Source organism: Vulpes lagopus, chromosome 2 (assembly GCF_018345385.1).
Source record: "Vulpes lagopus strain Blue_001 chromosome 2, ASM1834538v1, whole genome shotgun sequence".
Lineage (NCBI taxonomy): Eukaryota > Metazoa > Chordata > Mammalia > Carnivora > Canidae > Vulpes > Vulpes lagopus.
Window position 1 is genome coordinate 156,447,385 of NC_054825.1, and position 60,948 is coordinate 156,508,332.

A 60,948-nucleotide genomic window follows, 5' to 3' on the forward strand; every position below is an offset into this window, starting at 1 on the left:
GCCAGCTCCACACTCTCTTACTGGAGGATCCAGTGATCCCACTCCTGGGGATCAGTCCCAGGTAACCCAGAAAAGGCGAAAGCAGAGGGCCATACGATCTCTAAATCCTCTGCCTGTCTAGCTTGTAGAAATCATCTCTACACCTATCTAACATGGTGTTGGCACTTGGGGTATGTGCGGATCAAGCATGGAGGTGCATGCTCCCCCCAACGGAGCCACAGCCAGGTGCCCTGAAATACTTGTCCTTGAAAAACAAACGTGAGGTCTCCACCCATACCTTTCTCCTGCTGAGCAGCCTTCTGCGCAGTTACCCTCTGAGTGGAGGAAATACCAGTAATGCACGTAGCCAACTGAGGAAAGATTCCCTTGAAAGAAAACCCTTCTTTTCACGTTTCTGATTTTCCATCAATGCTTTCAACCTGCTAGACTTCCAGCCTTCTGAGTCACATGACTTGCTTGATTTCTCTCTTGGTGGTGTCTCATCAGTAGCTTTCATGGTGCTCAGGATGTAGGATTTACAGGGAACAGTTTTCATCCCGGGGTGGGTGGATGTTGTGAAGTGGGATCAGGGATTCATACTGGTGAGAAGGCCAAGAGAGAGGCTCAGAAATGAAACCTTAAATGCCCATGGTCAATTGGTGATATTTAATGTATTAAGAGTTACCTTTAATCAGAGGAATTCCTGCTGGAGGGGCATGTGTCCTCTCCTGTCTGGATCCAAAGGTGAAATTTTTAAAGGTCCCTACTGGTCCCAGAAAGCACTGAAGTGCCCTAACACCTAGACAGGATGCTGCTTTGTCACCTCCACTGTCCTATCCTCTGCCACCACTGTTTATGTTTTCCTATAACTGCTTAATGCTTGCAGGTGTATATCTTTGATAGTTACTGCTTCTCCTTGTCCTCTGTGGTCCCTTTTGTTTGTTTTTCTTTTTTTTTTTTCCTTTTGTTTGTTTTTCAAAGCTTTTTATTGTGATTGAATTTAAGATTTTTAAAAACTCCCTTATTCATGAGAAACACACAGCGGGGGTGGGGGTGGGGGTGGGCTGGCAGAGACATAGGCAGAGGGAGAAGCAGGCTCCCTGCAGGGAGTCCCATGTGGGACTTCATACCCACCCTCCAGAATTATGTCTCCAACCAAAGGCAGAGCCTTAACCGCCAAGCCACCCAGGCGTCCAAAAGCTTTTCAGTTTCAAGAGATCACTACACCCATCCACCATAGTGCTGGCTGGAACTCATGACTCTCATCGATCAAGACTGACATGGAGCCAGCCAGGTGCCCTCGAATACCTGGACTAGAAAAAAAAAGAAAGAAAAGGAAAGGAAGAAGAAATAAAAAAAGTTTTGTACATGCCAGAGAAAGTTCTGTGCATTGTTTTCCTTTCCCCTTAATATCCTGGACAAATTCAAGATAAATAACTACCTATTTTCCAGTGCCCCCATCCCTCGAGGGGGTGGGGGACAGTGTGGATGTCCTGGAACTACATTTATGTAGTGAATGGCTATTTTAATCCTCTCCTCACACCAGCTCTCCCAAACTAAGCTCACCACTAGGCTTCTCTCAGAGGCCTATAAGACCCTGATGACATAGCAGCTGTGAAGGCACAATGGAAATCAGCTGGCCTGAGTTCTTAGGCTTAGGCCTTTCCAAAGGTTAACTTCTCAGTGAAGGGAGTTCAACCAGTATCACCAGAAATTTTGGAGGGGCAGTCGAAAAGCATGGATGGTTTTGTGACACTACAGTTCCTTGAATACAGCTCTCCGCTGGCCTCTTCAGTGAGGAAAGTTGAGTCCTAAACCCCAGCAGATAATCTGGGCAGTCGCAAGCCTGTGGGCTTCAGGCTGAACCAAGCCCTCCCTTAGGGAACTTTTAAATAAGCCCTCACAGCTGAGGGAGTTTAGCAGCTACCTCCAGTCTTGGTGTTGGAGAGACACTGGAGAATCCAGGTAGTCTTCACTGAGAAAGCAGCTTTCTGGGCCTTCAGCTTCCAAGGGTCACCAGAGTAAGTTAGTACACCCTCGCCACAGTTGTGGAGATGAAAAGACCATGCGACCTACTAAACACTGAGGATTAGCATTCATTGAATCAAACTTTCAGCTAGCCCCTCCCAGCTCTGAGGAAACTCTCAGTTCTATATTTTGTTCAGAAACCAATGACACTCACTGTCCTGAACCCTGGACCCTAAGAGTCATGAGGGAAGTTTCCACTGGCCTCTCCAGGAAGGGCTGGAGGAGCCAGTTCCTCAGGATGTTTGGAGGGGCCCGGGAAGGCTCTGTCCAACTCTAGGGGCCATAGGCCTTACTGGAGGTCACTTTGCGACACGTTTCTCACCTCAGGGAGTTGGAACATGTGTCTCAGCAGTCGTGTTGGCACCAAAGGAAAGCAGGCTACTTTGAGAACAAAGCTCTCCCTGACTAAGCTCACCACTAGCCCTCTCCCAGAGACCTGTGACACCCTGCCCCCTCAAAAGCAGTGAGGTCACAATGGAAATGAGCTGGCCTGAATTCTGAGGCTCAGGCCTTACTGAAGGCAATCTTCTCAACGAAGGGAGTTCAACCAGTCTCCCCAGAAGTTTTGGAGGGGTGGCCCAACACTGCTGGAAAGCCTCTGGGACACCACAGTTCCTTGAGTGCAGCTCTCCACTGGCCTATTCCGTGAGGAAAATCAAATATCTCAGCCCAACAGACACACCTGGGCAGTGACAAGGCTGTTGGCTTAAGTCTGAGAACCAAGTTCTCCCTGATGTAATCTTTCAGTGAGCCCTCAGAGGTGAGGGAGGTTAGCAGCTAGCTCCATCCTTTGTGGTTGAGTGCCATTGGAGAGGCCAGGTACCTTTCACTGAGAAAGCACCTTTCCTGGCCTTTAACTTACCACAAGTCTGTCCCTGGGGTGAGTTAGCACACCCTCTCCACAGTTGTGGAAGTGAAAAGACCATGGCACCTACTAAACGCCAAGGAACTAGCGTTCCTTTAATTAAACTTTCAGCTAGCCCTTCCCAGGTGGGAAGAATTTCCTAGCTCGTTTTAGGCTGGAGAACCAATGACACTCACTGTCCTGAACCCTGGGCCCAAGGGTCCAGTGAGGCAGCTTTCCACTGGTCTCTCCAGGAAGGGTTTGAGACTCCACCTCCTCAGGAAGTTTGGAGGGGCCCTAGGAGGCACTGTCTAGCTCTAGGAGACATAGGACTTCCTGGAGTGCATCTTACGTCTAGTTTCTCATCTCAGGGAGTTGGGTCATGTGTCTCAGCAGTGGTGGTGGCGCCAAGGGAATGCAGGTCACAGTCCTTTGACGAAAAAGTTCTCCCTGACTAAGCTCACCACTATCCTCTCCCAGAGGCCTATGAGACTCTGCGTCCCCAGCAGCTGTGGGGACGCAATGGAAATTAGCTGGCCTGAGTTCTGAGGCTCAGACCCTGCCAGAAAGCTAGGTTCTCAGTAAAGGGAGTTCAAATGTGTCTCTCCAGAAGGTTTGGAGGGGCAGTCCAAAAATGCTGTAGGGCCTCTGGGACACCACAGTTCCTTGAGTGCAGCTCTCCATTGGCCTATTCTATGAAGAAAGTCGAATCTCTTAGCCCAGCAGTTGGCAGTGGCAAGGCTGTGGTGCTTCAGTCTGAGGATGAAGCCCTCTCTGAGGGAACCTTTTAACAAGCCCTCACAGGTTGTTTAGCAGCTACCACAGCCTTGGAGATGGAGAGCCAGTGGAGAGGTCAGGTACTTTTCACTGAGAAAGCAGGTTTCCTGGCCTTTCCGTAAAAGGAGTCTGTCACCGGGGTGTTTTAGCACAACTTCTCCTCAGTTGTTGTGGAGGTGAATGACCATGCAACATAACGCTGAGAAACTAGTGTTCCTTGAATGAATCTTTCAGCTATCCCCTCCCAGGTGGGATGTATGCCCTGGCTTTATCTTAGGCTGGAGACCCATGGTACTTGCTCCTGAACCCTGGGCCCTTCCTCTCCCTCTGCTCACATGCCCTCCCTCTCTTTCTCTAAACATAAATAAATAAATAAATCTTTGTTTTGTTTTGTTTTTTTAAAGATTTATCCACTCATGAGAGACACAGAGAGGCAGAGACACAAGCAGAGGGAGAAGCAGGCTCCATGCAGGGAGCCCGATGTGGGACTCAATCCCTGGACTCCAGGATCACAACCTGGCCCGAAGGCAGTCACTCAACCACTGAGCCACCCAGGGATCCCCATGTTTTGTTTTGTTTTTAAAAGCCATTTATAAAAATGAAAATAGCTCAACTTCTGGGGAAGATGGTGGAATAGGAGGATCCTAAGCTCACCTCATCCCCTGATACAACTAAGTAATACTTACATCAGTGTAAATAACTCAGAAAACTACCCAAATATTGGCAGAACATAATCTCCACAGCTAAATGTAGAGAAGAGGCTACATCGAAGAGGGCAGGAAGGGTGGAGATGCGGTTGGGAGACCACCTGACCCATGGGACTGTCTGTAGGAGGAAGGGACACTATGGGCAGGTGTGGAGAAGGGAGAGAAACAGACTCACAATAGGCACCTCAGGCTTAGGGAATCCATACAGGGAAGATGAACTCCCATAACATTTGGCTTTGAAAACCAGAGGGGCCTAATTTCGTGAGTTCTTACAATTAGTGGGGCTTAACATCTGGAACTTTAAAAATCAGCAGGCTTGACTCTGAGAGAGCTGGAAAGCAAGAGGAAACAGAGTCAGCTTCCCTGAGATACAGCATAGAAGCAGCAGTTTGAAAAATGCTTGGGGTATATGGGAAGGAGATGTTTACTAATCTAATTTGTTTACTAATCCGGCGCACTTGAAGGGCAGAAATCTTTGGAATACTTCAACAACAAAAGAGCTGGCAAGCACCATTTCCTTCACCTACATGGACATTTGTGGGAACAGCCTAGCATGAACACTCCCCATTTAGCTTGCTAACAGTGTGCCCTGCCACCCATGCTCTTCTGTGGATCCACCCCCTCCATCTCAGCCGAGGCAAGCGTTTTCCTCAGGTGAATGCAGGTCCCTCCTGCAGCATACCTGTGTGGACCTTGCTGGCACTGTGCGCCCCACCTCCACACTCTTCTGCATGCCTGCCCACCCCACCCCCCAAGCCTGATAACAGGAATTTTCTAAAGTATCTCCAGCAGAAAGGCAAAAACCTTGCTAAAACCATGCACCTCCCCGCTCCTCCCGTGTTCTCCTATGAACCTGCCATCAGCAGGTGTCCATCCAAAGCAGTGCCACAAGCATGGTAGTGTGCAAGTGGCTCCAACAGCGGCTAGCACCACTTCAAAGCATCTCCTATCCCTTTGGGGAAAGGGGAAGATAACCACAGAGACCAGACTGCAGCCCCAGCAGTGGGCTGAGGGCAAACATCTGATCTGACTGTAGGCACTATCCTACATTTGTGGAAAACCACAAATTACCAAAACTGGAACAGGAAGAAATAGAAAACCTGAACAAGTAAATAACCAGGGAGGAAATTGAAGCAGTCATCACAAACCTCCCAAGACACAAAAGTCCAGGGCCATATGGCTTCCCAGGGGAATTCTATCAAACTTTTAAAGAAGAAACAATACCTATTCTACTAAAGCTCTTTCAAAGGATAGAAAGGGATGGAATACTTCCAAACTCGTTTTATGAGGCCAGCATCACCTTAATTCCAAAACCAGACAAAGACTCTGCCAAAAAGGATATTATAGACCAATATCCCTGATGAACACGGATGCAAAAATTCCAACCAAGATACTAGCCAATAGGATCCAACAGTACATGAAGAGTATTATTCACCATGACCAAGTGGGATTTATCCCCGACATGCAAGGTTGATTCAACACTCATAAAACAATTAACGTGATAGATCATATCAACAAGAGAAAAAACAAGAACCATATTATCCTCCCAATAGATGCAGAGAAAACATTTGACAAAATACAGCATCCATTCCTGATCAAAACTCTTCAGAGTGTAGAGATAGAGGGAACATTCCTCAGCATCTTAAAAGCCATCTACAAAAAGCCCATAGCAAATATCATTCTCAATGTGGAAAAACTGAGAACCTTTCCCCTAAAATCAGGAACATGACAGGGATGTCCACTCTCACCACTGCTATTCAACATAGTATTAGAAGTCCTAGCCTCAGCAATCAGGCAACAAAATGAAATAAAAGGTATTCAAATTGGCAGAGAAGAAGTCAAACTCTCCCTCTTCACAAATGACATGATACTGTATATAGAAAACCCAAAGACTCCACCCCAAGATTGCTAGAACTCATACAGGAATTCAACAATGTGTCAGGATGCAAAATCAATGCCCAGAATTCAGTGGCATTTCTATACACTAACAATGAGGCTGAAGAAAGAGAAATTAAGGCATCAATCCCATTCACAATTGCACCCAAAAGCATAAGATACCTAGGAATAAACCTAACCAAAGAGGTAAAGGATCTATACCCAAAAACCTACAGAACACTTCTGAAAGAAATTGAGGAAGACATAACCAGATGAAAAACATTCCATGCTCATGGATTGGAAGAATTATTTTTTAAAGATTTTATTTATTCATGAGAGACAGAAAGAGAGAGAGAGAAAGAGAGGGAGAGAGAGAGAGAGGCAGAGACACAGGCAGAGGGAGAAGCAGGCTCCATGCAGGGAGCTCGACATGGGACTCGATCCCAGGTCTCCAGGATCATACCCTGGGCTGAAGGCAGTACTAAATCACTGAGCCACCCCGGCTGCCCAGATTGGAAGAATTAATATTGTGAAAATTATGTCTATGCTATCTATGCAATTTACATGTTCAGTGTGATCCCTTTCAAAATACCATGGACTTTCTTCACAGAGTTGGAACAAATAATCTTAAGATTTGTATGAAATCAGAAAAAAAACAAAATAGGCGGGGGAATATTGAAAAAGAAAACCTATGCTGGGGAGCATTATAAGGCCAGACTTCAAGCTATATTACAAAGCTGTGATCATCAAGACAGTGTGGTACTGGCACAAAAACAGACACATAGATCAATGGAACAGAATAGAGAACCCAGAAATGGGCCCTCAACTCTATGGTCAATTAATATTTGACAAAGCAGGAAAGACTATCCACTGGAAAAAGGACAGTATCTTCAATAAATGGTGCTAGGAACATTGGACAGCCACGTGCAGAAGAATGAAACTAGAACATTCCCTTACACCATACACAAAGATAAACTCAAATTGGATGAAAGATCTAAATGTGAGACAAGAATCCATCAAAATCCTAGAGAACACAGGCAACACCCTTTTTGAACTTGGCCACAGCAACTTCTTGCAAGATACACCTATGAAGGCAAGGGATACCAAAGCAAAAATGAACTCTTGGGACTTAAGATGAAAAGCTTTTGCACAGCAAAAGAAACAGTAAACAAAACTAAAAGACAACCTACAGAATGGGAGAAGATATTTACAAATGGCATATAGATAAAGGGCTAGTATCCAAGATCTATAAAGAAATTATAATTCAACACCCAAGAAACAAACAGTCCAGTCATGGAATTGGGCAAAAGACATGAACAGAAATTTCACCAAAGAAGACATACACATGGCCAACAAGCACATGAGGGAGAAAATGCTCCGTATCACTTGCCATCAGGGAAATACAAATCAAACCACAATGAGATACCACCTCACACCAGTGAGAATGGGGAAAATTAACAAGACAGGAAACAACAAATGTTGGAGAGGATGTGGAGAAAGGGGAACCCTCTTGCACTGTTGGTGGGAAAGTGAACTGGTATAGCTACTCTGGAAAACTGTGTGGAGGTTCTTCAAAGAGTTAAAAATAGAGCTACCCTATGACCCAGCAATTGCACTGCTGGGGATTTATCCCAAAGATACAGATGCAGTGAAAAACCAAGATACCTGCATCCCAATGTTTATAACAGCAATGTTCACAATAGCCAAACTGTGGAAGAAGGCTCAATGTCCATCGAAAGATAAATGGATAAAGAAGATGTGGTATATATATACAATGGAATATTACTCAGCCATTAGAAAAGACGAATACCCACCATTTGCTTCGATGTGGATGGAACTGGAGGGTATTATGCTGAGTGAAATAAGTCAACCGGAAAATGACAATCATCATATGGTTTCACTCATATATGGTTATAAGAAATAGCGAAAGGGAAATAAGGGAAAGGAGGAAATAAGGGAAAGGAGGAGAACTGAGTGGGGAAAATTAGAGAGGGAGACAAACCGTGAGAGACTCCTAACTCTGGGAAACGAACAAAGGGTGGTGGAAGGGGAGGTGGTAGGAGGATGGGGTACTGGGTGATGGGCAATGAGGAGGGCACTTAATGGGATGAGCACTGGGAGTTATACTATATGTTGGCAAGCTGAACTTCAATAAAAAAAAAATATAAAAAAATACGTGAGATGGGCAGCCCAGGTGGCTCAGCAGTTAAGCGCCGCCTTCAGCCCAGGTTGTAGTCCTGGAGACCTGGGATTGAGTCCCACTTTGGGCTCCCTGTGTGGAGCCTGCTTCTCCCTCTGCCTGTGTCTCTGCCTCTCTCTCTCTCTCTCTCTCTCTCTCTCTCTGTGTGTGTGTCTCTCATGAATAAATAAATAAAATCTTTAAATAAAAAAATATAAAAAACACATGAGAGACTCCTAACTCTGGGAAATGAACAAGGTGTAGTGGAAGGGGAAGTTGGTGGGGGTTGTGGTGACTGGGTGACCGGCACTGAGGGGGGCACTTGACAGGATAAGCACTGGGTGTTATATAAGTTTGATATGTTGGCAAATCAAACTCCAATAAAAGAATATACAAAAAAATTAATAATATTTTAAAAAATTTTTAACGTAAAAAGAAAAACCAATAAAAGAAATTGGAAGCCAAGTAACTTGTGCTAAATGGGGAGTGTTCATGCTAGGCTGTTCCCACAAATGTCCATGTAGGTGAAGGAAATGGTGCTTGCCAGCTCTTTTGTTGTTGAAGTATTCCAAAGATTTCTGCCCTTCAAGTGCGCCGGATTAGTAAACAAATTAGATTAGTAAACATCTCCTTCCCATATACCCCAAGCATTTTTCAAACTGCTGCTTCTATGCTGTATCTCAGGGAAGCTGACTCTGTTTCCTCTTGCTTTCCAGCTCTCTCAGAGTCAAGCCTGCTGATTTTTAAAGTTCCAGATGTTAAGCCCCACTAATTGTAAGAACTCACGAAATTAGGCCCCTCTGGTTTTCAAAGCCAAATGTTATGGGAGTTCATCTTCCCTGTATGGATTCCCTAAGCCTGAGGTGCCTATTGTGAGTCTGTTTCTCTCCCTTCTCCACACCTGCCCATAGTGTCCCTTCCTCCTACAGACAGTCCCATGGGTCAGGTGGTCTCCCAACCGCATCTCCACCCTTCCTGCCCTCTTCGATGTAGCCTCTTCTCTACATTTAGCTGTGGAGATTATGTTCTGCCAATATTTGGGTAGTTTTCTGAGTTATTTACACTGATGTAAGTATTACTTAGTTGTATCAGGGGATGAGGTGAGCTTAGGATCCTCCTATTCCACCATCTTCCCCAGAAGTTGAGCTATTTTCATTTTTATAAATGGCTTTTAAAAACAAAACAAAACATGGGGATCCCTGGGTGGCTCAGTGGTTGAGTGACTGCCTTTGGGCCAGGTTGTGATCCTGGAGTCCAGGGATTGAGTCCCACATCGGGCTCCCTGCATGGAGCCTGCTTCTCCCTCTGCTTGTGTCTCTGCCTCTCTGTGTCTCTCATGAGTGGATAAATCTTTAAAAAAACAAAACAAAACAAAGATTTATTTATTTATTTATGTTTAGAGAAAGAGAGGGAGGGCACGTGAGCAGAGGGAGGAGCAGAGAGAGAGGAAGAGGGAGAGAATCCTCAAGCAGACTCCCCACTGAGCATACAGCCCAGCCCAGGGCTCAATCCCAGGACCCTGAGATCGTGACCTGAGCTGAAATCAAGAATCAACTGTTGAACCAACTGAGCCACCCAGGTGCCCCTTTATAAATGGCTTTTAACATAACTTTTAAAAGTGTACGTGTAAGTAATTTCTGGTCTGCTACTTTAATCTAACATAAGAGTGGACATCTAACTAGGCCACATTATTTTCAACATTTCCATGTAATAGAATATTACAACCATTGGACATTTGGGTTATTTCTGATTTTTCTCTGTGTAACGAAGTACTTTATTTTTTTCCAAAGATTTTATTCATGAGAGACACTGAGAGAGAGGCAGAGACACAGGCTGAGGGAGAAGCAGGCTCCCTGTGGAGAGCCTGGTGTAGGACTCAATGCCAGGACCCTGGGATCATGACCTGAGCTGAAGGCAGACGCTCAGACCACTGAGCCACCCAGATGCCCTAACAAAGTACTTTAAAACAACATCTGTGCAGCTAGACTGCTTTTGTTTGTACTTTATTAGTAGTATAACCTTTAGCGATTACTTCAATATCATTATCTATAAGAGGGAGATAATGGTAGCACCTACCTCTGAGTGTAGTGGTGTGAGTTAATTACATATGAAGTGCTAGAAAGTGTGTCTATCTCATAGGAAGCATCTACTTATTAGAAACTCTTCTAGTTGTGGGTTTTAATGACATGGTAGCTACTCTCAGCAGGCATTAGGTTCTGATTTATTACCCCAATCTCATTCATTATTGCCATATTACTTCCCAGCACAGTACTCAAGATACTTTTTAATAGTTTGTAGCTCTAGGTTGGAGGCTTCACAAAGAGGACACTTAGGATGAGAATTCCTCCTTACCAAGAACTATTTCCCAGATATCCAAGTAGATGAGGCCTGAGAGTGCCAGGGTGACTTGGGGAGTGGGTGCAGAAGGCAAATAAGGATAGAGATCTGGGGCAAGTAACAAATACCTCTTAGATATTGGTGATAGACAGAAAACTTCCAGCATTCAGAGTCACTTCCATGTAGACAGACCAGCATTTCTACAGGAAAGAGATTTCTGAAATAGAATGCCCAGCTATATCAGAGAAGAAACTTTGGGAATACAGTAAATGTGGCAACATACAGAGTGCCTGCTCAGCCCCTTTTTTGGACACTGCAGAACCCAAAATGGAGAGAAAGCATGTACATGTAGTAAATGTGGAAATGCCTTCAGCCAGGGAACCAGTTTTTCCCTCTGAAACATAATTCATGCTCAAAAGGATCCTGATAAATATGGAAATGTCCCTAATATGAAAGTGTTCTTTATTCAAGCACACAATGATACCAGAGAGAAGTTTTTGAAGGAAGTAAATATGAGAAAACCTTCCATTAAAATTCTCCCTTTATTGACTATCATAGATCCATACCTGGGAAAAGCCACTTGGAGTGCAATGTATGTGGGAAAACTTTCACCATAACTCATTAATACCTCAACATCAAAAAATTTGTGCTGGAGAGAAACCTTTAGAAAACACAGAATGCGGCAAGGTCTCCAGCTGCAGAGAGGTCTTCAACTCAGTTCCAGATAATTGATTCCGGAGAAAAACCCTTTCAGTGTAATGAATATGGAAAAGTATTCAGCCTCACATTATTCACTCAACATTAGTTAATTCATTAGAGAGCGAAAATCTATAAATCCAGCAACTGTGAGAAGGCCTTTAGTCAGAGAAAACCCGCTACTCAACATTAGAGAATTCACGCTGGAAAAAAAAAACCTATGAATGCAGTGAATACGATAAAGCTTTCAGCCAGAAATCTTGTCCTGCTCTACATCAGAGCATTCATTCTGGAGAGAAACATTATAAATATGGTTGGTGTGTAAAGTTTTCTTCAGTGACCTTGTAGCCCATAACATCAATCCATGTGAATGTTTTGAGTGTGGGAATGACATCTGTGGCCACTTGGGTTTCACTTAAAATCAGAAATTACATACTGGGGAGAAACCCTACAAGGGCAAGGGATGTGGCAAAGTTTTCAGCTAGACCTCCCACTTTACAATACATCAAAGAATTCACATGTGAGAGAAACTATCGACATTATGGATGTGGGAAATGCTTCAGGAAAAAAAAGCACATCAGGCAGCCAATTCAAGAGAGGGACTCTGAGTGCAATGAATATCTCAAAACCTTCAGACACAATTCATACCTTACAGAATATCAAAGCACTCACAGTCAAGAGAAATGCTATAAATGCAATTACTGTGGGAAACCTTTTAGAGTCTATACCTTACAAATCAGACAATTCATACTGGAGAAAAACCATATAAACAAATGAATGTTGCAAAGCTTTCAACCAGGACTCACATCTTAAAAGCATCATGTAATTCATCATGGAAAGTAACTATAAAAACATATTCAAAGTCTTAGACAATAACCTCCCTAGTCTGAATCAATAGCAGAGAACTCATACTATATGGATCTTGAGAAAGCCTTCAATGAATTAGCTTTTGTACAACAGCATTTTATCATGAAGAATAAATCTGTGATTTCTTTAAACTCAAATGTTTTTGGGTTCCTCTTGGAGGACGATGCTGTATCAGCCCAAGTAAATATAAGATCATATCTGAAAAATTTTTCTTTCCCTGGGATTTTTGACTGGAGAAAGCATGCAAGATGGAGGTTTGAAGATGGATCCATTAAAATGTAAAATTTATTCAGGGTGCCTGGGTAGCTCAGTTGATTGAATGACTGACATTTTTTAAAGATTTATGTATTTATTGAGAGAGAGAGAGCATGAGTGGGAGGAGTAGAGGGAGAGGGAGAGAAAGAATACTCCTCATGGAGCCCAACATGGGGCTCGGTCTCACAACCCTGAGATCATGACCCAAGCATAAATCAAGAGTCAGACATTCAACCGACTGAGCCCCCCAGGCACCCCTAAATAACTGGAATTTAAATAAAAACTTTGTTTGTTTAAACAAACAAAATAAAACCTTTGCCTAGGTTAGCATTTTCCAATCATTTTTTGGAATACCAATAGATTTTTTTTCCAATAGATATTTTTGAAAAGTGAGGAGGTGCTCCAACTCCACACAAGTATACTTAGGTTCCAATTTTGGACCTGCTGCTTCCTAGATCCTACTCATCTATGCTTTAGTCTCCTTGTATGTTAAGTAAGGATAACAATAGTACCTATCTCCTGGGGAGGTTATAAAGCATTAAAGCAGTGCCTTGACACATTGCAAGAACTCCTTCTCCACCCCACCGCACTCCCACAAAGAAACAATTTAGGTATTATTTGGAACATGCTAGATTAAACACATACAAATACCCTCTTGCAAGGATTTCTCAATGTTGTTAATGTGTTCTGTAGTTTTAATGGGGTTTGGAAGAGAATGAAAGTTATCCTTCAAATATAAAGGTTGGCTAGAGCATGCAGCCTATCCCATACATATTTGACCACAATATCTTTCTTTTAGAAATGTTCAGAGTGCCCTCTTGGAATGGCTGCTTAAGGAGCTTTTTCCACCATTGTTCCCTGCCCTAAAATAACCACCTTCTAAACCTGATACTTAGTGAGCACCATGCGGGCACCTGAAAGGGGGGGAAAAACTACCAATATCTGAGAGGGCTGTTGTGGGGGAGCAGAAACTAGGCACAGCCAGATTTTCATCCCCTCCATTTAGAGCCAGATGATGAAGGAAATGGTTGGGATATAGGGGTGAAGCATAAGGAAAGTTCAAGATTACGGACTGGAATTCCTTGGAGCTTGGGCAGGGAGACGTGGGTCACAGGGTGGGGAGCTGGAAGGTAGACAGAGTGGTACAGGACAAACATCCACTTTCTCAACACTCTTCTCTCATCTTATCTACCCTGCTCTCTCATTAATTGTTTAAATCTCACACCAGAGGTCAGTCACATAGGGAGCCTTTCCCAGTATCATAATACTAAGGTTCCCTTTCCACTTCCCCAGCATCCCTCTGCAAGTATATACTGTCAGGTGCCAAGAATTGGGCAGGTGTGCAAGTAAGACTGGATGAGACAATGTGTCAAAACACGATAGCCTAAACAAATCTGAAACTGTCCCTTCTGCTTAAGATTCTCAAACAGCTCCTCATGTGTGGTAGCCAGATTCCAAGATGCTGCCCAGGGATTCTCATCTCCTGATATTCATGTTACCACCTCCAACACTGAACAGAGTTGACCTGGGTAGCCAGTAAAGTATTGTGGAAATGAAGGTCTGTGACTTCCAAACCTAAGTTATAAATGATCCTGTCTTGCTCTCTTGGCTTACTTGCTCTGGTAGAAGCCAAACACCAGGGGCATCTGGATGGCTCATTCATATAAGCATCTGCCTTTGGCTCAAGTCATGATCCCAGGGTCCTGAGATGGAGCCCTGTGTTGGGCTCCCCACATGGCAGGGAGTCTGCTTCTCCCTCTCTCTCTGACCCTCCCCTCTGCTTGTGCTCACTCTCTCTTTCTAATGATCTAATGAATAAAATAAAAAATCTTTAAAAAAAAAAAAAAAAAGCTAAAAGCTCCTAAATTCCTGACCCAGAGAGACTATGACATGATGTGTTATCCTCGGCCACTTGGAGTGATGTATTACACAGCAATAGATAACTAATATACCATAGCTTAGTATTCATTGCTATTCATTACCCATCACCTACATTTTTATATGGCCTTGTGACTCACCAACACATCTGCCTCACAGACTAGAAGGCTTCTAATGCTCAAACAGCAAGTTGCATCTATCATTCTGAGCCTTCTTTCAAGGCAATTCTCTGCTCACCATGTCCTCTCTTTTTTTTTTTTCAAAAGATTTTATTTATTTACCCATGAGAGACAGAGACAGAGACATAGGCAGAGACACAGGCAGAGGGAGAAGCAGACTCCATGCAGGGAGCCCGACATGCGACTCAATCCTGGGTCTCCAGGATTCCACCCCGGGCTGAAGGTGGTGCTAAACTGCTGAGCCACTGGGGCTGCCCACCATGTCTTCTCCTGTACCCATTTTCAACCCACACTGCCTCACTCACTGTTTTTGCAGGAGGCCTTCTATGGTAGATACCTCTCCATGCCCCCAGAGTACCTGCACACCCTCAAAGATTGATGGTTTCCAGGAGCTCCTCTAGGCAAGGATGCTTGCTGATTCATGGCATGGTCCAAGTACCCAACATGGGCAGCTGAAAGCTGGGCTGGGCAGGTACCTAGTCATTTGCCTCCATATCTGGCTCAAGATGGACATCCTCACTTTGATGGACTTTATGGGATGGACTTCCCCTCTATCCTCAGGCCTTCACTTTGGGCCCATACTACCTTTCTATAGACTCAGAAGTTACACAGAGTTCTTTCTTCTGGCTGGATATCTGAAGGACAGGAAAGGAGCCTGGGGGATTGAGTGGGAGCTCATAGCAAAGGCCAAATCCAGGGATCCCTGGAGCCAAGATCTGCTCACACTTTCCATGAGCCACCAGCCCTATTCATTGCACCTCTAGCTGTGTGAGTCTCCTCCTGAGAGAGGCATGGTCCCTCTCTAGCTGGATGCCACATCCCAGGGACAGTCTCCTCAGTGAAGCTGGGAGTTGGGCTCTTCCTCCCTGTCCCAACACCATATTCATCACTTGCCTGATCTCACTGCCATTCTCCTCTCCTGTCCCTCCTAAGGCCAACCCAAGGGTGTGTCCTGATGAAACAAGCCCTAGACAGAACCTAATACACACCAATAAAAGCAGTTCTTTACTGAATTGACTCCTGATCACAGATAAAGTCCATGTAGAGGTCAGCACAGCAATGCAAGGAAAGCAAGGCAGAGGCCCAGGTTCCAGGCTCCTCATGCCAACAGTTTCTGACATGAGAGGAGGGCTATACAGAACTTCATCAGAAGCTGGTCATTAATTACAGCAGAACCCAAATTATTGGAGGAACATAGGAACCTGAAAGACCCTGGTAGGGACATTTGTTGGTCCTGCACTTGGCTTTGCACACACACAGCCTGTGTCCCTCCCTGCCAGTTACAGACAGGACTCTCGAGAGCACTCAGGGACCATTCTCAGGTGTGACCTCTCTGATGAAAACTGAAGCCTCTCTCTCTGACTATGTCTCTGCCTCTCTCTGTGTCTTTCATGAATAAATAAATAAAATCCTAAAAAAGAAAAAAAAAGAAGAAGAAGGGATGCCTGGGTGGCTCAGCGGTTGAACACCTGCCTTAGGCCCAGGGTGTGATCCTGGAGTCCTGGGATTCAGTCCCTCATCAGGCTCCCTGCATGGAGCCTGCTTCTCTCTCTGCCTATGTCTCTGCCTCTCTCTCTGTGTGTCTTTCATGAATAAATAAATAAAATCTTTAAAAAAAAAAGAAAACTGAAGCCTCTAAACACATTGTGAATAGACTCCTTATGAAAAACTGCTCAATTGTTCCCAATCTGTTGCCTAATCAATATAACTGCCCATCTTTGATGGAAAGGATCACACACAGGATGTTTCTGACTTCAGCCTTCCTTGTCTAAATCCAGAATGGAAATTCTGATAGTGTCACCAATGCCAGGAGCAGAAAGTGCTTTGATAGAGTCCAACTACACATTCTTTTTTTTTTAAGATTTATTTATTTATTCATGAGAGAGACAGAGACACAGGCAGAGGTAGAAGCAGGCTCCATGCAAGGAGCCCGACGTGGAACTCAATCCCAGGACTTCAGGATCACGCCCTGGGCCGAAGGCAGGCGCCAAACCACTGAGCCACCCAGGGATCCCCCCAACTACACATTCTTAAATGGGAGTGGAAGCATACTGAGGGAAGCAAGAAGCCTCTCCTCCATGCCCAAGTCACCATTCTCATAGCCTGAGAGTCTCTGCCACAGGACGAGTCCACATACGTCATGCAGGATTCACATATATGGGCTTCCCCACAGCCCATAGGGCATACACCACAAAGCACCACTCCAGTTCTTGGCACCTCCAGTAACAAGACAGTGAGGCCATTGCACTCATTCTCAGACCTGTCCATCCTCACACTCTGCAGCAGCTCCTACAGATCCTCTTCTGCCTCCAGCTGGCTGACTGCCCCATTGGGAACCGAGGATGTCAACAGGCCCACTTTGATGTCATGACCAAACATCCCCTCATAAGATGAGCTGCAGATGCTCTCATTAAATATTCTATTCTTGGGCTACAGCTCAAGATTGTTGAGCTTTGATCTCAGGGTTGTGACTTCAGACCCCACATTGAGTGTAGAGATTACTTAAAAATAAAATCTTTAAAAAAAAATAAAACAACAACAAAATTCTGTTCTTCATCACTTGAGCAAAGTGCAGCTCCCAGGTCCACACACTGGTCCCCTCTACCAAGTCACAATATTGTAGATGTCTTAGTGGCCCCACTCCATGCTGTCTGGGCTCTGGCTCAGATGGTGCTTCCTGGTCATGATCATTAATCTACTCCACATACCTCATTTGCAAAGTATCTTCCATTTCCAGACTAAAGAACAGAAAGGGCCCCAAAGATGCAGAAGATGTGGGGTGCATAGATGGCTTAGTCAGTTAAGTGACTGACCTGGACATGGGGGCTCAGGTCAGGTCATGATCTCAGAGTTGTGAGATTGAGCCCTGCATAGGGCTCAGTGAGGAGTATGCCTCTCTCGCTTTCCCCCTCTGCCCCTTCTTGGTTCATGCTGTCTAAAATAAATAAAATCTTTTTAAAAAGATATGAAGATATCTAGCAGACATCTGTCCACATCCCCAGCACTTTTGCTGGTCAGAAGCCTCCACTGGACAAATTTGGTGGTGGGACTCTGGTAGACCATGATAAATTTAAATTGCATTTCAATACGGTCCACCCGGCACCAGCTCCTTGTCTCTACAAATATTAGTCTTCAACATACATTTCTTCACAGGATGCAACTTATGCTGCCAGGGTCTGTATATCTTCAAGTACAGGAGTATAGCTTCCTATGTCACATTCTTGTAGCTCTTCAGCTCTGCCAGCATCCTATGCTTCCCTCCATGCCCAATGCTAACATGGGCCTCATGCAGCATATCCTACATGTTCTCATTTTTTGACATAGCAAAAGCTCACATTGCCTTCTGACGGGGAAAATCAGCATTTCCTCATTCCCAATGCAGATGACAAATCACTTCAGTTGGTGGAGCGAGAGTAGATCCCTCTTTTTATTTGGTATGTTTCACTTATTCGAGTATCTCACTGTACTTGTCACTTGTGAAACACATGGAATTGTGTTTCTCCTCTTTTTTTAGACAGTAAAAAGTTAAAACAGTGATAAAACTGTTGTTTGGCATCACGCCCAAGATCCTGTGAGAATGGTGGGGAGCTGTGCTGCCTGGAAACTAACACAGGTACAGTTTACTGGAAATTCTCAGCCAGGTCTCCCTGCCAGGGCAGGTGGACACTCACTGACCAGCAGGCTTGGATTCCTAAATGAAGATGGGCCACATGCCCCATGGCCAACTAATGGCAAGTGACTCTTCCTTTATCTGACTAATGTGCCCAAGGGTGGTGTTTAAAGTCAGTCTCTCATTTGACTCTGATTCTACATTAAGTGGTATAGACACTCAAATGGGAGAAGCTGACCAGCAACTTGGGATCCCAAGATAAACCCACGGGGGCCACTCCGAGGAGAACCCAGAGCTGGTCCAAGTATTGGGGCAGAAGAGTTTCCTGCTCAGGTGCAACAGGTTCAGCCAGCAGGTGGTACTCATTTCCTGCATGTAATCTGAGGTCAAGTCTGGGCATGCCTCAGCCAGGTGTACATAGGTGTGTATAGAAGGCAGATATGAAAAGTGTGGAAGGAGCATCGGTAGAGCCATCGGAAGATGAATGGATAAAGAAGATGTGGTATATATATACAATGGAATATTACTCAGCCATTAGAAAAGACAAATACCCACCATTTGCTTTGATGTGGATGGAACTGGAGAGTATTATGCTGAGTGAAATAAGTCAATCAGAGAAGGACAAACATTATATGGTCTCATTCATTTGGGGAATATAAAAAATAGTGAAAGGGAATAAAGGGGAAAGGAGAGAAAATGAGTGGGAAATATCAGAGAGGGTGACAGAACATGAGAAAAATCTAACTCTGGGAAACGAACAAGGGGTAGTGGAAAGGGAGGTAGGCAGGGGGTTGAGGTGACTGGGTGACGGGCACTGAGAGGGGCATTTGACAGGATGAGCACTGGGTGATATGCTATGTGTTGGCAAATTGAACTCCCCCCGCCCCCAAAAAGAAGAAGGCAGATGTGAGATGTGTGGGCATCTGGGATCCACAGCAAAACATTCAGGCCAAATTTAAACAATAAACAATCTCCTAAGCTAGCCCTCCCTCTCCCCACTCCTATGGAAAGTGGGTAGGCTCAGGTAAAGCCTTTCTGCAGCAGGAACCCATGGCTGGAAACAGACCACTCATCTGAGGGCTTGTGTGTCCGGCAATAAGGCCAATCCACTCCCCAAAATCCGCATCCTTACCAAACCAGTCACATTCCTGAAGGCTGCCTTCTGCAGGGCACTGGGTGGCCCCCAGTCTTCTTTTGTGGGATCCAGATTTGGCCTTTTCTCCAAATGCCACCACCGTCTGGAATACACCATGTCCACAGGGAGAAGAAAGTCAAAGTGGCATAGCAGGAGTAAAATGGAAACCAGTAGAAAGGGAGTGCAAGGCAGGAAGAGCAAGGAAGACAAGAAGAAAGGAAGAATTAGCAATCAGTCCTGGCCACAGCCATGTCCTGTGGGCCTATTAAATGCTGTTTTAAATTGTAAACTGGTGCCAACAATAACAACCTGGATTTGGGCTTTCCTGACAGCAATGTTTAGCCATACCCAAAAGAAGCTGAGACCAGGCAACCCCATCTGTGCCCCAGTCTCACTCTTGTGCCTTTGGATTTGGGCACTAGGATCCCAGGACCTCAGGACAAGCATTCACTCTACTACTCAGAAGTATAAGCCTGGGTATACTCCACCCTCACAACCAGGAGCTGAAAGAGGCTGCAGGGCAGGCTCCTGGGCCAAGCCTAAGGGTGAGGGGAAGTAGGGGAGGCTGGGCACAGCTGCTGAAGTGACCCTCCAAGGAAAGCTTATGAGGCATTGGGTAGGATTGGGGAGGGAGGGAGGGGCGGCGACTAGTCAGCAAGATGTGACATCTGACTTTGGAGGACTCATAGCTCACCTGAGCTCCATCCATGAAGGGTTTGGACAGCTCTGCCAGCTCTCCAGGCCCCTGGTCCTCAGGACAGGCCTGACCAGTGCTGAGGGGAGAGGAAAGAGTTGGTGTCCTCAGCCTCACCCTAAGGACACAGTGGTCAGGCACCCAGGCCAATCAATCAATCAATCAGTCAGTCAGTTTACATGTAACCAGTTGCTGGTCTGGGATTCTGAGCTGGATGAGATAAGGGCGTGCCCTCCAAACCACACAGAACACCCTGCCCTGACCAGCATGCAGCTCCCATTTTTATACATACAGACCTCAAGAGTACAACCAAGGCCCCTGAAACCCAAGTCACTGAAACACCAAGGAAACGATGATGAGAACCTTCCTTTGGCTGCAGCCAGATATGTTCAGTAACGGGTTGACTCAGCAGGCCTGGTTTGTCCAAACCCTGCACGTTCCAAAAGTTTGGCCCTTGACCAGCTCATAAGAGGTAACCTCTCAGCCCTTGGAATATTCTGCCTGTTAAAGGCATCTTTGTGGGATGCCTGGGTGGCTCAGCAGTTGAGCGTCTGCCTTGGTCCGGGGCATGATCTCGGAATTCCAGGGTCGAGTCCCACATCGGGCTGCCTGTGAGGAGCCTGCTTCTCCCTCTGTCTATGTCTCTGCCTTCTCTCTGTGTCTCAGGAATAAATAAAATCTTAAAAAAAAAAAAAAGGCATCTTTGTTTACCTAAGTACTTGGGCCAAACCAGATAGTTCATGCTAACAATGTGACTTATAGTAGTGACCCTGGGCTACACTGTACTAATTTGATCTCTGAAAGGAGTTAAGATTGAGTAACTAAAGTCAGTATGCTCCATGCTTATGAGACTGACCCTCAATAAAAACCTTGGACACCAGAGCTCAGGTAAACATTCCTGGTTGCTGCATTGTCATGTCATTGCTGTGAGAATTAAGCACTGTCCACATGGCTACCCTGGGAAAGGACATGTAGAATTTCATGCCCACTACCTCCCAGACTATGCACCTTTCTCCACTGCTGATTTTAATTTTTTTTTATTTTTTTATTTACTTATGATAGTCACAGAGAGAGGAAGAGAGAGAGAGGCAGAGACATAGGCAGAGGGAGAAGCAGGCTCCATGCACCGGGAGCTCAACGTGGGATTCGATCCCGGGTCTCCAGGATCGCGCCTTGGGCCAAAGGGAGGCGCTAAACCGCTGCGCCACCCAGGGATCCCTCCACTGCTGATTTTAATATGTATCTTTTCACTGTAATCAACTATAATCATGAGTAGAAAAGCCTTGTTGAATTCTGTGACTCCTTAAAGCAAAATCATTAAGCCAAAAGTGGTCTTGAGGACCCCTCCTCCCCTCACATCTTGACATTGATAGCCAAGGGAAAAAGTCTGAGACATCAGGATTCTGAACTTCCTGAGAGCATTACAGCAATAATCTCCAAGGCCACTCAGAGAAAGCAAGGGCCGGATCCTCTACCCTCTTTCACATGGGGCCATTGGAGGCGCCAGCAACAGGCCAGGACCCTAAGCGCATGAAGCAAAGGCAGGAGTGTTCATGTAAGTGTGAACTGTGGCAAACTTGAAACCATCTGATTTCAAGGATGAATGGACATAACCATGCACACCCCACAAGATCCACATAAGTATACCAGGCCGGAGTCCATTCAGTGACCAGTAAGCTGCTGTTCCAACATCCACAATGTTATGATGCAAAATCGCTCTCTTTTTTAAACTTTATTCTTTCTTTAGTAATCTCTAAACCCAGCACGGGGCTCAAACTCACGACCCCAAGATCAAAGTCCCATGCTCTTCTGACTGAGCCAGCCAGGTGCCCTGCAAAATCTTATAGTGTGCATCACCTAAGCATCCATTCAGGGGAAGCTGGGAACTAGAACTGGGAGACAAACCTCAAAGGAGGAAGCAAACATTGGATGTTGGTCAGGAGACAGTCCACCTCAAAACATTGGCAACAGGCTTAGAAAAGAGCAGAACTGAACACCCCACAGGGACTACATGCCTCCAAAATGCTTCACCTGCACCTCATGTTCATGCCTAGGCAAAACAGTCATGCATTATCAAGGTTTTCCTTTAAGAGTAACTTTTTCCCCCCTTAACAGTAATTTAATCCAGTTTGCAGCTTTTCCAACACGTGCAGAACCAGCTTCATCATGTCCCCCTCAGAGACCCCAGCACCATCCAGCAGTGGCCTCTGCTCAGGGGTCTGGGTCTCAGGACCTCCTTTCAGTTTCTAATTGTCTTAATTCCAATCTCTTCCCTTTGCTCCCACAGCTCTAGGAGTAGATACTATTCCCTGCAGTCCTTACTGCCTTGATACCTTGAAGTTCTTTCTTTACTTTTCTCCTCCTTCAATAACTGGTTAAATTATTTACATTAAAATCCCCTCTATTAAAACAAGTGGTGTGTTACCATTCCTCAAAAAGTCAAACAGCCTAACCATATGACCACGCAATTCTACTTCTAGGTAAATAACCAAGAGAAATGAAAATCTTTGTGTCTCTATGGATTTGCTTATTCTGGACAGCTCATTACAGGGAATCATGCAGTAGGTAGCTTTTTATGACTTGCTTCTTTCATGAGTGTAATGTTTTCAATGTTCATCTATGTTGTGGTACATAATTATCTCTTTTTTTATGGTTGCCAGGGCATTAGCAAAAGAATGGAGAGTGACTCCAGAGTTTCTTTGAAGATGCTTAAATTATGGAATTAGGCAATGGTGATGGTTGTACAATCTTATAAATATACTAAATCCAGGGACTGTACTTTTTTGGTATGTAAATTATAACTTAGTAAAACTGTTTTTGTTTTTAATTGCTATGGTTTCTACCTCTTGATACAGAGAACCAAGAAAGTAAAAGTCACTGCATAGGTTATGCGTAGCAAATGTGTGAACAAATGCCAGGATGAATGATGGCATCCTAACCAACCATCTCTCCTGCCTGTTTCATCGTTATCTCTTCCAAACAGGCATACAGGCATACCTGTAGCTAAGGTGAAAATGCCACATGGCAGGAAATGCAAAGCCATCCCTGGCCAGGCTGACCTCTGTGCTCACCTCCTTGTGCCTCCACCCCATCCAGAGAAAGGACACCCTAATTGTGACTGGTGGTCTCACTATCCAACTCTCCAAATAGACTAAGTTTCAATAGGGCAGAAATCTTATTTCCTTCCCTGCTTGATTTATATGGCCTGAAACATGGCATGCATTCAGTGGGGCTGCCATGGTGAGATGTTGGGAAGCTGTCCTCCCCTGCACTCACTCAGGCCACACACCATCATCCTGGGACAAATGCCTAACCCAGTCAGGGCCCCTCAAGTCTTGCCAGCTGGCAACCTGGTAGGGGATACTTCCAGCCTCCCCATCTGTGCTCTTAAAAGAACACCTGGCACTAGGAATCTGGTTAAGAGGAGAGCAAACTCACCCCTGCAGAAGTTTACAATAGCTGATGCCAGACTGGGTAAAGATAGAAGAGTTGTTCCTGAGGATAGGGGGCATCGATTTGTCATGTTCCGATGAACTAAGAGAACCCCACCAGCAGTCAAGCAGAAGTGCAGGCGAGAACTAGCAGAGGGTCAGTGCCGAGGGAGGGTCTGAGCAAGTGAAGGATGCAATCTGCCACGCACTGGGAAGAGTGATGTGGGGGACAGACTGGAAGGGCAAGATGAAGCTAGGGACAGATGAAGTGCAGCTAGCATGCGCCAGGCACAGGGATGGCAATAGCTGACTCCTACACTGGAAGGCCTTCCTCCCCCCATGGCAGACTCCTACAGAACCTCAAAGGCTCAGCTCAAACCAGTAAGATCAAAAAATGACAAGGAGAGATTTCCACTCTACAATGTTAAACAAGAACGTAACCTGTGTACCTCCCCACCGGTGATTCCACTAATGTTAACACTTTAAAACCATAAACCTCTCCAGTATATATGTGTGTGAGCGTACGCAGGAGCTGTTATAAATGTTCAGAAATGGCGCCTGAAGAACAAACCCGCAATGGGCAAACCTGGGTAAAGTAACTGGAGGCCAACATCGTTTTCTTCTTTTATAAATCTCTACATACCGTCAGATATCTGGGAAGCTGGGGAACGGCCATTTGTTACCACTGCAACTTTTCAAAGGGACTATTTTCATTGCCAGCACGTGTTTTTAAAAAGGTTGGTCAGGGTTCCCCAGACCCGGGCAGCTCCATTCCCGCGCCCGCCGCCCTCCCACCCACCCGGCTGTCAGGTGTCCTGAGGAAGCTACAGGAGAGAACATTCTGGGGAGTGGGATCAGATCAGGCCACAGCCCTGTCGCCAGGGCAATCCTGCAGAGCCTTCAGCCGCGTAAGGGTCTGCACTTTAATCCTGGAGTGTGGAGTGCCCTCCCGGAGCACTCTCACATACAGACGGCCGGACGCGTAGTGGGAGCAAAGAGGGAATTCAGGCCTGGGCTACGGAAATTGACCTCCGCAGAGGATGTAAGAACAGTTTTGAAAGAGCTTGGTTGGGTATCCATCTAAAAGGGAACTGCTATAGAGAAGCCCGAGAAATTCGGCTCAGGAAGGTTAACAGCGCCCATTCGAGGGCAGAACCGGAGGAGCGGCCAGAGACAACTCAGCCCGGAATCATTTCCGGGTCAGGATGCGATCATGGAACACTCCGCATCCCAAGCGCCCCGGGATCCCTTTCCTCGAGGACTAACAGGGCTTTCTGGGAAACCGGCGGTGCTTCCGTTCACCACTTCCGCTGCCGCCCTCCGCCGGGCGGCACACACCCTGCCCCAGGCCTTTTCCAACACTTGTCGCTGCACTGCGCGACTCACGCACACACACCCGCCCCCCACCCCCGGGAGCCACACGTGACCGCTCCACTGTGCAAGGACAGCAACCAACCCCAGCCGGGCAACGAGAACCGGAAACTGCCAGCCCCTCCACTGACTGCTTCCGGCGCCTGTGCCCTTCCCCTCGCGTGCGACCCCCGCCCCCCACTCGACCATTCCGCGCAAAAACGCCAAGAGATGAGGGAAACTGGCGTCATGTGCTCCTAGTCTCTATGGAAACGGTCCACGCGCGGAAGTGAAAGGCGCGGAAGACAGTCTCTGTTGGCCAGGCTCTCTGGTAAATGTAGTTCTCAAGAGTGTCGGAGAACCAGCCTGTAGAGTTGTAGACACTGCATTTCCCAGAAGACACCGGGTTTCCCTGATCCACCACCAGGGCCACTCTGAAATGTTCAAGGGCCTGGGAAGGCTGCTGGTCGAAGAATCCAGGGTCTCCCGCATCGCGTTTGTTGAGGGTCAGGCGCTGTCCCTGGCTCTGAAAAAACAAGCCCTGTTGCCTGGACCGGCCCATGCGTGCCTCATCTCCGCTACACAACGCCTGGATGACCACGAGTGGCTGCTCATGTAACTATTCCTTCCACACATTCAGATTTGGCCTCAACGATTCCCACCTGGTCACCTGTCTCCTTCAGCTGCTGTACCGCACTCAGCCTCCACAGAGGATACCCCTTTCTCCTGGTCTTTAGGCTTCACCAATCATCACCCCACTACACTGGGCTGCCTCTGTCAAGCCCCTCTGTAACACGCAGCATTTTGAAATGACTAGTTTCTTGTCAGCAAGGTCCCTGAAAGCTAAGATACCATTTCCCCAGAAAGCCTATCTATTATGTCCTATCCTCTATCCCGGGCTAGGTGGGGGTCTCTCCTGAGTCACCTGTCATAGCCTTGTTGAGTTAGGGACAAACAGGGCTAGGTAGGGCGCCACGGAAGCACACACAAAATCCTAAAACTGCTGAGTTGTAAGGAAACCAGAGATTAAGGAACAAGCCAGACCACCCTGCCCTAAGGTGTGGGTGGGGAGGGTGTCTTGTAATAACAGCTACTTGTGACCAACAAAGAATAACCAGACCCCAAAGAAGTATGCCATTAAAGATGTTATCAATAGTCCTTACTCAATGTGATGTCAATAGATAATGTAAAGGGTTTGGGAGGGGGGAAGGGGGTTAGGTTCCCTGATTAGGCTTCCGGGTCTACAAGCCCTCAGGGGCAACCCTGTTGGGACCCCTCTCACTCCTGAGAGCTTTCTCTGTATCTTTACTTAATAAACTTTTATCACTTTACTCACTCTCCTGTGTCCACGAGATTCATTCTTCGACTCCGTGAGACAAGAACCAAGCTCTCTCGTATCATTGTCACATAGAATGCAACAACTTCTGGACTGGCAGCTCCTGAAGTCAGTCTCACTCTGGTCTCCTCAACACCTGGCATATTACAAGTACTCACAAATTGTGCAATCAATTAATCCAGTCTGTCACCAGAATCCTAAGAAAAGCTTCCCTTCTCTTTGTCATCCCTCTTACCACTTTCCCCAGGAAAGCAAGCATGGGGCCTCATATGACCTTTCTTCCAATAAGGCTGGCCGTTCAAGTCTCCCCCTGGCCCCCCAGCCCCTGTGATATGACAGCAAGCCCATCAATGCAGTGTTAGCGGACAGAAGTAGCAGGAATCCTTTCTCTCATCTTTATTACTTGGTGTGAGTGTGTGTATGTGCACTTGTGTTGAAAGGAGTTCAAAAGCCCAGACACCCCGTCCCACCACCTGTGGCTCATGCAGCTCATGTGTTTTGGTGACCCAGGTGGTGTTTCTGCAGTCAGATGGACACCCCACAATGCCCGTTGTTACAGTTTGGGGGACAAAAAAACAAACTGGAATTAGGGGAGATAATAAAACTGTGTGGGGGGTGGTGTCCATCAGAATCAGAGCTTTGGATCTAACTCAGGGAGAGGCTGGGCTGTAACCAATGTACTAGGAGTTAACCCTGAGTTGATCACTGAGCTCTTAGGAGTGGATGGTATTTTTCAAAGAGCACCAGAATAGGGAGACCATCACAGCCACAAAAGCCTCAACCTCAGAGGATGGAAGGAAGCCAAGACAACTATACCATAGAAACTCAGGAAGAAAACATCTCCAAAGGAAGTGATCCCTGGTATCAAAATCCACAGTATCAAAGTGCTCAGGCACAGAGAAGGTACCAGAGACCCGGGTCAACAGAGGCCATGGAAGCCAGAAGACGTGAGGATGGCATGGAAAGTGAGAACGGACATGCCCAGAACAGGAAACCCTCATCTAAAGTTGGCAAGTAAGGGTCACAATGGTGCAGGGAGAGGTCAAGTTTGGAAAATGGAAGAGGCTGATCTTACTTCTGGCCTCTCACCACAAGGAAAGCTGCCCTGGCAGGCTATGCTGGGCAACTACCATACTACAGGATGTGTCCCTGTCATGGGAAGGCACTCCTGGGCCCTACAATTCATCTGCCAATCAGAAACCACCACCCTTCTGTTCCCCAAGCCTGGAGCTGTATGTCACTATACAGAGACCACAGATCATGAGATATGAGAACCATGTGGGAGAAGTAGCAGTATCTGACCTCCGGAAACAAAATATCACTAGACAGAGATCACATGAGGTCAAGTCCAAGCCCCAAATCATACAGGACAGCCAGAGGTCCGCCCTTCTGGACGTGTGCCCTTAGCCACTTCTCTACCCTCTATGGGCCCTACTTGGGGCAAAGGCAGGTTTCCTGACAACTCCCTTGCTGCCACTGCAGTGAGGCCTCCTGAGGATGCAGCTGCCCGAGCCTGTCGCCTCCCTTCCCGGTGCAGCTCCCAGAGGTGGGCAAGGGCACAGTGGACACCCCGAGAGACCCGCAGGCTGCGCTCCCGGTTTGGATCATTCTCCATGAGGACTCGTAAACCAGCAGCAAAGTGAGACAGGGCCTGGGCCAGGTGCTCGGGGCTCAGAGCACCCACACCAGCTTCCTCAGTCCTTGCACCCACCACAGCCTCTGTGAAATCTGGCTCTGGTTTTCTGGAAACTGAGCCTTTCCCTGCCTCCCAAGGCAACCCAGAGCTACTGATGTCCCCATCTTCTGTATCCTGGGGGATGCCGTGGCGGGGGGGCTCCCCATGGGCCTGCAGTAGGTTGGCAACATCAGCCTCAGCTGCATCTCCAAGGCCCACGTGGCTAGCTAGTGCAACAATGCTGCGGTGGAGCTGAGGCACAGTGTCAGGCTCGGGTGTGCCAGCAGGGACACACTCGGGCCAGAGCTTTCTCCAGGCACTGTTCATGGTGACAGGCTGCAGCTCTGCCCAGGCTTCGGCTATATTGTCCACAGCGGTCACAACAGTATAGCTTCGCCAGAACTCCTGCACAGAGGGTCGGTCTTCACCAGCTGTCTCTTGGACTAGCTGGCTGAGCATGCGGCGCAGGTAATAGGCCTTGAATGTGGCAATGACACCCTGGTTCATGGGCTGGATCAGGGCCGATGTGTTCTTGGGCAGGAATTCAACTCTCACATGGGCTGAGAGGCCATCCAGGTGAGCAGGGTGACAGGGCGCGCCATCCAGGAGCAACAGGGCACGGTGTGGGAGGCCGTGGCTGGCACAGTAGTTCTCTACAGCAGGGCAGAAGCAGCCAGTAAACCACTCCTGGAAGATGCTGGGTGTCAGCCAGTCATTGCGGTTTGAGCGCCAGACCACAGGAAGGCTGGCCTTGGAGCAGCCCTTGAGAGCACGTGGGTTCTCTGAGGGGTACACCAGCAGAGGCTTCAGTTTGAAATCACCAGCTGCATTGCCACCAAGCAGCAGGGTCAGGTGGTCCTTAGAGGCCTTGAGGCCAGGCCCAGCTGCCCCTTCCAGTGCCAGGAGCATGCGCTCTGGGAGCCGCTTCCAGAACAGGCCTGTCTCATCCACATTGAAGACTTGGCGTGGTGAGTAGCAGCCTTCCTCCAGAATGGTGCGCAGCACTAGGGGGTAGTGGGCAGCAGCCTGGGTGTCAGCCACGGATGGCTCATCTGTCAAAAGCACATTGTGGCGAGCCTTGAATCGGGCAAACCAGCCATTACTGGCCCCAAAGGTCTCAGCCTGAGTGCCATTGCCCTGCTCATGCTGCAGCTGCACAAAGAGCCGTCGTGCCTTATCCTGGATGAGCAGTGTGCTGATGGGCAGGTTCTGCCGCTTTTGCTCCTCAATCCATAGGCTAAGCAAGCGTTCCATATGGCCCATCACCACACCCCGGCAGCGGGTCAGCTGTGTGGCACTGACAGGTGTGGCTGCCTGAGAATTGGCCCGGATCTTGTCCTTGTTGACACGGATCGAAGCGACGGTAGAGGTGGCCAGCCCCAGGGCTCGGGCAATCTGAGTTAGCTTCTCACCTTCCTCAAACCTCCGAAGCACCTCTAACTTTACATGCAGTGTGATGGACTTTCGGTCCCGCTTGGCACTGTGGCGGAGACCAATCCCACCAAGGGGTGCCTTCCCTGACACTTGCAGCCGGGGAGTTGTCTTCATTCCGCCTCCCTGAGCCACGCGCCTTGATGAGGTCTCTCCCCAGTGCCTGTCTAGTGTGTGCCCACAAGGGCAGCCTCTTGGCCTCTCCTGCCACACCTGCCTCTACCTGTAGGACAAGGACACATGGGCATTAATGCGTGAGTACTTGGAAGTCCCAACTACTAGCTGGCCTTCCCATGCTCTGACAACAGAGTACTCCCCACTGCTGACCATTGCCTCAGAGGCATGCCCAGTCCCTTCTTTCCCGACTGCTAAAAACACTGCACGCTTACTTCCAAGCATTCTTTACATCTAGAGGAGCATGTCACTTAGTTTTAACTTATGAGATCAAGAGAATCTGCTAGGAGATTCTGCTCTCTTCCCCCAGCAGACCTCTTGCAACCATGAGATAGTCTAGACACTGCGATGCAGGCCAACTGCTTCTGCTGGGCCAGTGGGGCTGCGGGTCTTCCTCATCTCCTGCCTTACAGTGCCTTTTTCTGGAGGTGGCACTAGGCATCCTAATCCCTATGAATAAGTTACCTTACATGGCAAAAAGGATATTGTGGGTGTGATTCATAAATTCATAATCTTGAGATGGGGAGATTATCCTGGTTTATTCAAATAGGTCCTAAATGTAATCAGAGGGGTTCTTGCAAGAGGAGGCAAAAGATTTCACTCAGAAGGCGGCAAGTGATCACTGAAGCCTAGAACCTCCAGAAGGAACTAGCCCTGCTGATACCTTGATTTTACCCATGGAGATCCATCTCAGATTTCTGAACTCCAAGTCTCTAAGATAATACATATTTGTTTTTGTTTTAAACCCCTCATTTTTCAGTAATATATTACACCAGTCATAAACTAAAGCAGAAGGAAGCCAACCTAATTCATGCCATCAATCATAGAGCACCTGGGAATAGAGGACAAAGGTAGTTCTCCACACGGTAGCCACAAAGATTCAGTAAGCACTATGATCCTACCCCTGCTCTGCTCAGAGACCTCCCAGCTGTAAGTAAAAGCCACAATCCTCACCAAGCGCTTGGTGAAGCGCCTCAAAGCCTCCTCCTTTACTTTGTTCACTCCTGCCCACATCCTTGGGGCCAACTAAGTGTGCTCCTGTTTCCTTCCGCCCAGGGCCCAGTTCTTCCCTGTTATCTGCATGGCCTGTTCCCTCTCCTACAGATCTCTGCTCAAATGTAACCTGATCAAAGAGGCCTTCCCCATCGACATTTTTTTGGTGCATCTGTCACATGCTGCCTGAAGATAGTAGCTGTGTCTGCTGATCTTTCCCTTGTGTCCAGGCCCAGGAATAGTGTGTGCAGTAGTGGTTTGCTGAAGAAATTATTAAATAAAATGCAGCGGTGGGAGGCAGGTTTTTCACCTTGTCCCTTTTGCATTTTGAACCATGAGAAAGTAGCACCCAAAAAAAAATTTTTTTTGAAGGACTGCCTGTGAAAGCATGGACAAATGAGTGACAAGTCTGTTTTTGCGCCGACTATGGCACCTATAGGTATAGCATCAATACCTTCAATGATCCATGGGCTGCACAGGCTTGAAACAAGGTAGTACAGGCCACAGGACCCTCGAGCCTGGGAGGCAGAGATAGGTGGGTGGGCATGGGAAAGGCTCCTCTAGCTTGGAAGGAGTCTCGGAATTCTGAACCACTCACGCGCCATTGTTCTTTCTCCAACATCCATCCCTTCCTCTGCTCACCCAAAATTTTTAATTAATTCACTGATATGTTCATTCATTCATACCCTCTTTCACTCTTGAGAGAAAGTCTCCAAGCCCCAAGCGGAGAGGCTCACTGCCCAAGGTCTGGATGGGAGACAGGGCTCGTCCCGGTGAGACTACAATTCCCCGACAGCCGCGGGGCCGCGGGAAGCTCCGATTGGCCCATCCGCGCCCGTCCGGCTGAGCGCGCAGCGGCCTCTCTCCATTCCCATCCCGCCTTTCGGAACCAAGGGAAACGGCGTCCCAGCCCCCGCCACCGGAGACAGGACCCCCGCGCGGCCGACCGTCCTCACCTCCAGACTGCGACGCGGGCCAGCTGCTTCTGCTGGGCCGGTGGGGCTGTGGCTCTTCCCCATCTCCTGCCTTACAGTGCCTTTTTCTGGAGGCGGCTGAGCTCAGCCTCCATGTTATCCGCGGAGACGGAAGACTGACCGGGACTGGCGAGATTGGAGGAGTCCCGCCCCTGACGGCTCTGAGCCCTGCCCTGCGCCCGGCGCTCCCAGGCCGGCCGGAAAATGTAGTTCGGCGACGGAGGCGCTGCGCGTAGAGTCCAGCCGGGGGCGCCGGAGGCTTTCTCTGCCCGAAGCTGCTTCATTTCTCTCGAATTTTTCCCGCCGCCTACTTTGTGTGACTTCCCATCATCCTCCCTATCTCCTTCCCTTCCCGGCTATGTCCGTTTTCTCTTTCTCTCGGTTTGTCTCCCATGCTGAAGAATTCATTCCGCTCAGACTGTCAAATATTTTTTAAAAGTTAAAAATAAGCTCTGATTGCGTGTCAAAAAGTTATTTACCTCATGGAGGGAACTAGCAGGATGACATAGGTGGTTCCAGAAAGATGAGAAAGAACAGAAAAGGTGAGAAAAAGGAGCACTGAAATAAAAGCCCAAAGTCTAATTAGTAGTGCCCTCACAGGGTAGCGGGCCCGGGTGTCTCAGTTTCTGCTCGGTGTCCTAGAGGTGATAAACAACTCTAACCACAAGCATTTGCAGCCTGGATTCTGATCAAAAGGTACTCAAGAGAGAGGGCAGCCCCGGTGGCGCAGCGGTTTAGCGCCGCCTGCAGCCCAGGGCGTGATCCTGAAGCCTCGGGATCGGGTCACAATCAGGCTCTCTGCGTGGAGCCTGCTTCTTCCTCTTCCTCTCTCTGCATCTCTATGAATAAATAAAATATTTTTTAAAAAAGGTACTTGAGAGAAAGTGTTACTTCGTTTTCGAGAATCAGAAGCTGGCTTGATAGACAATGCCAGGAAACGCAGAGAGGGCTCCCAATCATCTTTTTGTCCTATTGTCAAATTTTTTAAAAGACTTTTTTTTAATTATTTATTTATTTATTTATTTATTTATTTATTTATTTATTTATTTATTTATTTATTCATGAGAGACACAGACTAAAAGAGGGAGGCAGAGACACGGGCAGAGGGAGAAGCAGCCTCCTCGCAGGGAGCCCGATGCGAGACTCAATCCCGCAATCCGGGATCAGACCTGAGCAGAAGACAGGCGCCCAACCGCTGAGCCACCCAGGCGTTCCCCGTCAAATTTTGGATAAGTTTTCCTAACAAGTCTACCTCCAACTGTCTCACTTCTTGCTGTCCCCCTTCTCTAGGTCTTTGAAAACTCTCCATCTTTGCTGTATTTCTAAATTTTGTCCCTTTCTCTCCTCTTGTCTCTCGGTATGCCAGTATTCCTTGTCTATCTCTTGAATCTCGATATTTGCACTGTCTTTGTGACTCTATTCTCCCTCACTCTCTTTGTCTCTTCTTTCATATCCATCCCTTCGTGATCTCCCTCCCTCTTGCTAATTTTTCTGACACTCCTGTCTAACCGGCCCTGACTCTCTGATCCTCTGGCTTCTTTTCACATTCTCTAGGTCTCTGAGAGTAGATATTCCTCTCTGTTGACTTTCTTTCTTACCAGTGTCTCAGTCTCTGTATCTGTTCAGTTACTTTGAACACTGCCTCTCCTCAGCTCTCTCTGCCCCCAGTGGGCCTTGGGCCTCTCCTTGCCCTGTCTTTGTGTCTGTCTCTCCTCACTGTCTTGCTCGGCTTCTCTGCCCCTGTTGGCTACCCAAGCCCTTACCCCACGACCCCCATAGCCTCTCAAACGCCCACCAGGTCCCCCAAGGTCGTGCTGAAGACCTACGGGTTGGCCCAACCGGTTACCATGGAGTCTCCCAGGCCCGCCTACCTCTCACCAACACAAAGGAACGTCGTCGCGCGACGCAAGCGCGCACGGACGGCGCATCCGACTACACTTCCCAGAAAGCCCTGGGCCGAGCCTCTTTTCAATTTGAAGTCCGAGCGGGCGGTGGAGGCGGTGCCCCACCTTTTCTGCAGGTGGTTGCCATGGAGATGTGATCTGACGGCGTCGTAGCGAGAGCGGTAATTGGTGCAGAACCCTGCTAATCTCTGGAAAGCCCGTAAAGAATTGAGGAAAACGTGGTGGGGGGCATGCGCGGTTGGGAAGACGGTGCTGCTGTCCGCTGTCCCCAAAGAAGGTTGCGCACGTCGACGGGGCATGGACGCCTGGATCTGAGGCGGGGAGCGCGGGAAGAGGCGGCCGGTCGTGTGATCTGATCTTTGCGAACAACGCTACCCCGGGGAACAGGGGAGAGGGTGGAAAAGGAGGCGAGGGTAGGGGAAGGGCAAGGTGGCATTCGGGCTGATGCGTGGAGCATTCTGGGAGACATAGTCCGGCCGGGGAGGGGGAAGTCGGCGAGTGCGCATGCTTAGGAGCGCGGAGTGGCCGGCTGAGCGTGGAGGTGAGGGCGGGTGCCTCCCGACGAGGAAGGCTTGGGCGGGGACCCGGTTGGTGGCTGCGGACTCTTGGATTCCAGCTATCCAGCGGGATCTGGAGCGCGGAGTAGGGGCCTAGGCACTCATTCTCAGCGAGCCGGGCGCTGTCGCGCGACGCTCTTCAGTCACTGCATTACCACAGCTACAAGGACTGGGAGCCCCGCCCCCTGGTTGCCAGGGCGGCACTTGACCTGCCTGGGGAGGTAGGGAGGGGATGCTCTCTGAAGTGGAAGTTGCCCTCCAAGATTTCTGGTAACTGTAGTTCAGAAAGCTTCGCAGTGGCTAGCTGGCTTAAAAACAGTCCAACTTTCTCCCAAGGTTGCAGGTCGGAAGTTTGACTCACAGGATCCAGAGGCCCTGGAAATCGAATCTACTCAATAAACTCAGATTCCTTCACAAAACCCGCACATTACTCCCAGCTGCGAAAGGTGCAGCAATGGCGGGGAAGGGGGGAGCATCCCCACTTATCGGGGATGGTAAAGATGGGGAAACTGAGGTTCACAGAAACCTGCCAAGGTTACATAGCTAATAGGCAAGATCAGATTTTCCCACCTTGCTTGCAGGCACCTGGTCCAGTTGTTTTGGGACCTTTCTGGGTCCCCTGTAAGCTCCCATCACCTCCTAAACCCGCCTAAATCAGGAAGCTAAAGAGATGGTGGGGCATTACCTTGTGTGATAAGTTGGGCCGGTTCAGAGGTTGAGGCTGAATGGGGGTGAGGGGAAGCTGCCTTGCCCAGTTGATCTTGCCCATCTCTGGGGGTGGGGAACAGATAGAGGCTGCCCTATGGGACTGAGCACAGAAGGGAATGGTCTGAGAGACTAGATGGGAGAGTGGGTAGTGCAATGATGGGCTGGTATTGGGTGGGCATGGGGAGTCCTGGGGGGTGGGTGGTAGTGGCACTTACATTGCAGATGTCATTTACTTGGCAGGGGGAGAGCCACAAGGCAGGGATGAGGTGGTGTGTTGAAGGGCAGGATTTAGGGAAGATGGAATGCCAGAGACTGTAAGTCCCAGCTAGAGACCAGAGACACAGATGTCTAGCATGTGACCACCTCTCTGTGCCTCAGTTTTCTCATCTGCCTTCCACTCAGTGCAGATCTGAAGATGGAACAACGAAGCATACAGTACATGCTTAATAAGCATTTGCTGCCACAGTTTCTCCCTGCAGTAGCCTCATCCTATTCCTCTCCTAGGGGAAGATATCCTCGGAACCCCAGCCCAGTCTTTCCAATGAGACCCGCAGCACTAGGCTCCCCAGGTCACACATCCCTGGAAGATGAGGGACCTGTCATGGTGAAGCTGGAGGACTCTGAGGAGGAGGGTGAGGCCACCCGGTGGGATCCTGGCCCAGAGGCTGCGCGCCAGCGTTTTCGACACTTCCACTATGAGGAGGCAGTGGGTCCCCAAGAGGCCCTGGCCCAGCTCCGGGAGCTATGCTGCCAGTGGTTGCGACCAGAGGTGCACTCCAAGGAGCAGATGCTGGAGCTCCTGGTACTGGAACAGTTCCTGTGCGCACTGCCCCCTGAGATCCAAGCTTGCGTGGAGGGACAGCAGCCAGGCAGCCCTGAGGAGGCCGCTGCCCTGGTTGAGGGGCTGCGCCGGGAGCCAGGAGGCCCCCGGAGATGGGTGAGTCAGTGGTCCTGAGCCAGGGCCCAGGCTGGAACCGCATCCAGCTCTGCCTCATCCTGGGGAGTGCCATGCTCGGCCAGACACCTGTTCCTTGTGGTTTGGAAGTGGCTCCCTTGGAGTAGACCTTGTGTGAGAGTAGACAAGGTTCCACAGCCAGCCTCTCAGGCCCATCCCTATATCACCTGGAGTCATGGACATGGAAGGGATGCAGGGTGGGGAGCAAGGGAGACCAATAGGCATTCATGGGTGTAAGCAGCAGGAGAGCAAACTGCACATGGTCCCTTCACTCCTCAGTGCTGAGGGGATGTGGGTCCTTGAGAATCTAGTGGGTCAGGACCTGGGGTCCTGTGATGGGGTAGATGCCCATGAACCTCCTGCTTGTGCCCAGCCCAACTCTCTGCATGGGCCCCTGATGGTGGGGGACACCTCCCCAGGTCACAGTCCAAGTGCAGGGTCAGGAGGTGCTATCAGAGAAGATGGAGCCCTCCAACTTCCAGCCCCTCCTTCAAACCAAGCCTCAGACTCCAGAATGTGGCCCTAGAACACCATCTGAAGTCAGACAAGAGTCACCACTTGGCGTTCGGGTGAAAGAGGAGCCCACGGTTACAGAGAACCGAGGTAAGGGTGGGAAAGGCATGCATGATCCAAAGCCTGATTGAGTAGACCAGAGGTGCCTGGTGTCAATAGCCTAAAGGTCACCTGGGTAGAACTGTTCTTATGCAGTGGTGTCCCCTACATCCTGCCTAGCCAGTGGCCATCTGCTCGTCACATGCCAAGTGTGACTGTCACAGCTATGGTTCTGTGTTCTCCCCTGACATGTTGGGGTTTTGGCTTGGGAGGGCATGTGGGGTTTACTCTCCAAGGAGCTCCATCGGGAGATAATAGCTGGTCTCTGGGGAGCAGGCAGCAGGCTTGAATATGGGTGGTTATGGCTGAAGGAGGACCTCAGGGTGTTGGGAGGTATGCCCCTCCCTATTTTACTCCTTACAGGCAGATGCCAGAGCTGGCCACCCACACTCTCCATCATTCCTTTGTGGACCCTAGTGCAGTGCTTCTCTCCACTCTCACTGGCCATCCTGCTCAGGGCTCATTCAGGGGTGCAGGGCACAGACCTGAGCCTGTCTCATCCTGTACAGCTTCTCCTATGGCCTTCCAGGGGGTTCTGCCTTACTCCAACCTCAAGGTGGATTCCAGCATCTGGCATACCACTGAGGAGGGCACTGGGGTGGGGACACCCTTGAGCCACCTGACCCCAACCTTCCTCTACAGAGCTTCTGGATTCTGGGCCTCTAGCCACTCCCCAGGAAGCCACTTCTACTCTCCTGCCTAAAGAGGCCCAGGTGAGTCCCATACAGGCCATGCTCCTCTCTCTGGGGAGCCTCAGTGGGTGGGGGTCAGGTAGGTCCCTTCCTAAGCCTGGCTGGGCAGACGAGCAGTGACCACTGTGGTTTCAGGGCTGTGAGATAGTGCTGGACCAGGCCTCTCCCCACAGCGAGACTGGGCTTGAGGGGCCTTCATGGAGGGTGCATCCTGGGGCCCTGTGGCAGGAGGAAGCTGGGGGCATCTTCCCTCCAGGTGAGTGAGACTGGGCATGGTGGGCCTGGGCCCTCTGCATGGGCAGCACCACATCTACCTATCCCACTCCTGGCCCTGCTCATGTGGCCCTCTTACTCCAGTATCTCTAGGCTCCTCCATTCTATGGACTGTTCCTTCTCTGCTCTCCACTGGCATGGAGTAGGCTGCTGGGGTTTCCATCAAGCCCTCTGCTGACTTCAGGTTCCTTCCAGCTGCTGCTCCTCACCACAGTAAAACCTCTAGAGAGCAGAGCCTGTTTTCACCATATCCCCAACTTCTCCCAGCCCTGGCATCCTGGATGGCCCATAGATTCTAGGTTTGCATTACTACTGATTGAGTAGCAGGGGAGGGAGGGTCTGGATCTGGCAAAGACAGCAGGTTAGTGGACAGTGGGTGGGCATGGATCAAGCAGGACAGCAGGCCCCTCAGCTGTACTGCTCTCAGTCTGCCATCAGCCAGTTTCCCTGCCTCTTCTTCCTTGTTTCTTGGACCCCTCCTCTTTCTTGGTTTACTGTCTTATTCTGGCGGACCTTCCTGCAAACTCTGGTATGGGAGATAAAAAGTTTTGAGATGCTACATCTCTAAAATACACTTACTTAACATTCTATATAGGTTAGTTGGGCTGCATGAAGAATTTTTATTAATTAAATTTCAAAGCTTTTTCATCATCATTGTTGATAAGCCCTTTCAGTTTGAAAATTCCTCTCTCTCAATTATGGGAAACGCTTGAATTGTTTCTCTGATTTCCTTTCCCTCTATTGTTCCTTGTTTCTGGAATGTGTATCACTTCACTGTTGGCTATATTGCTTCCTTGGTATGGTGTCTCACCCTCCACCCAGCCTTTTGCCAGGATGGGAGAAGAGATCCAGGCATCAGAGCTATAGCAGTGCCCACTATTTGCTTAGAATTCTGTGCTGACAGAGCCCAGGGCTGTTCCATGCAATAGTCCTGCCCAGCTTCTGCTTCTGAACAGTCTCCTCAGCATGCTTGGTGCCCCTGTTCCATCACCTCCATGGCCAGAGCTACCTTGTACTTCTAACTCCCAAAATTTTCAAGTAGTCTTTAAGGTCAAACTGATTTTTTTCCCTCCTTTTCCTCACTGCTGGCTTGGTATTCACCTTCTACAATCTGCTACAAGGTTACTATTTGTCCTTCAGCTTTCCAGAATAGAAGATGTCAGGAGTTTGTTTCCTTTCCTCTTCTTTAATCTTTGTGGATATTATGCCTTAAGAAACAGAAAGCTTTGTTGTGGTTTTTACTGTTGTCTCAGGATGGAACAAACATAGATACCCAGAATTCCTTATTCACTATGTTTTGTCAATAAGGATTCTCATCATTTGTTTTTCATAATGTCCTCGTTTTGTGGATGCTGATCCATCCTTCGAGGATTTGGACATATTTCAGTGCCCTTTCCAGGCTGGTTAGCTAGTTTGGTTTCTTCAGGTGTGAATTCTCCAACCATTGACAGTCTGCCCTTCATAGCTATAGAAGCTTCTTATTTGTCTCTACCCTAAGTATCATGGTAGGTGAGTCTGCCACAGGATCCATCATAACCCTGAAATGGAAAGATCATCTGGGCCCCAGGACGTTGAGTGAAGATACTTCTGGAACCCAGCCAAAGCAAGCAGCTTATTCTTGGCCAGCTGTGTGGATCAACTGTACTAACCTAGCCCATATCCTCAAACTCCAGCTTCATGATAGAGCCTGGCTTTAATCCCTAGGTCTAATGACGCAGGAGCTTTACAGCTCACTGCACAGGCTCAGGATTCCTTTACTTATTTATTTTTTAATGACACAGAGAGAGTCAGAGACACAGGCAGAGGAAGAAACAGGCTCCATGCAGGGAGCCCGATGTGGGACTCAATCCTGATACTCCAGGATCACACCCTGAGCCAAAGGCAGATGCTCAACCGCTAAGCCACCCAGGCATCCCCAGGCTGAGGATTCCTAAACCTCACCAACTGTCCTTTCTTCCTCTGAAGTTGCCCAAAATATTTTAAAATTTTTTCTCAGGTTCTGTTGTCATTTCTGGACATTGGACTTGAAAGAGTAGGATCTGGCATATCCCCCATCTGCTGTTTTAGTCTTCAGCTGGCTGGCCAGGCTTAGCCTTGTGCTTTGTGGCTGACCACTGCCTCCAGATTGGACCTGCTTCTCTCAATTCACAACCCCACAGTCTTTCAGTTTTCTCCATCCACACCAGTGGCACCACCTCAGACTCCATGGTGGGTTCCTTCTCAGTCTCTCCATTGACAACTGCAGCTCCCAGCTTCAAACACTGATTCCCTTCAGTTATCTTGGTCTCTCCATCAGGACCCATGCCTGCTCTCCTTGCCCCTCAACTGACCATCTCTGCAGCCATTGTTTTCATCATGTTATTTTGAATAGCTAATGATATGACAGAAAATTCAAAAGGCACAAGGGAGTACACAGTACAATGCCCCTCCCTATCCTGCCTGTGTTACACAGTCTTGTTTCTCAATAGCCAACATTACCATCTTGGGTGTTCTTCCAAAAAGATTTTGTTCATAAAAGAGCAGACACAAATTCAAGTTCGTATTTCTTCCCTTTAAAACACATGTGAAGGCCTAATCACCAGGTTTCACACCTGACATTTTTTGTGCATCTTCCCACTTCACACAGCAGCAAGTACACTTGTCTCTGAACAGCTGCATGGATCCCAACTGTGGCTCACTGTGGAGATACCTGTTTGTCCATTCAGGCTCCTACTGACATTCCTTTGGAGGAATTTTTCAGTGACGAACTGAGAAACCTCATGTATAGGTCATTTTGGACAGTAGGGAACATAACTGTTGAAGTGCATAAAAGTGAAATTGCTGATCAAAGTATGAGAAGTTTGCCATTTTAATGTAGTTTTGCCCCACTGGCTTCCCATTTAATCTTCACCAGCAAAGCATGCAAACACTTGGGTCCCTCCAGGGAGGGTGTGAAAATGATAGCTGAGTACAGCTTTAACTGGCAGTTTCTTACTAGGAATGAACTCAGCATATTTTATGGAATATAGCATTAGTTACATTTCCTTTCCTATTCACATCATTTGCCTGTTTTTCAGGTCACTGGTCTTCTACTTAGAAGCTTAATTAACCCTTTGCTTCTGGAAAATCTGTCATTCGTTTTTTGGTTCTGAGGTTGTCTTTGCTGTGCACAAATGATTTCCTTTGATGCAGTATAATTTAGGACTTTTCTTTGACAAATTACAGATTTTTCCGTCACCCACTGAAGTCCTTGCTATTCTCTTAAGTCTCCTTAACTTCCTTCAGTCTTCCTCTTTCTCTAGCCCCTGCTTCTCAGTTGCATTTGCTCACACCTCCTTCCTCACACAGGATCTAATGCTGGAGTGTTCCAGTGTGGCTAGGACCTGCTCCCTTCCATAGACACCCACTCTTACTTGATCACACACAGGGCCAGGGCTCTGTGTGCCATGCATATACCACAGAACCCATGTTCACATTTCTCTGAAGACTGAGCTTCAGCTCCTGCACCCTATAGCCTATATGCAGTTTCTGTCCCTCAAATGCCCCATGGACATCTCAAGCAAGGCACATCAGACCAAAGTCCTGCTGCCTACCCTCCTCCCATCCCACCACTCTCAGACCCATTCACACTTCTGTGTATTTGGAAACCATCATCACTAGTGCAGGGCCTCTTGCCCCATATTTGCCCTACAGCACTTCCAGAAAGGCAATTTTTGCAAACTTAAGCCAGGCCTGGAAAGCTTGTCCCAATCTTCTGAATCTTCCCCTTCATGCTAGGTTCTGTCCCGTTGTTTCCACCTTAGGGAGGCCTGCACAGATAGAACCCTTGCCCCTGTCACCTCTGGCTCATTGGCTAGTTTCAGGTCCTTCTAGTTCAATCTTTCCCATGGGCCAGAGTGGGTCCAGGCACAGTTCCCTTGGTATGGATCCCTTTGTGCAATGCAGGCTTTGCGCTCCACATGGACAGTGTCTCTGCTGGCCCAGGCACTGTGAGCCCCCACCTCCACATTCCCTGGGACCTCAGCATGGCTGGCCTCACTGACCAACTGCAGTCACCTTCCTGTGAAAGTGGCTTCTCACATGCAGTGGTGCTCCCCAATGGCCCTGGAGGTGAGAAGCCTACGAACGAGGATCCGGGCCAACTCCTGGGCCCCATACTGGCCAATGCCCACTGGCGTGTGCCCAGAGGCCGGGGTGGTGGCCGAGACCTAGGCCGCCCCAGCACAGGCCCTGGGGCAGGGCGAGGTGGCCGCTGTGACGTTTGCGGGAAGGTGTTCAGCCAACGCAGCAACCTACTGAGGCACCAGAAAATACACACAGGAGAGCGGCCATTCGTGTGTAGCGAGTGCGGTCGAAGCTTCAGCCGAAGCTCACACCTTCTGCGCCATCAACTCACACACACTGAGGAGCGGCCATTTGTGTGCAGCGACTGTGGCCAGGGCTTTGTGCGCAGCGCGCGCCTGGAGGAGCACCGGCGAGTGCACACAGGTGAACAGCCCTTCCACTGTGCTGACTGCGGCCAGAGCTTTCGGCAGCGCTCCAACCTGTTGCAGCACCAGCGCATCCATGGGGACCCCCCGGGACCTGGCTCTGTGACCACCACGCCCCCTACGCCTCCCGGGGCACCGGAGCCCCCAGGCCCCTTCCCCTGCAGTGAGTGCCAGGAGAGTTTCACGCGGCGTGCCGTGCTCCTAGAACACCAGGCAGTGCACACGGGTGACAAATCCTTTGGCTGTGTGGAGTGTGGTGAGCGCTTCGGCCGCCGCTCCGTGCTGCTGCAGCACCGTCGTGTACATAGTGGTGAGCGACCTTTTGCCTGTGCCGAATGCGGCCAGAGCTTCCGGCAGCGCTCCAACCTCACACAGCACCGGCGTATCCACACAGGTGAGCGGCCCTTCGCCTGCACAGAGTGCGGCAAGGCCTTCCGCCAGCGGCCCACACTCACGCAGCACCTGCGCGTGCACACAGGCGAGAAGCCCTTTGCCTGCCCCGAGTGTGGCCAGCGCTTTAGCCAGCGTCTGAAGCTCACGCGCCACCAGCGGACGCACACCGGGGAGAAACCATACCACTGCAGTGAGTGTGGCCTGGGCTTCACACAAGTCTCAAGGCTCACTGAACACCAGCGTATCCACACGGGTGAGCGGCCCTTTGCTTGCCCTGATTGTGGCCAGAGCTTCCGGCAGCATGCCAATCTCACACAACACCGGCGCATCCACACTGGCGAACGGCCCTACGCGTGCCCGGAGTGCGGCAAGGCATTTCGCCAGCGGCCCACGCTCACGCAGCACCTGCGCACCCACCGGCGTGAGAAGCCTTTTGCCTGTCAGGACTGTGGCCGCCGGTTCCACCAGAGTACTAAGCTCATCCAGCACCAGCGCATCCATAGTGCAGAGTAAGCAGCATTCACTGTATACCCTTTCTTGGCTTTTGGCCTTTTGTTGGGGGAGGGCAGTGTGTGCACACAGAAAACTTACCTCACAGGGTTGTTGTGAGGCCTGTGATCAAATTTAGGTACAGGCAGGCCCACCCAGGACCTGGCCTCTAGTAGGTGCTCAATAAATAGTAGATGGAACTTGGGTCTGGGGATCCACCCATTCAGTGCCTCCCTACCTGCGTGGGTCAGTCTGCCCACCCCACCCATCCAGCACTTCCCCAACCAGGCAGTCTCTGTGAGAGCCATGGACTCCTAACAGCACCTCCCGACATCTGTGGGTGCCACCTTGTATCATGGCTCCTGTACTATTTGTCCATGGTGCCTTCAGCCCACACAACCATGGGGCCAAGAACTGGCCCAGTTTTCCCCAGCCAGCCAAGATCATCAAGTGCAGTATAAAAAGCAAACTGGCCAGAGCTGGGGATGTGTTTTTTAAAACTTTAAACTTAGGAAGCCATTTCTTAGGCATAAAACTAGGTTTTATCTGGAAATCGAGATTCTTTCATGCATGTTAACTACCAGCAAGTGCTAAGGTTAGGTTCCCCTTAGGATAGAACCCTGACCAGTCCAGAAATCAATGACTACTGGAGGCCCCAGGCCAGTTCCCTAGCCCTCTAGTGATCATTCACATTCCATGGAGCAGTTGCTGCCAAGCCTGGCCAGCTGCACAATCCCCAAGGGCTCCCCCATACTGGGTGGTCTCTATGAGGAATGCATTCACTGGCAAGTCACAGGAAACACAGCTGGCAGCAGCTTCCATGTAAGTATACCTGCCAGTGTAGATTCAATGTCCAGACTGGGATGGCATCTCTGGAACCCTCTAGACTTTTCCTGTGCCATTGACTTGGCCCTAGTTATCTTCCCCTTCCATCCGATTGTCCAGGCCCTTGGCCTAGTGCCCCCTACACCTCCAACTAGTGGGTACACTGGCTGCCGAAAGCGGGATGAAAAGCAGTGCCAAAGAAAAGACCTTCATGCATCAGGATTTGGCTTGGGACCTAAACCCCACTCTGGACAGATGTTAGCCTGCCTTTGGCCTAAGGGGTTCTAAGAACAATCCTTTGAGCCTCATGTGTCCAAGCTTCTTCCAGGGATATGGCTGGACTTTGCTACAAGACTGAGATCCTAAAATCAGGGAAAGAAGACAAGCCAGCCTTGGCCAGAGATGGCCATCAGCCAATGGCCATCCCAGAGATGTGTTCCCTGCTTCCTTCCCTCCCCTACTCCACCCATCTTTCTACCTCCCCCCTGGCCTAACCCAGCCAGGACCAGGGACACTCTGGCATCTACCACATCTGGCAAAGAACAGCTCCCCATGTGACACAGTCGGAGTTGGGGGGTTGTCCCCTGGGCCCTATGCCAACACTTCCTGTCCTCTCCAACCACAAAACGAACTCTGAAGACTCTGATCTGGGATATACTAATCAAAGGGGAGGAACACAGTCACTGGATCCCTAGGTGGAGGCTAGGAGTCAGATTAAGAAGGGCACACAAACAGTGAGGTAGCTAGTATTATGAGGTTAAGGAGTATTCCCAGAACTTTATAAATCCTGTAACATGGATTCTTTTCAATACCTGTGTGAATTTTATACTCAGAAACCAAACAAGAAAGTTCACTTTCATGTTTTTGATCATCATGATGTTTGAAAAACATGGAGAGAAATCTGCACACATATGACTAAGAACTTGAAATTATACACAGGAAAAATTAGAACACACATGAAGGGCTTAGAGACATGAGGCCAAGGCCCCATGTCCCAAGTCCTAAGAAGTCCACAGACCCACCTGCTAAACCAGTCTTCTAAGAAAGAAACATGAAGAGTGATGTGACAGCCTCCCACAAAAGGCCATTTCTGCAATTGGCTAGGGACATACCTGCAAGCCAGGCTTGGGGGTTATGAACTCAAGTACTACCATAGTATCAGCAGGGCTGAGGGCTTGGAGAGAATAACCATTTGGCCTCACTCAGAGCCACTGGAGGAAGCCAGGAGAGGAACCCCTAAGGCACTGGTCATCTGAGGAAGCTACAACAGTGCCCAGCCAACCTGTCCCTGGATCATGAGCCCATACTGTTTGCTCCAAGCACAGCCTCCCTGTGCCACATCCACCCAGTTATTCTAACCCCAAGCTTCCCAAATCTGTCCAATTCCCTTCATCCCCCAGCACTGCTTTGATCCCAGCCACCCATCTCCAGCCTGGAGGCCCATAGCACTCAGCATCCCTTCCCACTCCTGGTCCCTCCTTTCCAAGAGAGACCCTAGCTTCCCAGTCACAGGTCCCAAGTGCACTTACACCCTCACTCTTCACCTGTGATATGCTGCCCAATCCCTCCAAGTGCCAGCCCCAGCTTCCTTCGGGACCTTTGATAAGCTGAGCCCTATGCTGCCTACCAAGAGGATGCAGGCCCAAGGGGTACAGGCACCCTTGCCACCCAAACTACCTGTGCCCCTCTGCCATGAGAGTAACAAAAACACAGGTGTACCACTTCCAACCCACCCCTCTGCCTCAACTCAGTCATTCCCTCCTCCCTGGACCATGGGAAAGCCCTGAGTTCCTAGACCACACGAGTCTAGCTCTGGCTAGTGCACCATCAACTCTCCAGGGAACCAAAACCCCATCATCTGATGGGCCTCAGAAATTGGCCTGAGGTAAATGACACATAGTTTAGACTGACCAACAGGCAACACCCCCAAGACTTTGGCCGGAAACAGAATATGGTCATCAACCCTAACTTGGCAGTGGCCCAATAAATATAACATAGATAGGAAAATCAGGGTGGCTGAGAAGAAGAGAGAGGAAGGGATAAAGGAAGAGGAAGACTGAATCTGGAAGGACCATCTGAGTCCCATGACCAGCCATGTCTGAACCGAAAGAACGCTGAGATGGCTGCAATGTCAACCCCAAACTTGAGCTGTTTGATGCTTCTGAGTCCCAGTTCTCATCCTGGGACCTCTCTAGCACTTAACTCTCAAAGGAATCAAGAAAGGATGCTGGAAATGCGAGGCTAGAATAACAGGACAACCAGAAGAATGAAAGGGGTGTCGGAGATGGTGGCATTGTGAATGGAAGGGCCTAAAGAGGGAGCAGTTGCAGAGACATGGCTGCGATCAGTCCGTGGAGCCCAGGGACCTCAGTGGTACCCGAAGACCCACAGGGTAGGGCCTCTAAGGAGGCTGGGGCCAGCCCAAGATCCGAAAAGGTGGAGGTGACTCCCTTAAGTCGAGATGGACGCCAGGTCGGGTCTGAGGAGGCGCAGGGCATGGAACGGCCACTCCCCCGAGGGGAGGACTGCGAGCCTGGGCAGAGGTCGACGGCTGAGAGGACCCCGTGAGCACCCCTGCCCAGCCCCAGCGCCGGCCCAACCGGACCGCCAAAAGTACTTGTTCCACAACGCTCCAGGTGATGACGGCAGGTGGCCTCAGAGACAGACGGGGACGTACAGCGGGAGCCGCACTGGGTCGCAGAGGTGCTGAGAGACTGAGCACCCGCCGCACCCACCCACTAAGTGCGGTGCCGCGCTGCTCACCCGCCCGACCGTTTCCATGGCGACAGCCGGACGTCATATAACCGCCCCACGCCGCGTCCTCCCGCCCTCCGAGGCACGCTGAGCTGTGTGCGATCTTTGTGGAGGCTGGCCACACAGCGGAAGATCGCAAAGCGTGTCCGCTGGGTCTCGGGACCTGCTCCGAGAGGGTCCCCGCCCCACGTCCCATCTAGTGTCCACCCATGTAATCTCCCAAAGTGCTTACCACTCTCTAACACAATACACGTTTTATTTACTAGTTTACCTCATCCAGAATCTCCGCGAGCCAGCTGCGTTTGCGTTTGCGATGGGACATCGAGGTTGCTCGACCCCGCACTCTGAGTAAAGGCTATGGCCTCTCCGGGCTCTGGCCTGCCGTAATCACCTTGCCTCTGTGACCTCCAGGGGCAAGGACCTCATGTGACCCACCCCCACCACAATCTGCAAGGGTGGGCTGCCTACGAAGTGACCATCAACTGCCCTACTTAAAGATGGCGGTGGCACCGCCATTGACTGGACCCGCGAGCGTCCCCGGAAATGACCGCGGGACAGGCGGCACAAACGGAAATACCCGAGTCCAGCCGAAAAAGTCCGAATATTAAGACCTATTGCTGAGCAACGCGGGGCGGGGGTGGCGGCGGCCGTGGCGGCGGCGGCGGCAGCGGCGGCGGCCGCGGCGGCCGCGGCGGCTGCTGCTTCTGCGCAGGCGCATAGCGCAGGCCGGGCGAGAAGAGCCGAAGAGTGCAAGCGGCGGAAATATCCGAAGCGGTGGGGCGCCCGAGGCCGTTGCGGACCTCTGCGCCGAAGCCGCTGCTGCCGCGGAAGCCGAGCCTCTTCTAGTACACGGCAGCCGCCACCGCGGCCGCCGCCTCCTCCTTCCCCTCGAGCCGCAGCCCCTCGCGGTGGGAGCAAGTGAACAGACAAGCGGCGCGGCCGCAGCTGGGCCTGAGGGGACCTAAGCTGGCGAGGGGGAGGAGGAAGCGGCTGGGTGGGGGCGGGGCCGAGCGGGCCCGAGAATAGCCGAGTCGGCCCGAGCGCCGCCGAGCGAGCCCGAGGCGCCGGGCCAGGCCAGAGCCGGACTACGGGAGCCGACGCGGGCCGCGCGGTGGGCGCGGAGCGGCGCGGCAGGCCGGGCGGGCGGCAGCAGCAGCGGAGGAGGCCGCGAAGGCGGGTTCGAGTGGCGGAGGCGGCGCAGGCGGCGGCAGGGGGCCGGGTGGCCGGGGTCCCGGGCCCCGCAGCGGCGGCAGCGGCGGCGGCGGCAGGATGATCAAGCTGTTCTCGCTGAAGCAGCAGAAGAAGGAGGAGGAGTCGGCGGGCGGCACCAAGGGCAGCAGCAAGAAGGCGTCGGCTGCGCAGCTGCGGATCCAGAAGGGTAGGGGGTCGGGGGATGGGGGTGGGGGTCGGAAGTCAGCGGCTGGGATGGGGTGATGTAGGAGTCTGGAGTGAGTTAATGCAGTCACCGGGGGGTCAGAGATGTCAGAGATGTGGCCGCAAATGTGGAGGTCGGAGGTTAGGGCCTGGGTTTCGGTGTGATGGGGGATCAGGGGTGAGTAATGCAGTCACCGAGGGGTCAGAGATGGGGGGCCGAATGTGGGGCACTTACAAGACTCGGAAAGCCAGGCATCTTGCATTGGGGACCAAGAATCAGAGAGTCAGGCAATGGAAGGCGAGTAGGAAGCTGGGGACTCCACAGAGTATGAGAACATGGGTGATAGGCAGAGGAGATTGGATAGTGGGGGCCAAGGATTGGAGATAGGAGTAGGAGGGGATTTAGTGAAGTATATTGGGGTCATTGGGAATCAGAGTGAGATGGAGTGAAGTAAGTTATGGGCACTGCGATTTGTGGGTCTGGGGGGGGTCACATGGCAATTTGGGGTTTGGGGTGACATGTGGAGGAGGGAAGAACAGTGTGTGCTGGGGACTGGAGATGGGGGTAGGGTTAATTTAGACTAACATGCTGGGTGCTGGGAATCTTAGAGGCAGTGTTTAGAGGGGGTACAGGAATGGGAATTCACATGTCTGAGGGTTGGATGGGTACCTGAATTTAAGATGACAAGCATAGGAGAGGAGGGATGGTGGGGCCGGCATTGATTAGGGGCAGGGTCCTTGGATTTGGGTGGTCAGGTGGGGACCAGCAGTGTCTACTAGAAAATGGAGGTCATGGCTGGGGATCCTGGTGTTTGGGGGAGTTGTAGGCTTTTGGGGGGGCCACACAGGGGTGGGAGTATATGGGGGCTGGGGGGTTGGGTACGCAGCTGTTGGACGCTGAGACTTTAGGCTGTGGATTCGGAAGAGTTGGAACTTATCCTGGGCCGGGAGCTAGAGCATAACCACAGTTTACAATTCATGTTTGAGGTGTGCTGTGGATCTAGAAGAGCCTGCCTGGAGACTAGAAAGCAGAAAGAGTAGGGAGAGGGTTGGGGGTGTGGGGCACAGCCCAGGACAGAGCCCTGAGGGTCCTGGAGGAGGCCATGGGTGCTCTCCTGGCACCTGCACCTCTGAATGCCCTTGTCTTTCCATCTCCCTTTCCCTCTCATCGTTCCCCTTCTTTACTATGCAAACCCAGACATAAACGAGCTAAACCTGCCCAAGACGTGTGACATCAGCTTCTCAGATCCAGACGATCTCCTCAACTTCAAGCTGGTTATCTGTCCTGATGAGGTAAGGGTACACTTAGTTGGACTCCGAGGCATGGGCCAAGGGGGCTGGGAGAGCACTTTGAGTTGGGAGACTTAGTTTACCTGCCAGGCACTGTAGGATGATGTCCTAACACTTTCTTCTTTCTCTTCGCAGGGCTTCTACAAGAGTGGGAAGTTTGTATTCAGTTTTAAGGTGAGTCCCAGGTGGGCAGGGATACCTCCGTGGCTGAGGAGGCAACAGCTGAGGCCCCAGCCAGGCACTGCTGGGGCACTTTTCTATCTTCTCTCCCTTCTTGGAGCCAGGTGGGCCAGGGTTACCCACATGACCCCCCCAAGGTGAAGTGTGAGACGATGGTCTATCACCCCAACATTGACCTCGAGGGCAATGTCTGCCTCAACATCCTCAGGTGAGGGCTGTGACTTTGGATTGCACAAGTCTCTGTCCCTTCCTTCCCTATTGTGGTCTGTGGTCCTCTCTCTTCATCTCCATGTTTTCTTTCTCAAGTCTTGACCTTAGCTTTCTCCCTGGCCTGTCCTGCTGTGCGCCCTCCTCCTAGCCTCTCACATCTGCACTGTCCCGTGCCCTGGAGCTGACTTGTTCAGTCCCAGCAGGCTCTGTGTTGGCCATCCACTCACCAGCCCCTGACCTTGATTCTCCCTCCACAGAGAGGACTGGAAGCCAGTCCTTACGATAAACTCCATAATTTATGGCCTGCAGTATCTCTTCTTGGTGAGTAGGGGTAGGTGGGGAAGGCTGGGGAAGGTTGGCCCTTTCTGCTTTAAGGGCCTGTTGACCTCCACCTATACCGGCCACAGGAGCCCAACCCCGAAGACCCACTGAACAAGGAGGCCGCCGAGGTCCTGCAGAACAACCGGCGGCTGTTTGAGCAGAATGTGCAGCGCTCCATGCGGGGTGGCTATATCGGCTCCACCTACTTCGAGCGCTGCCTGAAATAGGGTTTGCGTACACCCACCCCTGCCAGGGCCACCAGCCCCGGCGTCCCCTGCAAATATTTATTGGGGGCCACAGGTGGGGGGCATGGGTGGCCGGTGGGGGAATCCCATGCCCTGACCTTGCCTCCCCTCCCTGCCACCCGCTCCTAGTTATTATTTTTTTTTTAAACCACCATGTGATTAAGGTCGGCACTGCCTCCGACCCACTCAGCAATGGGAAATGAATTGGCTTGTCTAGCCCCCAGCTGGGTGCTGTCCAGCCCCCCACTCTGGGCTCTGGGGTGGGTGGCCAAGGGGACTGGGTGGCTGGGGCTCGGGCACCCTACCCCTCCACCACTGGAGGTCCCACCAGGCTATTAAAGGGGAATGTTACTGCATGGCTTCTGCCTCTTACTTCTGTGGGATTGGGAGGGGCAGGTCATATACACCAGCAAGAGTGGTGGGAAATATGTGGTCACAGGTGGCACTAGGACACCCCTCAGCAGGCTACCCAGTTCCTGGAGCAGCCTTGGGGGTAAAAGGGGGCAAGAATACCTCAGCCTCAGGCTGGGTGGGATGAATCCCAGTCTGGGACCAATGAGGGGCAGGATCCAGTAACCACTTGCTTCCTGCTTGGTAAACCAATATAAAGGAAAGTCCATGCCACCTCCAGTTCTGCCCCCTTGTGCCATGGTTGGGCCCACCAAGGAACCCTCCCTGGTGTCACCAGGTGCCTGAGATCCAGAAACGGAAATGCCATGGTCCGTCGGATGGGCTGGGCCCTCTGGTGGGTGCGGTGGCGGGATGGGGTGGCTGGGTGGAAGGTGCCCAAAGATGCACCAACCCAACGAGGTCTAGGATCCCAGGCCTGGCTCGTCCTGGAACCTATGGAACACCGTCAAGCAGGCTCTGGAGAGACGGAAGCTGGCGCGCATGCGCCTGGATGCGTGCCTGCTCCAGGAGGCGTGCGCACGCGCGCTCTTGTCCCCGCCCATCGCTCCGGGTGCCGGTGGAGCGTGTGACGTCAGACCACTTCTTCCGGAAACGGCGGCGGCAGAAAGAACCGAGGGGCTATCGTTGGTGGGCGCGCCCGAGGATCCAAGTAGAGAGGAGCGTAACCCGGAAGCGGAAGCGGGTTCCCGTCCCAGCTACGGTGAGTGGCCCCTGCCGGGCCGCGGGTCCCGGGTGGGTGCGTGGGCGACGGCAGACGAGGGCTTCTTCGCCGGGATGTCGACTGCCTCGCCCATCCCCGAGACCCTGGCCTCATCTAGCCACTTTGCTCTCTGGGCGCGGGCCTCCCAACACCCTCCAGGTTTTGTCCTGGGTGAACCAGGCGCCCCAACACCCACCATCCCGTTCCTGGACCCCAGACTCTTCCAGATCTACAGAACTCCCTAGCGTCTATCATGTCCTTAGTGTACTGGGTGCCCAGACGCCCTGCAACCATATTATTCGTACCCAGGTTCCCTCCCCACTCAGGGACCCCCAAATCCGAATGGCATTCATACGTTCTGAAGCTTCAGAACCCCTATATCCACTTTGTTCTTGGTACTCAGGTTGTCCACCTGCCTTGCACCTGCCATAGGGCCCCCACAATTTCCGTCCTTGGCGCTCAGGGTCCCAAATACCCCAGTGCACCCTCACACATCCACCTCCATTCTGAGCCTGTCAGACTCCAAGGCCTCTGGGCTGGAGAGGCAGGCTGAAGCCTTGAACTTCCTTGGGGGCTCTATGATGAAGGGATGGGGTGGGTATGTTGTGGATGACTTTCAAATCTTGCTGCCCCCACTTCTGTGGAATAATTTCAGTGTTCCTGGCTGCGTTTTAGCCTTCTATTAAGGTTTCCTCTTCCTGCTTAACCCCTTCACATTTTGCACCACCCTGCCAATATACATTGTGACCCTGGCTCTGCTTCTGCTTTTTCTGGGCCCCATACCATTTCACAGCTAGGCTTCACACCACTGGTCACAGGCCCATTAGTGGGCTACTGCTATCATGGACCTGTTGTTTGGGCGCCGGAAGACACCGGAGGAGCTGCTGAGGCAGAACCAGCGGGCCCTGAACCGTGCCATGCGAGAGTTGGACCGTGAACGACAGAAGCTAGAGACCCAGGAGAAGAAAATCATCGCAGACATCAAGAAGATGGCCAAGCAGGGCCAGATGGTGAGCTCAGCTGGGCACGGGTTGGGACACAGGATCAGGGGCTATAGTTGGGTCAAGTACTGCTATAACTATAGAGTATGACAGGACACCAACAGGTGCCTTGAGAGAAATTAAGGGCAAGTGTGGGGCTTCCCTATTTTGGGGGGTCCAGAAAGGCTCTTCCCAGGAGGGGATGCCAGAGCCACAAACCTTAAGTAATGAGGAGTGAGCCTGTGAAGATCCAAACTACCAGTGTGTCAAACAGATGAGGAACCACATGTTCCATAAGGGAGTTATAGATGAATTCAGAGTAGATGGTAGGCCACACAAGTTGAAATCCTGGGCCACAGTGGGAAGTGAGTCAAAGGGTTTAATTTTAATGCAAGAGAGATGTAGCCCAGAAGACACTGTGACCTGAACGTCAGTAAAAGAATGGGGATAGCCTGAACCAGTAGGGAGCAGAACCTATGACAGTTTGAACCTGAGCAGCTAGGTTGAAGAGGTTCCATTTCCTGGAATAGGCAAGGCAAGGCAAGCATTTGGGAAGTCAAAAGCTGAGCGATGGATCGATTCATTTGGGGTAGAGCTTGAGGTGTGAGCCTTTGTGAGACAGAGAGAGAGGCACTCTTCAGCCAGGATAGAAATTCAGAAATAGGCATTTTAAGAGAGTGACCCTAGATATGGAGGGAAAAGGGTCCCTATGTGGAGTGAGCACAGCCTTCCTTCCAGCACCTATGGGTTAGAGAGGTCAGAGTACAGAGGAGCCTGTGGAGTCGTGACCCAAGAGGCATGAGGATGAGGTTGGGAGGAGGGAGGGGCCAGTGAACACTGGGTTAAGCCACATGTAATATCTGAAAGCATCTTCCTTGGTCCATCCCTGCCACCTTTGTGCACTCCTCAGGACGCTGTGCGTATCATGGCAAAAGATCTGGTGCGCACTCGGCGTTATGTGCGTAAATTTGTGTTGATGCGGGCCAACATCCAGGCGGTGTCCCTGAAGATCCAGACACTGAAGTCCAACAACTCAATGGCACAAGCTATGAAGGGGGTCACCAAAGCCATGGGCACCATGAACAGACAGGTGCGCCTCTCCCAAGCATCCCCCCTACCCCACCCCCCACAACTAATCCCCAACTAACCCTCCCCCCACCTCACTTCCAGCTAAAGTTGCCTCAGATCCAGAAGATAATGATGGAATTTGAGCGGCAGGCCGAGATCATGGACATGAAGGAGGAAATGATGAATGATGCCATTGATGATGCCATGGGTGATGAGGAAGATGAAGAGGAGAGGTTAGGGGACACCAGGTGTGGGAAGGGTGGGGATGGATGCGGGGTCCTCAAACATAACCAGGCCCTCATAAACGTCTTCTCTCTTCCCAAGTGATGCTGTTGTATCCCAGGTCCTGGATGAGCTGGGATTGAGCCTGACAGACGAGCTGTCAAGTGAGTGTGCCCAATTTTGGGCCCTGCCCCACCCAACAGTCCAGACAAAACCCCTGACCCCCTCCCCCACAGCATTATTCCTTTCTACAGGAGCTCTCCTAACCCCCACTCTCTGTAGACCTCCCCTCCACCGGAGGCTCACTCAGTGTGGCTGCCAGTGGGAAGAAAGCAGAGGCTGCAGCCTCAGCCCTAGTAGATGCCGACGCAGACCTGGAGGAGCGGCTCAAGAATCTGCGGAGGGACTAATCACCCTATACTACCATGAGTGGGAGGTGGGCAATGGATGCCCAGTTTTGCTGTACTACTTCTGTAATAAAAGATTGGACACTAGTTCCTAGGCCTGTGTGACTGACCGGACTTGGGCCAGGCTGGGGGTCCCTTGGCAGAGGTCACATACAGGGTTTGGTAAAGGGGCAGTTGACACGTGGCCAAAGGCCAAGTACCAGAGTTGTTGGGATATAAGAAAAGGTAGGCTGGATTGCCTCCCAGTTTGTGGCAGGAATTGACAGGTCGTCTCCACAATGTTCAGGGTTTGGGAGCTGAAGGTCATATCTGTGAGCTCTGCTTCCATACCCCTCCCAAAGCCTCCAGTGCCTTGGCCTATCAGTGCCTATCACCTCCAAAACAGTCGGGTTCCCAGATACCCTGAAATCTGGGCTCATCTGCCAGGAATCTTCAGCCCACCCACACTGTGGTGCCATCTGATGAGAAATGGTTACACCCAAGTCCAGGAAGTACTCAGAAAGAATGACCACCATGCAGCTGTGTATTTGGGGCTACACCCTGCCTGCCCATTACCACCTACAGGGGCACCCAAAAGCCTACAGCACGTGTACCATGCAACCCTCCCACCTACCCAAGACACTGGAAGGGCCCAAGGGGAATGCTCTTCCCTACTCCCTGGACACCAAAATGGCTCAATGGTTCAGGAGTGCCCCACACCTACTCCATCTACCAGGGCATGGTGAGGCAATTGCAGAGACCAAGCCCTAGGACCACTCCCCCCACCACCAAAGGCCTGAGGAACTGGTGAAGTTTTTATTAAATCCACATAAGTAAAAACCATATTGTGAGGGGATGGGGGATGGGGCCACCAAGAAGTAGGAGCCAGGCCACCAGAGGGGGAGGTAGGGGGAAGGGAATTTGACAGGACAGAGAACAGAGCCAGGCCGGGTTGGCCTGAGAGGCCACAGATTCAGGGGCCATCACCAGGACCACTGGATAGTTCCTGGGCACTCAGGCCAGCACCAGGCAGGCTCAGGGGGGGGGGCTCCACCAGCACAGCTGAGAACTTGGTGTCACCAAAGGCCTCGTTCATGCGAGTCTCGAAGAAGCGCTGCAGGCCGATGATGGACTGCACGTCTGCCTTGTCCTGAGCCGGGCAGATTGCAGTGGATGGATCCTAGCTCTCCCTCCTCCCATCTCCCCTAACCCTACCCCCCTCCCAACCCTATTCTCCCCAAGCTCACCTCTGTCAGCTTGTTGAACTGCTTAAACATGCGGCCCACATCCTGGGCAAACTCCTGGGGGGAACTATATGGGGGTGACAACTTCTCCTGGAGACGGGCACGGATCAGGGTCAGGTCCAGGGTGCCACCAGGCTGATCCTGCAGACAGACCCCACAGGCTGAAAGTGAGGCCTGGCAGTCCCTTCCCCTACCCTCTCTAAGTCCTAAGACTCACCAGGGAGAAAGTAGAGTCAGTAGCCAGCTGGTGCAAAGGTCGGCAGGGCTCATGACAGAATAGGGCCAGCAAGACACGCTCACACTTCTATGGACAAGACAGAGAACAGAGTCATGGGGGTAGGACTATTGAGCTACTCCTAAGGGAATAGGCCCCCACCCTCACCTGCTGGTTAGCTGGTGAGAGCTTGGCCACCACACCGGTGCTATCACCACTGTCCAGGCTCAGGCTGCCATCTTCCTCTTTCAGATCGGGTAGTACATGGCAGAGAGAGCAACTCCACTCCTCCCTGGATGGAAGGAGAATGAGGAGCTGCAAAGAACCTGGCCCAGCCCTCCACCCTGCACAGACCCCACACAAGCCTCGCACCCTGGGACATCCTGCAGGGCAGGCAGGTGGCAGTCCAGGTGGAAGCAGAACTCGCACTGGTTGCACATGACTAGATCTCCTGGCTTCTGGCAGACACGGCAGATGGTGGCACTGTCATCCAGGGCACCTGGACCACCAGCTGGGGCTGAAGTGCCCTCTGGAGCCACTACTTCTAGACCTGAACTGGTGCTGCCACTGGGTGAGGCCAGGCGGGGGCCCTCGGCACCAGGGCCCTCCGCCAGAGCCATCAGCACAGGCTTGGTCTCAGGACCCTCCGTGGCAACAGGCGGAGCTCCAATGGCAGCTTCTGTCTCTTCCTCCTACAAGGATGTAATAGTCTGTTAAACAGGGTGCAGACCTGGGTGCTCATTTCCTACTCACAGTCACTTGAGACAGGCTCACCTTGACTATGGCCATGCCAGGTAGTGGTGGGGCCCCAGGGGCCCCGGGTGGAGCAGATCCAGGCTGTCCAGCAGCAGCAGCTGCAGCACCACGCTCAATAACAATGAGATTGTAATCCTCAGTGGTGCTGCCTGGGAAGACCTTGAAAACTGGTGGCTGGCTATCAGCCGTGAGATCCAGGTCTAGGCGCTCGAGGCTCACCCGTGGCACCTTGCGCATGAGGCCACTCACCTCGCCCTCACCTGAGCGGGACCTGTGGGTACAGGGGACAGCGTGGTGTTAGGACACCCATCCCTTTGCCCATCTGGCTCCACAAAAGGATAGCCAAACTCACCGCTTTACACCTGACACATGGGGCTCTGCACTCGAATAAGGATCGTCTGCTCAGAAAATACAGAAAGAGATAGTAGGTTAGGGACAGACCTAGAGCACTGAAGCTCTCCCACCTACAAGGTACTTACCTGAGCCAAAGCCATAGCCTTCCTGTACCTCCATGGGCTGTGGGTAAAGCAGGTGGACCTCAGTGGGCAGGTGTCCCATAGGACCCCATGCCCCCACCCTCCCCAGCCCATGATTCCCCCCCTCCCCTGCTCACCTGGCTACTGCCAGAGCCCTGCTTGCTCAAGGGCCCTGGAGCCCGAGGAGGGGCCATGGACGTAGGGCCTGTTGAGTTGGTGCCAGGACGCTCTGCCACAATCTTGCCTGCAAAAATGAGATAAAATCAGCTTAAGACCCAGTGCCTGGAGCAATAGCAATATTCAGCAGGATAAAGAAAAGGACAAACCAAAAGCCTCTGCACTCTTGGTCCAGGCATTAAGGTCCCATTGAAATTTCATCTCGCCATGTGGCTCTACAGGGTCCACAATCATCTTGAGGGCCCGATGCAGTTGGAAGTAGATCTGGAGATAGAGCAGTGCATGAACACACAGCAAACAAGGCTGCAGGGTACTGAGTGGCACCTGCCTGGAACCCACCACTGGGTGCCCACCAGCACACACCAGCTTCTTGGAGAGCAGCAAGGCCGTATTGTTGTCACTCTCCAGAGCCCAAGAGGCAAAGCGCAGGATGTGTTCCTGGTGCTTCTGGATCTTGGTCATGGTCCAGTGTTGTCGTTCCAGGCGCTCCTGCTGCCCCTCAGTCACCTTCTACAGGTAGACAAAACAAAGAAATCAAGGAAAGAAGACACCAAAGATGGCATCAACTGCCAGCAAAGAATGCCAGTCCCCAAGATCCGACTACCACAGATGGGGTCAGCAGCCAGCAGATGGGACCCAGAATCCCTCCCCCCTCAAACAGGGTATACCTGAGCATCATTGACCAGCACACGGCCCCGCTTGTTCAGCTCCTTCATGATCTGCAAAATGGCCATCTTGACATCTACCTGTACACGCTTCTGTACGTCAGACACCTGGCGGATCCTGGGAGGCAGAGTGAACCAAGTCAAGAAGGTGATCCCCCAGGACTACGCCCAACTACGGCCCTGGCATCCACACTTACGAGCTGCGAACCTCCTTGGTGTTCTTCTGCAGTGTTGCATGCTTATCCCCAAGGCGCTTCACCAGCGAGGCCAGGAGCTTGCGCTGATTCCTCACTGCATCCTCCAGAAACTGGTATCTGAGGACAGACAGAAGTGGGCCTGGGTGCTGAACCATGCTAACAGACAAACCCACCAGCATCCTCAGTACTCACTGGTGGTCCTTGTGGGCATTGAGCTGGCAGTCCCGGCAGGTGAGGGTGTCACAGCTCTCACAGAACAGCACAAGGGGCTCGTGCTTGTGCACGTTGCAGTACACTGTGCGCTCACCGTCCCTTGATTTGGCTGGCCCTGGAGAAGAGAAACCATGAGGCTGAAGCTCATCCTCAGCCATCTCCAACTCAAGTAGAAGACAGAACTTGAGGCCTCGCTTCCTGCCTGTCCTGCAACCCTGGGCTGTCTGCTGGGAAAACTCAAAGCCCTGCAGCAGTGGCCAGGGTAAAGCACAGGCCTGTAAACCTAAATCTTTCCTCTCAAAATCTTCAGCCCAAACCTGACCCAGAAAATCACTCCTTCTAGCTACTGATATTGACAACAAAATCTGAAGACTTTGGCAGAGACCTTCCTCTAACTATTCCCTCTACTAGAACCTTCCCAAATGGATACTCAGGAGAGCTCTTCCACCTTGAAAAGCACCACTGGCTCCACTCCTCCACTCGCAGTAGGTTCTGTCCAGCAGAGGAAGGCACTGTGGCTACTGTGCCATCCAAGCACATAAAATGTTTGCTTGCTGGTGTAGACAAAAGCAAATCAGAAACTAGAGACACTATTCAAGCACAGCTTCCTTAGAAGCCATACTTTGGTGATCTACCCTCTCGAGTAAAAAAAAAAAAAAAAAATGCACAAACCGCTTACAACCCATAGACCTACAAAGGATCCAGGCCTTGCAAAGCCTTCTCAGAAGAGGTGAACTGTCAGACCAAAACCCTCACAAAGGTGTCAGAACCCCTCTTCGGAGGGGAGAGTCCTGGTACTTAGAGTAATACCACCTAAAGACCAATATACTACCTCACCCCCAACCTGTCACCATCATTAAAAAGCTGCTTGAGACAATCTATTCCTCTTTCCTACCCAATCCCATTTACAACCTGGCTGTATCATCCCAGCCCAAAACACACGACTTTGAGATACAAATCAGCCAGACCATGGATCCTCTAATACTGCCGCCTCCTGTACTCTGCCCTTTGCCTTAAGCCAGGACCTCCTACAAATCCCTGCTCTTCGCTCCTGGCTCCTGATTCCTCGTGCCCCCACAACCACCACCTCCATTCTTATTTTCCTGCCAATGCTCTGCTCTAGGACTGAGAAGCCACAATGTAACTACCAAAAGGTGACCCACAGAGTGTTCTGGAACAAAAAAACAGGATAAACTCAGAAAGATCCCAAGCCCTTTTCTTTGCCACTACCAGCGTCTACAGGAGTCTCTTAATACCTACCTGAGCTGAACATGTATAACCCAAAGTTCTAAGACTCTACACAATGCTCTTCAGGGCCTGTGCAACTTAAACACAGTGGCTCAGAGGTCTCGTTTCCCCCTACAGAACCATAACAAGTTGCCAGGGAACCCCAGTCCAGCCCCTCCACTACTGGGGCTTATCCCCTGTGTGCTGCGGGGGGGGGGGGGGGGGGGGGGGGAGGCGCCTGATGAGCTTGCCTGAACCCTCAGTGCACCCCCTCACACTTCTGTGGTCATTTCCCTCCCACTAGACCCACACGCCTGAGCCCCAGCAACCCCTTTTTTAATTCTGCCCTCAGACTCTTCCGGAGGTACCTTGATAAAGCTCCCTGGGACCCATCCATCATCAGTAACCAGCACCATAAACAGTTGAGAACATATGCAAGATAACCAAGGCTTTCTGCTCTGCCTTGCATACCAGTGGAGCGTACGGTGTGGTCCTTGGTGTACTTCACCCGCTGGTGTGCTTCCACACACGTCTCACACAGTGGCTCAGAGCACTCCACACAGTAGCTGGTGGCAGGGGCATTATCCTCACAGCTAGTGCAGCACTAATGGGCAAAAGCAGAGTGAGAAGAGGCAAAAACGCCAAATAGATCCACGTCTACACCCCAGATAACACAACCTAAGCAAAGTGTTGCCTTCACCTAACCTATACAGTCTGCCGAAACACTTGTAGTATGAGAAGAATAAAATCTGGAACTGATTACATGTATCGAGGCCTCCTAGGGGTTGCTAGGGCAGGACATACCTGATTTGCATCCTGGGAGTCTGTGGCAGCCTTGCTGCCACTGTCACGCATAAAGTAATTCTCCACAATGTCTTTGGAGAAGCATTGCTGCTTGCACACAGGACAGTCGACCACTGCCAAAAACAAACAAAATAATGAGATTATGAGCTCACAGCCAAGTCGTAACCCATCCCCCCATTGAGCCCAACCTTCATCCCAAAGAAGGCCAAATCCTCTCATTAGGGAGCAGAAACCAAACCCTTCTTTCATCGAACTTGCAGCATATGAGCTCATGCCCAGGACAGAACCCGCTGCCCATACTCGACCAGGCCAACTACTATCCGCGTCCCTATCCTCTCGCTCAGGCGATCCCCCGCCATCGTCACGCTGGGAACAGACCCCCAATCCCGACGCCGAGTGCGGATCAAAGCCTGTGGGGTGGGGGGATGGGCTGCCCCGGCCCGACCGTACTCACCGGCGCCGTCACCCGCTGCACCGCCATCCCCCGAGCTGTTGGCGGCGGCGGGCGCCGGGGGCCCGAGGCAGGCACTGCAAGCCGAATGCAGGCAGGGCAGCAAGCGCGGCTCCCTCTCGGGGCGCAGGCGCTCCCGGCACACACCGCAGTGCTCCAGCAGCTCCAGCGCCTCGCCGCCGCCCCCCGCGGGCGACGACGCCGAGGCCGAAGCCGAGGCCGAGGCCGCGGCCGACGAGGCGGCGGCGCGCTTTTCGCCGCCAGCCGAGCCCTCGCCCGGGCCCGGGCTGCCCGAGGCGGCTGCCGCCGCCGCCGCGGAGGCCGCCGCCGCCGAGGCCGCCATTCACACGCCGCCGGGGGCGCCCAGGGGGGAGGAGGGGCGCGGGGCCCGCCGCGCAGGCGCAGACGCACTCGCCGCCAACGGCTGGGCCGCTGCCGCCGCGAGGCCGAGCGCCGCCACGCGCCTCCTGGGCTACTGCCCGCTGCGCGCGGGGCGTTGTCGAAGCCCGGCCAGCAGCCGCCCGCTAGCCTCCCGCCGACGACGACCGCGATCCCTCTTTAGAGGCCGCCCAGACACAGCGCCACACGCCACGCGAACAACCGCTCACCCGCGCGCCCGCTCGCAGAAAGAGCCGCGGCTGGGGGGCGGGACAGAAATAACTGGCGCCGACGCCGCCGCGCAAGCGCGCTGGGCGTCTTGCGCCCGGGGGCGGGGCCCGGGCTGGCCGCCCCGAGCAAGGACGCGAATACGCAAGCGCCTGAGCCGGGTCTTCCCACCTCCGCCTCCACCACCTCGGCGCCGCCTGTGCGGCAGGGGCGGAACTATTGATATCACCGCCGCAACATTGTACGCGGGCGGGGCGCGCGCCCCTTTACATGCGCTTGCTCCCCCTCTAGTCCCAGCCCCTGACCGCGGTCCTGCGCCGGCGATTTGGCAGTCCAGGCCGCCACCTCAATCCCCGCCCCTTAGGCCAAGGCCAAAGAAGTCTCCAGTCTTGGCGTCTGCCAGTGCTGGGGAGAAAGGCTGCGTTCAGAGAGAGAGGCCGAGAGTCCCCTTCCCACTTCCTAAGCCAAGTGGTTGACTTTTGGGTTTTAATCGCTT

The 60,948-nt window shown here is 51.1% G+C and overlaps 5 protein-coding genes across 17 annotated transcripts; 3 read left to right on the plus strand and 2 right to left on the minus strand.

Annotated features, from left to right (window-relative positions):
* Positions 1-18,979: 18,979 nt before the first annotated feature.
* On the minus strand, positions 18,980-33,369 carry LOC121484162 (tigger transposable element-derived protein 1-like). 3 transcript variants are annotated; one of them, XR_005985954.1, is made up of 4 exons: positions 31,387-32,492; positions 27,593-29,486; positions 20,041-20,119; positions 18,980-19,449 (listed from the first exon to the last, which is right to left on the minus strand). XR_005985954.1 is itself a non-coding variant. In XM_041742999.1 (3 exons), exons 2-3 carry the CDS (start codon positions 29,378-29,380, stop codon positions 20,099-20,101), a joined length of 1,809 nt encoding a protein of 602 aa, XP_041598933.1. In that variant the 5' UTR covers positions 29,381-29,486; positions 31,387-32,492; the 3' UTR covers positions 18,980-20,098. The 3 variants fall into 3 exon arrangements, 2 of the variants coding, with proteins under 2 accessions (XP_041598933.1, XP_041598932.1); XM_041742999.1 differs by having other exon boundaries at positions 18,980-20,119; XM_041742998.1 differs by lacking the exons at positions 18,980-19,449; positions 20,041-20,119 and adding an exon at positions 33,276-33,369 and having other exon boundaries at positions 26,530-29,486; positions 31,387-31,822.
* MZF1 (myeloid zinc finger 1) lies at positions 33,357-42,656 on the plus strand. 9 transcript variants are annotated; one of them, XM_041742987.1, is made up of 7 exons: positions 33,357-33,469; positions 35,078-35,510; positions 35,948-36,131; positions 36,670-36,696; positions 36,783-36,853; positions 36,968-37,088; positions 41,030-42,656. In XM_041742987.1, the coding sequence occupies exons 2-7, from the start codon at positions 35,115-35,117 to the stop codon at positions 42,478-42,480; spliced, it is 2,250 nt and encodes a 749-aa protein (XP_041598921.1). In that variant the 5' UTR covers positions 33,357-33,469; positions 35,078-35,114; the 3' UTR covers positions 42,481-42,656. The 9 variants fall into 9 exon arrangements, with proteins under 9 accessions (XP_041598921.1, XP_041598919.1, XP_041598923.1 ...); XM_041742985.1 differs by lacking the exon at positions 33,357-33,469 and adding an exon at positions 33,479-33,721; XM_041742989.1 differs by lacking the exon at positions 33,357-33,469 and adding an exon at positions 33,549-33,585.
* A 4,036-nt stretch (positions 42,657-46,692) lies between these two features.
* UBE2M (ubiquitin conjugating enzyme E2 M) lies at positions 46,693-50,011 on the plus strand. The gene is made up of 6 exons (XM_041743056.1): positions 46,693-47,413; positions 48,608-48,702; positions 48,835-48,873; positions 48,984-49,087; positions 49,347-49,410; positions 49,497-50,011. Exons 1-6 carry the CDS (start codon positions 47,305-47,307, stop codon positions 49,635-49,637), a joined length of 552 nt encoding a protein of 183 aa, XP_041598990.1. The 5' UTR covers positions 46,693-47,304; the 3' UTR covers positions 49,638-50,011.
* Positions 50,012-50,160: 149 nt separating this feature from the next.
* Positions 50,161-53,553, plus strand: CHMP2A (charged multivesicular body protein 2A). Of its 3 annotated transcripts, none has more exons than XM_041743052.1 (6): positions 50,161-50,766; positions 51,560-51,776; positions 52,657-52,836; positions 52,917-53,047; positions 53,139-53,200; positions 53,273-53,553. In XM_041743052.1, exons 2-6 carry the CDS (start codon positions 51,609-51,611, stop codon positions 53,536-53,538), a joined length of 807 nt encoding a protein of 268 aa, XP_041598986.1. In that variant the 5' UTR covers positions 50,161-50,766; positions 51,560-51,608; the 3' UTR covers positions 53,539-53,553. The 3 variants fall into 3 exon arrangements, with proteins under 3 accessions (XP_041598986.1, XP_041598987.1, XP_041598988.1); XM_041743053.1 differs by having other exon boundaries at positions 51,564-51,776; XM_041743054.1 differs by having other exon boundaries at positions 50,417-50,766; positions 53,319-53,530.
* A 671-nt stretch (positions 53,554-54,224) lies between these two features.
* On the minus strand, positions 54,225-60,491 carry TRIM28 (tripartite motif containing 28). Its single transcript, XM_041742978.1, has 17 exons — positions 59,850-60,491; positions 59,396-59,508; positions 59,063-59,195; positions 57,344-57,479; positions 57,152-57,268; positions 56,958-57,072; positions 56,653-56,799; positions 56,439-56,553; positions 56,250-56,356; positions 56,116-56,152; positions 55,989-56,034; positions 55,655-55,907; positions 55,253-55,572; positions 55,049-55,172; positions 54,884-54,970; positions 54,670-54,807; positions 54,225-54,572 (listed from the first exon to the last, which is right to left on the minus strand). Exons 1-17 carry the CDS (start codon positions 60,187-60,189, stop codon positions 54,396-54,398), a joined length of 2,505 nt encoding a protein of 834 aa, XP_041598912.1. The 5' UTR covers positions 60,190-60,491; the 3' UTR covers positions 54,225-54,395.
* Between the last annotated feature and the right edge of the window lie 457 nt (positions 60,492-60,948).

What these genes read in the sequence shown, in the direction of transcription:
- LOC121484162 (XM_041742998.1), bottom strand. Translation starts at nt 29,380, where the DNA reads ATGAAGACAACTCCCCGGCTGCAAGTGTCAGGGAAGGCACCCCTTGGT.
- MZF1 (XM_041742980.1), top strand. Translation starts at nt 34,989, where the DNA reads ATGGAACAACGAAGCATACAGTACATGCTTAATAAGCATTTGCTGCCA. An exon ending in CAGGAGGCCCCCGGAGATGG is followed by an intron (nt 35,511 to 35,947) that starts GTGAGTCAGTGG and finishes ACACCTCCCCAG; the next exon opens with GTCACAGTCCAAGTGCAGGG. An exon ending in TCCTGCCTAAAGAGGCCCAG is followed by an intron (nt 36,854 to 36,967) that starts GTGAGTCCCATA and finishes CTGTGGTTTCAG; the next exon opens with GGCTGTGAGATAGTGCTGGA.
- UBE2M (XM_041743056.1), top strand. Translation starts at nt 47,305, where the DNA reads ATGATCAAGCTGTTCTCGCTGAAGCAGCAGAAGAAGGAGGAGGAGTCG. An exon ending in GCAGCTGCGGATCCAGAAGG is followed by an intron (nt 47,414 to 48,607) that starts GTAGGGGGTCGG and finishes ATGCAAACCCAG; the next exon opens with ACATAAACGAGCTAAACCTG. An exon ending in GTCTGCCTCAACATCCTCAG is followed by an intron (nt 49,088 to 49,346) that starts GTGAGGGCTGTG and finishes CTCCCTCCACAG; the next exon opens with AGAGGACTGGAAGCCAGTCC.
- CHMP2A (XM_041743052.1), top strand. Translation starts at nt 51,609, where the DNA reads ATGGACCTGTTGTTTGGGCGCCGGAAGACACCGGAGGAGCTGCTGAGG. An exon ending in TGGGCACCATGAACAGACAG is followed by an intron (nt 52,837 to 52,916) that starts GTGCGCCTCTCC and finishes CCTCACTTCCAG; the next exon opens with CTAAAGTTGCCTCAGATCCA. An exon ending in GAGGAAGATGAAGAGGAGAG is followed by an intron (nt 53,048 to 53,138) that starts GTTAGGGGACAC and finishes TCTCTTCCCAAG; the next exon opens with TGATGCTGTTGTATCCCAGG.
- TRIM28 (XM_041742978.1), bottom strand. Translation starts at nt 60,189, where the DNA reads ATGGCGGCCTCGGCGGCGGCGGCCTCCGCGGCGGCGGCGGCAGCCGCC. An exon ending in ACCAAGGAGGTTCGCAGCTC is followed by an intron (nt 57,073 to 57,151) that starts GTAAGTGTGGAT and finishes TCTGCCTCCCAG; the next exon opens with GATCCGCCAGGTGTCTGACG. An exon ending in AGGGCTCTGGCAGTAGCCAG is followed by an intron (nt 56,153 to 56,249) that starts GTGAGCAGGGGA and finishes CTTTACCCACAG; the next exon opens with CCCATGGAGGTACAGGAAGG.